We start from the raw sequence: 72089 nt of genomic DNA, 5'->3' as shown, positions 1-72089 counted from the left end.
TCTCAATATCCATCAATACAGTTCACAGCAAAGGAGCACTTGGATGGAGCTTATTGATTGTTGATGTTGCTGTATTTTGAACTGACTGGGCTGTTTTACTGTTGTTAAGTCTTTCTTTTTGGACTGGTCAGGTATGCTAGATAAAGCTCTTCTAATTTCCTGCTTGGAGGAGGTATAAAATCTTATTGCCGGAATTTTGGGAACTGCTCAAAGAAGGAGAGATTGGTGGTGTTCAGAATGTCCTCAATCCCTTTACTTTGAGAATGGCTCAGTACACCCATTCTCACCTGTATCTGATGCCTCCTTGTCCAGGACGTTCTGTTGTGCTCTGTCTAGAGCTTTAACTTCCAGTATTATGAATGGGTTGGGGAAGCTTGAGAGGAGGGCAGGGCAGTTGTCTGGCCACATGAAGTCATGGAGAGGACTTGGGGATCTCCTTACTTCTTAAACAAACTCACACAATCCTTCTTTCATCTGACTCTCACTCCCATTTACAGAGATACCTGGTGCAGCCAGTTTTGGAGTCTTTTGGGTATTCTTTAGGGTAAATTAGGTTTTTCATGGTTTTTCCCACTATCAGCTTGGTATTCTGCTTTCTTGGGTCTGCTAAGTCAATTACCATGGGTCATCTGCTTTCTAGCTTCCAGAATTAGGTGGTGATTGTCTTTTCTCTTGCTCTTTACTCTAATGGGCTATATCTTTATAAAACTATTTTAATTGTCATTTTGTGGAGAATCTTGGGGGCAGTATATGCAAATACAAGCACTCACTTTGCTTTCTTTACCTAGAAGCCCTTTTTTTCTTTATTAAAGAAAACTTATGTGTTCATTTTGGAAAAATTAGAAAATACAAGGTAGACAAAATATTTAAAAATCACTCATTCTCACTTTCTAGTCATACCCTTTGTTAATACCATTTTGGTATATAGCTTTTAAGATACATTTTTGGAATATATTTATAAAGAAATGATCTTATTATATGCAGACTTCTGGTAACATCTTTCAAGATCATCTTCAGATCAGATCAGATCAGTCGCTCAGTCGTGTCCGACTCTTTGCGACCCCATGAATTGCAGCACGCCAGGCCTCCCTGTCCATCACCAACTCCCGGAGTTCACTGAGACTCACGTCCATTGAGTCAGCGATGCCATCCAGCCATCTCATCCTCTGTCGTCCCTTTCTCCTCCTGCCCCCAATCCCTCCCAGCATCAGAGTCTTTTCCAATGAGTCAACTCTTCTCATGAGGTGGCCAAAGTACTGGAGTTTCAGCTTTAGCATCATTCCCTCCAAAGAAATCCCAGGGCTGATCTCCTTTAGAATGGACTGGTTGGATCTCCTTGCAGTCCAAGGGACTCTCAAGAGTCTTCTCCAACACCACAGTTCAAAAGCATCAATTCTTCGACGCTCAGCCTTCTTCACAGTCCAACTCTCACATCCATACATGACCACAGGAAAAACCATAGGCTTGACTAGACGAACCTTTGTTGGCAAAGTAATGTCTCTGCTTTTGAATATGCTATCTAGGTTGGTCATAACTTTCCTTCCAAGGAGTAAGCGTCTTTTAATTTCATGGCTGCAGTCACCATCTGCAGTGATTTTGGAGCCCCGAAAAACAAAGTCTGATACTGTTTCCACTGTTTCCCCATCTATTTCCCATGAAGTGATGGGACTGGATGCCATGATCTTCGTTTTCTGAATGTTGAGCTTTAAGCCAACTTTTTCACTCTCCACTTTCCCTTTCATCAAGAGGCTTTTGAGTTCCTCTTCACTTTCTGCCATAAGGGTGGTGTCATCTGCATATCTGAGGTTATTGATATTTCTCCTGGCAATCTTGATTCCAGCTTGTGTTTCTTCCAGTCCAGCGTTTCTCATGATGTACTCTGCATATAAGTTAAATAAACAGGGTGACAATATACAGCCTTGATGAACTCCTTTTCCTATTTGGAACCAGTCTGTTGTTCCATGTCCAGTTCTAACTGTTGCTTCCTGACCTGCATACAGCTTTCTCAAGAGGCAGATCAGGTGGTCTGGTATTCCCATCTCTTTCAGAATTTTCCACAGTTTGTGGTGATCCACACAGTCAAAGGCTTTGGCATAGTCAATAAAGCAGAAATAGATGTTTTTCTGGAACTCTCTTGCTTTTTCCACGATCCAGCAGATGTTGGCAATTTGATCTCTGGTTCCTCTGCCTTTTCTAAAACCAGCTTGAACATCAGGAAGTTCACGGTTCACATATTGCTGAAGATCATCTTAAGCTGGTAATAATATAAATTTACTTAATTCTTCATAATATTCTTTTCATATTTTCATAATATTCTTAATTGAAAAGACTAAGAAAGATTATCTAGATTATTTTGTAAATAAGGTTACAATGCTGAATACAAATAATTGTGGAAAGGAAAGATATGTTAAAAATAATAGTCTCAAATACAGTTATATTTGAGCTTTTAGCTACCATCTTATATTAGATAGAGCTTAAGAAAGGAAACAGAGGACTGTGAAGTATAACCTGGCAAATCCCTTGTTTTAGATAAAGGGATGTCAAGAAATTCCATTTTATTCTTGAATTTGATAATTAGAAAATAGAATTTAAAAATTTTTGTTTAATTTATGTAGTGAAGGCAACCAAACACAGCATGGAATACATTACAAGTTCAGTTCAGTTCAGTTCAGTCGCTCAGTCGTGTCCGACTCTTTGTGAACCCATGAACCACAGCACGCCAGGCCTCCCTATCCATCACCAACTCCCGGAGTCCACCAAACCCATGTCCATTGTGTCGGTGATACCATCTAACCATCTCATCCTCTGTCATCCCCTTCTCCTCCTGCCCTCAGTCTTGCCCAGCATCAGGGTCTTTTTAAATGAGTCAGCTCTTCACATCAGGTGGCCAACGTATTCGAGTTTCAGCTTTAACATCAGTCTTTCCAATGAACACCCAGGACTGATTTCCTTTAAGATGAGCTGGTTGGATCTCCTTGCAGTCCATGGGACTCTCAAGAGTCTTTTCCAACACCACAGTTCAAAAGCATCAATTATTCTTCAGCGCTCAGCTTTCTTTATTGTCCAACTCTCACATCCATACCTGACTACTGGAAAAACCATAGCTTTGACTAGATGGACATTTGTTGGCAACATAATGTCTCTACTTTTTAATATACTGTCTAGGTTGGTCATAACTTTCCTTCCAAGGAGTAAGCGTCTTTTAAATTCATGGTTGCAATCACCATCTGCAGTGATTTTGGAGCCCCCAAAATAAAGTCAGCCACTGTGTCCACTGTTTCCCCGTCTATTTGCCATGAAATGATGGGACCAGATGCCATGTTCTTAGTTTTCTGAATGTTGAGCTTTAAGCCAACTTTTTCACTCTCCTCTTTCACTCTCATCAAGAGGCTCTTTAGTTCTTCACTTTCTGCCATAAGGATGGTGTCATCTGCATATCTGAGGTTATTGATATTTCTTCTGGCAATCTTGATTCCAGCTTGTGCTTCTTCCAGCCCAGCGTTTCTCATGATATACTCTGCATATAAGTTAAATAAGCAGGGTGACAATATACAGCCTTGATGTACTCCTTTTCCTATTTGGAACCAGTCTGTTGATCCATGTCCAGTTCTAGCTATTGCTTCCTGACCTGCATACAAGTTTCTCAAGAGGCAGGTCAGGTGGTCTGGTATTACATTACAAGGGAAAAACACAAAGACTCAGCAAAGTTTTCTTTTACCTTTTGTAATTTCCTTTCAGTCTCTTGCAAGTTAGTTAAATTGATTGGATCACACTGCCAACCATGGTAAAAGCCAATTTTCTTATTCTAAATGTATTTCATGTAGGAATGATTCCAGTCAATTGTTTCTTTAAAAAATGCCATTTCTCCAAAGATCTCTGTAAAAATGTGGATGGCTAGCAGCCAGTGGTCATGTATGGATGTGAGAGTTGGACTGAGAAGAAAGCTGAGCGCCGAAAAATTGATGCTTTTGAACTGTGGTGTTGGAGAAGACTCTTGAGAGTCCCTTGGACTGCAAGGAGATCCAACCAGTCCATTCTAAAGGAGATCAGCCCTGGGATTTCTTTGGAAAGAATGATGCTAAAGCTGAAACTCCAGTACTTTGGCCACCTCATGAGAAGAGTTGACTCATTGGAAAAGACTCTGATGCTGGGAGGGATTGGGGGCAGGAGGAGAAGGGGACGACAGAGAGGATGAGATGGCTGGATGGCATCACTGACTTGATGGACATGAGTCTGAGTAAACTCCGGGAGTTGGTGATGGACAGGGAGGCCTGGCGTGCTGCGATTCATGGGGTTGCAAAGAGTCAGACACAACTGAGCGACTGAACTGAACTGAACTGAGCAGCTCAAAGATATTCATAAAGAATGGAACAATAGATTAGAATATACACCTTTTTCATTGTGGGTCAACTGAATTATATTCTGTATTTAAAAGTGGACACCAATTATTGTGCATTTGTTTGCAAGGCATTAAAAAAATATATATATATTCATATATATGTGTGTCTATGTATGGGCTTCCCAGGTGATGCAGTGGTAAAGAATCCATCTGCCAGTGCAGGAAACACAGGTTCAATCTCTGGGTTGGGAATATCCTCTGGATAAGGAAATGGCAATCCACTCTAGTATTCTTGCCTGGGAAATCCCATGGACAGAGAAGTCTTGTGGGCTACAGGGCATGGGGGTCATGAAGAGTCAGACCCGACTTGAGTGACTAACTGACTGACGACAACAACAACATTTTCTATGTCAATGTATATATATATATACTGTTTAGTGGCTCAGTATACATACATATATATACACACTCATTTACATACACATATGCATATGTATAAACATATATTATCTCTAATCTTTCCAATGATAAGTGCAGAGCATGCATTATCCAGTTTATTTACTACTAAGGAAAGGGAAGGCTTGCAGAGGTTAAGTAATTTGTCTATGTTTATTTAGCCCATATGCAACAGATAATAGACTCAAACCCAGGTCTTATATTCTGTGCTCTTCTACAAAGTGGTACCTTGGATTAAAGATCCATAAATTTGCCCCCAATTGAAGTATTAAACTATGCCCCAGTGTAATTCTCCCTCAAGGTGCTAATATTTGGAAAATTGTCGAGTTCTTCCAAGTAAGTATTCCAATGACTGAAAAAGTTTTAGGGGGTGCTGTCTTGAGAGATGCTAAATACATCTTTCTGGCAGCCTTTAACATACTGATTGTGTTTTGAATTGTTGGAGGGGCGTGTCATGTACCCAGTTTTACAAACTTACCTGTGCAACCCTTTTTGTTTCTGATACACCTGAAATCGACTCTTCTGGAAGCCTTATTTGGGACATTATATTTCAGTGACCACCATACATTGCACTGCAGGATCTAATGTATTGAGTTTTGTAACTTCTTTCCTCCTTATGAAGGACAGACAAGAAAGGTGGGAAGGAAGGAGAAAAAGAAGAGAGAAGAGAGGGAGCTTTAATCATAGGCAGTGTCCTCTTTGCAGTCATTAGGTTATGTCATTCAAAGAGATTTTCTATGGTGTTGAAAATTACGACAGACAAATAATAAAAGCTTTCATGAGTGAGAGAGTATGTTTCATCTGTCTTTACATCCATGGTGCCTAACACAACCTGTCACTGAGTTGGTTGTTCAATAAATTGATGATCCAGGGAATGAATGAGTGAACAGAAGTGAGAAGTCTGAGGTCTGGAAGTCCTGGGTGAGCTTGGGTGTCCCCCTTGATCTCTCTGCTCTGCTGGGTGAAATGGAGATGGATCCTTTGTTGCAAGGTGTTATAAGGATAGCATAGATGGTGAAGTCCTTACAGCAGCATCTAGAACAGAGTATCAGCCTGCTACACTTCTCAGTGACCATTCTGTTCTCTTTCAGGTGAAGATTTTATGCTTCATACAATACTGGCATTTTGTTTTGGAATTCCTCTTTCTTAGAGACATTAAAGGTGGGGAAAACAGATATCTAAAGATTTTTGTATTCTTAATATTCAGTCATCTTCTGAATATCTCAAGGATGTTTTCCTTCAAATAAGTGGTCTCCATCCCATCCTGTTATAAACTTTTTTTTTTTTTGCACAAGATAATGGGTTGTCTAGACTTTATTCTGAGTGTTGATCGAGGCTGCAGAATGTTCACCTTTCTCTTCATATAAATATGGAAGTTGTTTTTAATAACTGTCACTCAGATGGTAATCAGCAAAGAAACTGTGTGATGTTTGGCTAGGAAAGAGGAAAATTAACATATAAAAAAATCATGGGCCCTTCATTACATGGGGCACCAAAGGAACCCCTTGGAAAGAGACAGGCATGAAACAGTAGGAAGTGGGACAAGGTTCATGTTACTAGCTCATAACTATCGTGATTTATTTCTGAAAATTAACATAATCTATGCAGATACTGAATCTAACATTTTCATTCCACCATGTTTTTTCTTTCTTTCTCATCTGCCTCTGTTCTCAGCCATGGTCAAGTTATGAACAATTGAAACTTAGCTAACTTTACCTTCTGCCATTTACTAAACATTCTGAAAGAAAACAGAGAAGTGGTCAAGAAAACCCCTAGTAATTCTGCAATGATTTTTTTCCTTTTTCCTCCTCATCTGTGGAATAATTCTGTGCACCTTGCGTTTGTGTGTGTGATGTGTGTGATGACGCACACAAAGGGAAAATGCCTTTCAGAAAAGACCAGAGACAGAGTGTCTGATTTCCCAACCTGATAAGGCTTACCAATAGAAAGAGGAGAAAGAGAGTTAATGTTAGGGGCTGAATGTAAACACTTTTTGTTGCCTCTGTGGCCTTGCAGTCTGTTATACTGCACTATTGGATTTCTCAAATTTCTGTGTACTTCTTAGCTAGATTTTTGAGCTGATGGTTTGCTGATGTCTCTCTTACCAGCAACAGCAAAACCATCTCTATGTATATGCTTCTTTCATCTGTGTGGATGGATTGCTTTCTTCCAAAAGGCTTTAGCTCCTGCAGGTGGCTGTACTCTTGAGTCACTGTTTTCATTCTTTTTCACAGGAGAGTTAGGGTAGGGTCCTTGTCTGAGAACAAGCCTGTTCTTTAAGCCGTCATGAGCTACACAGCACATATGTTTAATACATTTAGGGATATCTACATGTGGTTGGTGCTTAGCTAATTAATTGCGTTTGGATGAAGGCTGGACTCTCTTCCTTCTCTTCTCCATGTGTCTATCAAATGGCTTCCCCTTTTTACTTACTCTGTATCTTGTTTCTGCCCAGAGATCTTCCTTTCTTTCAACACTGCTTACTGACCCACCTCCGTCATGGACAAGCTTTGGAAGTCACCAGTTCGGTGCTAGGGAATGTGAGGGGCTTGGCAGATCTAGGCTCCTCTTTAAGGATGAGTATGATGGAAAGACTCCTGGGCTGGGAGTCAGAGACCTGATTCTTTCGCTTACTGGCTCTGACCACTGAGCAAGCCTTAGAGCTAAAACTTCTTTTTATAATCTGTAAAGTGGGGTAGCAATATATGGGTACATGGTTTCATGAGTTTCAAATTAATAATAATGGCTATAAATAACTTCCCACTGGAGAAAGCCCTGGGCTTCTATAGCTATTGTAGCTTAAAAGGAAATATGTCCCTTCTCAGGTTCTTTTTCCACATCGCACCAATCCTCCACTTTCCTCTGCCTGTTAAGTCCTTTCTACCATCAGGGCCCCTGTTGGTTCTATCTACTTTATAACGCTTTCCCCTGGTGCTTTGACCAGTTGGTCTCTAAGTGTTCAAATTGCCTGTAAGCTTTACTGACAGAAGAATTTTTTTTTTTTTATCACTTGAACAAATGCAGCTTTGTGTTTGGTTTAACTTCTCTGCTTGTAACACAATAAATTGATCCTACTTCTGACCACTCCCAGCAGTGTCATATTCAAAAAATATTCAATACATAAATCTGACATCTAAAATAAACACCCGTTAAATCTTAAAAAAATTTTTTTTTTGATGTGAGCTATTTTTCAAGAAGTCTTTATTGAATTTGTTACCATATTGCTTCTCTTTTATGCTTTGCTTTTTTTTTTTAACCTCGAGGCATGTGGAGTCTTAGCTCCCTTACCAGGGGTGGAATCCACACCTCCTGTGCTGGAAGGTGAAGTCCTCATCACGACATCCCCAGGGAAGTCCTCGTTAAATCTTAACTGTAACTTTCCTATAAACAGCAAAGGACATGACATTGCCTGACGCTCATCACAGCATCACAGTTACTCTGCTCCCTTCTCCAGACTGTGTGCCGCATGCTGACTCCTGTTCCATCAGTTCCTTTCTTCTATCCTTCAGGGTATTTTTCTCCTTCAGTGAGTAGCTCTCTAATGTTTCTAACATATATTAAATTTGGCATTCTGGCCATTGAGAAAGAAGAGAATCTGTTCGAATTCTTCACAGTGACTTCTTAGTACAAAAGTATACTAAGCATGCGGTAGGTATGCCTTCAGTGATTGTGGTATTGAATCTGTCCCGTAATAACCATGTGGCTTTTGTGATAAAGTCAGATTGTTGGTGGGTGCCACAGTGTTTGGATCTTACAGTGACTTCCAGGGCTGGGAATGGCTGTGTTAGAGGCTGGAGAAATATAAGAAACAAGAGTCTTCCTTCCATGACCATCTCTGTGTTTGCAACCTGTCAGCTGGTCAAGGCCTATTGCCCACTGTGGAGTCAGTGGCTGGGGATGTAGGAATCGGGTCCAGCAGCCTTGATCTGCTGTCTCTTCCTCCTCCTCCTTGGCCAGTCTCCACTGCAGCTCACCCAGTTGGCCAAGTGATCAGGGCTCACACAGTCACTTTTTCTGGGGAGAGGAGCCTCCTGAGCACGTCTCCCACAGAATGGGTGTTACTGCCCAGCCAGCTATTGGAGCACCTTACATTTGTAAAGAATTCCCAGTTTGCAAGCCAACTTCACATATGTTGGTATGATTTAATACTCCACATTACCGTGGAAAGCAGATATTTAGGGCTCTGAGATCCCTCTTTCCTAGATGAGAGAAGGGAAACAGGTATACAAGGTTTCCTCTGTCTTTTACCAGCCACAGGCTGCCTTTCTGCAGCCCTCTCCAGTATGTTCCTGTTCCAGTTCTTTAGTTTACCTAGCGCTTAACTTTTTTTTTTTTTTTTCTCTTTACTAGTTTAATTGATGCCATGGCTCATCTCTTCTACCCTTTAGGATTTGTCAGCATGGGTCTGTCTTACCTGTATATTTTCTGGGCAAAATCCTATCAGTCTGATCTCAGGGAAGGGAATTCAGAAGAATTCTGAATTTATTATGTAAAATGCTTCCTCTCAATGGTGTTGACAACTGCATATCTATTAGAAGCCAGGCTTGGGAGCACAGATGGTAGCCAAAGAAATGAAGATCACTTGGAAAGAGTCTCTTCTTTGACATGTGACAAGACGAAAGGCACACCTGGAGTTTTATGGGGGAAGGAAATGAAAGGGAAATGATTTCAGGAAAGATGCAGCTTTAACTAGCTCCTCCCAATCCATGTGGGTTAACTCTTAAATGCAAGTCCTGCACTGTCTACCTGTGGTTTTATGAACATCATCTGGTTAAGAGACTCAAACCTACCCTTTAATAAGTTAAGCAAACTTGTCACTGGGTTCCAGCTGTATTTTACTGTTTTCACTCTTTGGATCTGTGTTTCTAGATTTGAATCATGAAAAATGGATGGTTCCTTGAAGTCATAGGTCACAAGCTGGTAGGCTTTGGGCTTCATTTAACCTGCAGATGTGTTTTATTTAGCTTATTCAGAATTTTTAAAAAAGAGGGGAAAGACAGGAGTTAGTTTCCAACATTTGCAGATTGCGACATTTCGGGTAAAATTGTATTTTTAGCCTCTTTAGAAAATTACTTTCTCTGGGGCCTTTGGGATCGAATAATTATTACACATCCATGTTTGGTTAGAGCCAATGAGGGCCCTGTGGGCAGTCATCTGTCTCGGTCCTGCTGGGCTGCCTCTCTCATATATGGAACTTACTGAGCCCCTGGACATTTTGAGTTTCCCACCCCTCCCCTAAAAGTCACTCTGCCTCAAAACTCTTTTATTTAAGTTTGGCATCAGGCAACGTAGAGACATAATTTGAAGCTGAGGGACAGAGGGGAGGAAGAAGAAGAAGGTTGCCCAGGGAATCTCTTTAGGTTTCTCTTTCCTTTTTCCATTCCTCCTCTCCTCTCTCATAGGTAATTTAATTCAGACCAGAATATTACAGTGCACGTTGGAAGCAAGCCAGCTTTGTCCCAGGAATGATAGGCTATGACAGTGGTTCTCAATGCTGGTTGCACACTACATTCTATACAGACATTTAGAACATGCTGGAGTCTGGTCTTCACTCTGGACCAATCAGATTAGTCTCTGAGAGTGGGACCTGGACATCAGTAATTTTGAAAGCTCCCTAAGTCCATTGGTAGTTGAAAACTCTTGGGTTAGGCCTTAGAGGAAGTTTGTAGAGTCTTTGAGGTCTTTGAACTTAACAATGCTCTTTACCATTTTGCTACGCAGACGCAGAGATGCTTCTCAGATAATAAACGCTGTAAGTATCTGTGTGCGTCCATGCGTTCTCCTCACTACTTCCCAGAGTTCCCTGGGAAGATCGAGGGCGGGTTTCTTCTCCATCAATATAAGGGGGACAGTCCAACATCTAGTCTCCTGCCACAGTGAAACTGGTATGTGTAGCAGCAAATGTCATTTGTTTTCACTATCCAGTGGCCAACTACTCCAAGTTCATGACACTTTTTCAAAGCACTAAGGATTCTTTAACTCACACACAAACTGCCAGTAGAATAACAACAAGAATATGTTATCTTCTTCACTCAATAAAGTATTAGAGCAAAATAAAACATTCTTTTTTAGCTTCAAAACAGATATTAGCAATACAGACTGCAAAATTTTACAGTTATTTATAGGGAAGTAGGATTAGCAGACAGGGCTTGTCTTTCTGGCACCAATTCTAGCTGGTTTTCAAATGCTACTTTTCCCTTCGTGGGTCAGAGCCACATGTGCGAGTAATTCTCAATAAGATGAATAACTGATATGTAGCTGATGGGTACCTCCTGCAAGGGTGGATGGTTTACCTCAGATGTTCCTAATCCTGGCTGATCCTTCTATTTCCTCAGACACTTAAGAAAAAGATAGATATTCTGGGCCCCACCTCATACTGCACCAAACTTTCTGAGAGCGTGAGGCCTGGGCATCTGTGTTTTTAAAAAGATCCACCCCTGTTCATCCCTAGTATGTCTCCTCATACATTACTGGCAGAATGGTAAATGGAAGACTTCTGTTTGAAAAGCCCACTTGATTCTATCAGTCAAGATGTAAAATACACTTCCCTTTGAGCTAGCAATTCTACTTCATCCTGTGGCTGTATTTGCACAAGTATCACATATATATCACAGAAGGCAATGGCACCCCACTCCAGTACTCTTACCTGGAAAATCCCATGGATGGAGGAGCGTGGTGGGCTACAGTCCATGGGGTCGCACAGAGTCGGACACGACTGAGCGACTTCACTTTCACTTTTCACTTTCATGAACTGGAGAAGGAAATGGCAGCTCACTCCAGTGTTCTTGCCTGGAGAATCCCAGGGACGGGGGAGCCTGGTGGGCTGCCGTCTATGGGGTCGCACAGAGTTGGACATGACTGAAGAGACTTAGCAGCAGCAGCAGCAGCAGCAGCAAATATATATGCAAATCTGTGATAGCAGAAAGCTGGAAACAACCTAAATATTTGTTAAAGTGGAGATGGCTAAATAAATGAAAATATATCTGCACAGTGAAATACTACTTAATTAAAAATAATAAGTTAGATTGTTGTGTATTGATATGGAAAAATATACATGTATATTTTAAGTAAAGAAAGTTGCCGAATAGTTTGATTAGTTTGATTCCATATGTCGGTGTCTATGTATATTGGTGTGTGTGTGTTTGCATGCACATTACACATATGTATACATATTCAAACATACAGATGTACATATTCATTCATATGTTCATTCATTCATTCACACACACATTCATATACATCCCTACATCTAGTTAGTTAACTACTGGAAGGATATGCTGTTAACCATTTGAATTTATTTGAGTGTGTTTCCTAAGCCTTTCAGTGTTGATCAGACATGTCTGAGAACCAGTGGCTCTAGCTGCTAATGTTGGATTCTTAGGCCAAGCCCACGATCCTTGGAACCTCCCAAAAGATAGTCTGTGACTGTTCCTAGTTAACTGAGGAGAGAGCCTCTGCTCTGGCCCTGTTAAGGCAGACAAGCACCTGGATTGGTTTGGGGATCCATGAATGATGGGTGACAGTTTGTCAGGTGACAGTTCCTCATAGTTTCTTCTCCTTTATTTCATGGATGAAGCAAATTCAGAAATAAGCTTTCAGAATGCTGGAGAGGATGTGGAGAAAAGGGAACCCTCTTACACTGTTGGTGGGAATGCAAACTAGTACAGCCACTATGGAGAACAGTGTGGAGATTCCTTAAAAAACTGGAAATAGAACTGCCTTATGATCCAGCAATCCCACTGCTGGGCATACACACTGAGGAAACCAGAAGGGAAAGAGACACGTGTACCCCAGTGTTCATCGCAGCACTGTTTATAATAGCCAGGACATGGAAGCAACCTAGATGTCCATCAACAGATGAATGGATAAGAAAGCTGTGGTACATATACCCAATGGAGTATTACTCAGCCATTAAAAAGAATACATTTGAATCAGTTCTAATGAGGTGGATGAAACTGGAGCCTATAATACAGAGCGAAGTAAGCCAGAAAGAAAGACAACAATACAGTATACTAATGCATATATATGGAATTTAGAAAGATGGTAACAATAACCCTGTATACGAGACAGCAAAAGAGACGCTGATGTATAGAACAGTCTTTTGGACTCTGTGGGAGAGGGAGAGGGTGGGATGATTTGGGAGAATGGCATTGAAATATGTATAATATCATATATGAAATGAGTTGCCAGTCCAGGTTCCATGCACGATACTGGATGCTTGGGGCTGGTGCACTGGGACGACCCAGAGGGATGGTATGGGGAGGGAGGAGGGAGGAGGGTTTAGGATGGGGAACACATGTATACCTGTGGCAGATTCATTTTGATATATGGCAAAACCAATACAATATTGTAAAGTTAAATAAAAGAAAATATAAAAAAAAAAAATAAAAATAAATAAAAAATGTTTTTATAAAAAATAAAAATAAAAATATGTATATATATATAAAAAGACATCAATTATATTTGAAAAACAAACAAACAAAAAGAATCAAAGGGGTGATCTTGCTTTCCTAGTGGAAATAGTATTTAAATGACTTTGACCTTTGAATCTTAATGGGTTCATTAAAAGAACTTCCTTTTACCTTTAATCAGTGTAAAGAGGACTTTTATGATGATGATAATTCATTTGAACCCCTTGTTTAATTTCAAGAAAGTAGGAGATTGGGGGAGGTCCTTATACTTGTTAGTATGTAGGACTTAGAGGATGGGGCACAAACATAATTTCTCCCTGAAATGAAAGGACTCTTTCCTTGATCCTGCTCTCTAACTTCTTCCTTTCTTCATTTCCAGTTAGCTGGACATCACATGTAAGGGGCATGCAAGAAAGAAGTGAAAAAACACTTAAGTACCAGGCATTGTGCTTCATAGAAATTGTTTTATCACTTGCCTGAATAACCCTACAAAGAGATAGTATTCTCCTTTCATAATTGAGAAAATATATTGAGATCCATCCAAGATCATGTCCAAGATCTCATGCAGCTGGCAAATGTTGGAACTAGTGTTGGGCTTCTATCCACCTAGATCTCTTCTGGTACCTCTAGCAAGCAATCCCCAAGCTAATAATTTTTATAATAATATTATCTTGGATATTAAAACAAAGCAGGAGTCACTTTATCAAGATTGGAAAATGCTGATAGCATCCTAAAGTGCTAATAACATTTTTGCAATCAAATTCCCAAATAACCCTTTTTGTATAGGTCTTTCTTACATTGTGTGGAATGGCAGCAGAATAATATTTTTTGATATTTTCCCCAGTGCTTTTCCCCCAAGGATTTTATCCCTTTGACTCTTTTCCAGTTCAGCCATGTGGACGAAAAGTATTGGTTGCCTTAGGGCAGGACCATTATGATAACAATCATACAATCTGTATTAGTTTGCTAGGGCTGCCATAACCAAGTATCACAAATGGAATGGCTTCGTTAACACAGTTTTGTTGTCTCACCGTTCTGGTATCTGGAAGTCCAAGATCTGAGTGTTGACAGGATTGGTTCCTTCTGTGGGCTTTGTTCCAGGCCTCACCCCCTGCTTCTGGGGGTTGGCTGGCAGTCTTTCATCTTCCTGGCTTGTAGGTACATTATCTTCACATGGCGTTCTTCCTGTGTTTGTGCTTCTATGTTCAAATTCCCCTATTTTATAAGGATCCCTTTACACTGAATTTAGGGCTCACCCACTCTAGTATTAGCTCATCTTAACCAAGTACATCTCCAACAACCCCATATACAAATAGGGTCATATTCTGAAATATGAGGATTAAGATTTCAATATGTGAAGTTTCGGGGAGCCCAGTTCAACCCATAGAACTATCCCTGAAACATTTGGGGTATTTGAGGACTGAGGAGTCCTAGGCCATATTTCTCTAGTGGATGGTAAGACCTCAGGGATAAATGACTGGATGGGAGTGTTGGATCCACACAGAGAGGCTTCAGCTTACAGGGGCAAGAACAGCAGAGCGGTGCTGTGTGGCTGAGCTGGGCCTGGAAGAGGCAGGGTCTTCCAGGGTCCATGATTATTCCTTAAACACCGTGATGCACTGGGGCAATGGACTGCATCCATGGACTGAGAAGGTCCCCCAAGACTCAGAGCAAGCGCCAGACTAGAAGGGTCTTTTTAGACAGGAAGGAGAAAGAATGCAGTTGTCCTCTGTATGGAGTGTGGAGGAAGCAAAGTGACATTAGTTGTTATCTGACTGCGGGGAAGACTCAACCCTTCTCTCTTCCCTCCATGGGAGTGGTTGGGTCTGGAATGTGAGCTTGAGGGAGCCAGCTAGGAGAGAAGAAAGCCCAGAACTGTTCATGCCAGCGGCATTCAAAGAGGAAAAAAACCCAGGAAGGTAGGGGTGGTTGGGGAGGCTCTGGGGTGTGGTCTTCTCAGACAACCCCAGAGGGAAAACGGACAACTTCCCAGGGTGACCGTTTAGTGAACAAATTGATGGCCTATTAGCCAACAGTTCACTGCATGTTGTGGAAAAACAAAAACGAACTGTTTTCCTCCCCATTGCAGTTCGTGGATTGAAACTCTTTCATAATGAAATGCTGTGAGACAGTAGAGGCCAGGTAGATCACTGAGTTTTTCAAATAAAAACAGACTTTTCTAAACATTGGCAACAATTTCCTTTGTAAATAGGTTTAACCTTAGACCTTCTGTCATCTCTTATTTTTACACAGGAAATTAATTTCTCCATCTTCTTGGTGTTTGAGGGAAGAGGGAAAAAGTTGAAAAAGTCCCTGGGATTTCAAAAAAACTGCCATATAAACTTTAAAATTAAACAGATGTTATGTGAATCACATGTAAATTGGAGCCATGGGAACCTGGGTCATAAACTGAATGGGATGTTCTGAAGCAGGCAAAGAAGTGGATTTTTTGGCAATTATTGGGGGCCTTGTGGATCAGAAATACCAAATGGAGGTGGATCTTTGTGTTTCAGCAAGAGTTAGAGGATATTCTAAGCCATAAATCCTTTCCAGAAGATTCTAAACTTCCCAAGGGCAGAGGCCATGTCCCACTTCACTGTCTAATCTCAGCACCTGGCAACTGCCTGGCGCACAGCAGACACCCAGGCCATTTACTGGGACAAGTGCATAGTCAATAGTAGGTAACTTAAGTGCTGAGGTCCCTGTAGTTGACCTCAGTTTCATTCTTTGCTGTTTTAGTCTAGATGTTCCCAGAAGCACAGGCTGAGGCGAGGACTTGGGTGGGGGATAGTATATTTTGGAGGTGATCCCAAGAAGCAGAAATGAAAGAGAGGTGAGGAGATGGGAAAGGGCAAAAGAAAACAATAGAGGCCTCTATTGAGGCCTCTGCTATAGGCAGTTGTGGGGTTTGTTTTACCCCTTTTGAAAGTTACAAAATGCCTCCAGGTTTGTCCATCCCATGGACAGCAGTTGATCCAGCACCATCATGGGGTTTCAGGAAACATCATGGGTCCTCGTTATCCACTATATCTGGTCCCTCATGTCTGCAGAACTTTCCAAGGCAGAAAGGCAGAGAGAGGCACTTATATACACTTGAAGGGGGACAGTCTTATGAATTATGGGCAGGAACTAGAGTTGGAGGTGGGCCAAGAGGGTGTGATGTGGGACACCAAGAACATTTTCTCCACCCACTGAAACAACTTACATTCCTCCTCCTTTAAGGAAGATTGTTTTATTTGGTCTATCCTGGATGCTAAAGAAACAGATTCACCCTTCATTTGAACTGATTAACTTTGTTATTTAGATTCACAGAGCGGGAGACTAAGGTTATCAGAAAATATCTGGGCATGTTCTGCCTCCATGGTCCTTAGGGATCTGCCACACTCTTCATGGGAGAGATTCCTGGAGGGTCTTTCCATCCTAAGTCTGGGCTCCTCGGCTTTGGCATTCTACCTGTCTTACCTCTTCCTACAGTACGCATTGGCCCTGCCCCACCAATCTGTATCTTTGCTCATTAGAGTTGTTCATCAATCAGTTCACCGAGAAACTGTCTTTCTATTTTTATAACCCTTTCTAGCTGTTGTGGGTTGAATTGTGTCTTGTCTCCTTCCCCTAGCAAATTTGTATTTTGAAGCCTAACCCCCAATACTTGAGAATGTGATTTTATTTGTAAATGGGGTTGTTGCAGATGTAATTTGGGAAGATCCCCTGGAGGAGGGCATGGCAACCCCCTCCAGTATTCTTACCTGGAGAATCCCCATGGACAGAGGAGCCTGGAGGCTATAGTCCATAGGGTTGCACAGAATCGGACACGACTAAAGTGACTTAGCAGATGTAATTAGTTGAGATGAGGTCATACTGGCGTAGGGTGGGTTCCTAATCCACTAGGAATGGTGTCCTTAAAAGGGGGAACATTTGGACCCAGAGACAGACAGGTATAGAGGGAAGACACATGAAGAGGTACAGGCCATCTGCAAGGGAAGGAGAGAGGCCTGGAACAGCTCCTTCCTCATACCTCTCAGAGAATTCAACCCTGCAAGCAAACTGATTTCATACTTCAGCCTCCAAAATGGTCAGACAATACATTTCTGTGTTTTGGCTATTTTTTCAATGGGACTTTATTATGGCGGCCTTAGCAAGTAAATATATTTTCAGCTCCAAGCCCTCATCTTCCATGAATTTCAGTGGATTATACAAAGCCCTAGACCAGGGGTTAGAAACTCTGAGTCTAGTCTTGGTACCTCTCACTAAGAAATTGTATAAATGTAGGCAAGTGTCTTAAGCTCTTTTTGTCTCTTTCTTTGAAGTGCAAAATAAAGATGATAACCATCCTGCCCCTGTTGGCTCCAAGTGGGGCTGTGAGGATCAAATGTGATCCTCGCATATGTGGAAAAGGGTTTGTAATCTGGAAAGCAGTATGTTAGTGCACGAAGGGGTATAAAAAAGATGGATGCATTGAATCCTGGTCTGGGAGTCAGTGATCTTGAAACAATTGTTTATTTCCTTTGAGCCTCAGTCTTGTCTTCTGTAAATTGAGCTGATTTTAAAGTGCTCTCCCAGCTCTCAAGCTCTAGGATTATATGATGATATTATTATTAGTCATTTATTGATTCAACAACATCAGTTGTCTACTCCATGCCAGGCTCTGGGACGAGGCACAAGGGAAACGAGTGTGAGTAACCTCAGCCCCGGTCTTCCAGGAGCTTTGTTCCTCCAAAATTTTCCATCTCAGTAAATCTCACAATGGGCTGTCTCCACCCTTTGATGATATATTTTCCTCAGCTTTAGAAAAACAAAATTTTGGAGGAAGATAAAGATGGCAGCAGGAAGGGATGGTTTTAGAAAGAGACTGTTTCCAAAGCCATGTTGTTTTGTCAACAGTTAAGGAAGTGGTTGGCTGTGGATTCCCTTTATATAGGCCAACAGTGACATTTTATTAAAATCTCATCTTTGCAATGTCCTAGCTTAGCCTGGTTTCATTTTGTTGTCGAACCTCTGGGTTTACTAACAGAATGCAGCTGTTTAAGGTGTGGGGCGAGCACATCCTTTCCTTGAAGTATTCCTGACAACCAGTATTTGTGCTGCAAATTGTGTCACCAGCTCCTCTTTAGTTTGTATTTTGTTTTCATTGTATTTTGCCTCATGGACACTCTCCACATTTCCAAGAGAGAAAAGCTGCCCTTATCCCATCTAGGCAGACCTCTCTGCATGTCTGTCCTGTGTCCAAATATCAGTGGCTGGATATGAGTTTGAGTCGAGACACTGGACTTGAGGTATCTCACTTATTCATTTGAAAAAAAATATTTTTCAGAGTGCCTATAATTGGGTGTATTTCCAGCTATCTGGGTGCAGCTGTATTTCCAGCTATCTGGGTGTAGCTGGAAATACAGCAAGTCAAGGAAGCTTATTTTCCTCCTTGGAGGTTCCATTCTGCTGGGAAATAAGTAGGTAAAGAAACAAAGTTATTTAAAAAAAAACAACAAGATAAGTTCAGATTATGAGTGCCAGCGCAATGTTTTAGAGAATGACAAGGGTAGGCAGGGAACATTGGTTGGTGTGGATGAAGAAGTCCTCTTTGAGAGGTAATATTTGAGCAGACACTTGGATGAGGTAGATTTGGGGTATGAAATGTCTTCCATGAAAAGATTATAAAATGTGACGACTTCAGGGAGGGAAATTTGGTGTGTTGAGAGAATCAGAAGAGGGAGTGGATAGATTGTATGAGAATATCGATGTTACTCCTGATAGTACCCCACCCCATTCATCTGCTTTCCTTTTGTTTGAATGACTTCTTTGGATCAGTTCTTCCCCCTGCCTCCTCATTTCTGTTTCATAGATTTTCTACAGTGTCTATAAACTTGGGTCCCTTGAGAATTGTCTTTATCAAGTCTGAAACTAAAGAGAAATGTTTTGTGGGATGGTTTTACTTATATAAATGGGGGGAAGTTGGATGGATGGAGGAAGGGAGCTAATACGCATCTCAGGCAGAGAGGAGTCATTTAATTATTTAAAAAAGAGCACATTGGAATTAGCATGAGAAAAGGGGGGATTGATTGTGAGGATGTAGGGGAGGCTGTGGATCCCAGTGGCAGGGGTACAGCTGGGCCTCATTGTTTTAGGCAGCTCCCGTCTTCCTTTTTCTCTTTCTGGAGTACTTCTCTCATGTCTGTGTTTCTGCTTGTCTGCTCTGTTCTGCTTTCTGCAGTTATCTTCCTCTGCAAGGCTCTTGGTTACTTTTCTCCTGTAACTTTGGGCTGTCGTTGACGTAAGCATGGCTTTGTGGCAGGCAAACAACTTGACCTTTCATGCCCAGCTTTAGACTTTAGTCTCAACTACAAATTCCTGCAGTAGTGACTCTCCTTGGTTCAGTAAGGGTCAGGCATCCATCTTTGATCAGTTCAGTTGTAGCTGATGTCAGGGGTATTTTCTTGGTTCATAGAGGTGTCCCCTTGGTGGAATAGCTTCTCTAATGAAAAGGTATTAGTAGGGATAGAGTCAAGACCATCTTTAGGAAACAGATTTATAGTAGAATTTGCTTGTGGTAGGAGGATTCACACCAAAGGAGGAAATGTGATCTGGAGAGAAAACTAAAGCAGAGAAGGAATGGATTAGTCATTGAAGGGGAAAACCTGGTGGGCATAAAGATGTAGGTTTAGTTTTTGTCTGATATTTTTTATAACATTCTCATGTGTGTACATACATATACAACTCCATCTCCTTCCACAAATGATGTGACACAGCTTACAAAAAACATTTAAAATTCAGAGTTAGTTTAAGGCACTTCATTCTGCTTTATTGTCAACTTACCTTCTATAAGTAGACTATGGCTTAATTTTTACATGTAATTCTTCCATAATCAAGATTTAATTGTTTAGGACTGCTATGTGCACAACAAATCTCATTAAATATTTTTTCCTTAGCACACAGAAAAACTGAATGTCCCAGCCTTCTCTGCAGGTAGATGGGTCCATGTAACTAGGTTGTTGTCAATGGTATATGGGCATAATTCCACCCCTGGCCCCTGCAGTCTTTCCACTCAATCTCCATGCTCTGTCATCCTTCAGTAGTTTGCTAAGGATCCCAAGGATCCCAAGTAGTAGAGAGGGCTTCCTAGGTGGCGCTAGTGGTGAAGAACCTGACTGTCAATGCAGGAGACACAAAAGAGTCTCTCGTTAGATCTCTGAGTCAGGAAGATCTCCTGGAGGAGGGCATGGTAGTCCACTCCAGTAGTCTTTGATTCTCCATTGGAGAATCCAATGGAGAGAGGAGCTTGGAGGGTTACAGTCCATAGGGTCGCAAAGAGTTGGATATGACTGAAGTGACTTAGCATACAGTAGAGAACCTTAAATCCTAGAAGTTGGTTCAGCCACGGGATAGAAAAATTCTAGGTTCCTGAACGGCCCTACAGAGCCAAGACCCTCTGTCTCAGAGGCTCCTAGTTTAGATAATGACATAAATTACAAATGGGTAATGCCACTGAGTTTTTAACATTAATTGTTATGTTTGTCAGTTTTATCCTTGCCAGTGTTATAGGAATATTCTTTTCTGGAGTTTCTGTCTTCTCATTTAATGTGCAGAAAAGATGGTGTTGTAGTTTAATATAAAACAAATAAATCCACAAAGTATAATGATGAGGTTACAGTAGAATGAAAAGCAACTGGAAAGAAGATATATAAATTTGACAATAAAGAAATTCTTTTAAAAGTAAATTATACAGTAATATGTCTAGATGTTTAATCTTCAGGGACGGAATAAATTCATTTAGTGATTTATTGTTTGACTACAGAAGTTGTTTGCTTTTCACAAGAATGTTTGAATTTCATCAGTCTTAAGTTCATCCAGAATGCCAGTTTTGGTACACCCTTTTATTTACTAATGTAGTACAAGGAGAAATTTTCTTAAGGGAAAACATTCTTTTCTCTTACAAACAATTAGCTTTTGGTAATGGAAATGTAAATAGAAGCACAATCCATTAATGTTTAAATTTCTCTCCTTGCCACACATATAGCTGACATAGGTACATAACATAGATAATAAATGCAACTACACACACACACACACACCCCTGTGCTAACACACCTCACATGTTAATCTTGTACTAACCTGTTTGTTTTGTTTTGTCAGTTCTGGGTTTGCAAATTATAGAATTCTCTAAAAGTTGTAGAAAAAGCACTGGACCAGAGTCAATGATTCTTTCTGGTCTCACCTCTGCTACTACCTGTCTGTGACCCTAGACGTTACCTCATTTTTTAAATTGTATTTTAATTTATTTAGCTACAAGGTGAAAATAGACTTTAGAGTCAGATGAATCTAGGTGCCTTTGGGCAAATTCTTCAGCTTCTTCAGATCTTCCATTCTCTATTACATGGAGATGATACTTTGTCCCCTGTGAGGTCAAAGAGAGTATTAATGGGACATATCTCAAGGGCTGGTTCACAGTGAGCATTGAATTACTTACTTCCCTTTCTTTGTCCTCTGGTTATTGGAAAGTTCCATGTTCTCCTCAAAAGAGCAACAAATATGGGAATCCAATCTTCCTTATCTTGTTGGAGGTCAACCTGTTGTAGCTTCTACTAGGCAGAACTAGACTTCTGTCTGATTTTCTTGGTGATCAAGGAAATGCCTAGAAAAGGAGAGTGTTGGAGACAGCACCTCAGTTTAGTTTAGTTCAGTTGCTCAGTCATATCCGACTCTTTGTGATCCCATGGACTGCAGCACGCCAGGCTTCCCTGTCCATCACCAACTCCCAGAGCTTGCTCAAACTCATGTCCATTGAGTCAGTGATGCTCTCCAACCATCTCATCCTCTGTCATCCCCTTCTCTTCCTGCCTTCGATCTTTCCCAGCATCAGGGTCTTTTCCAATGAGTCAGTTCTTCCCATCAGGTGGCCAAACTATTGGAGTTTCAACTTCAGCATCAGTCTTTCCAATGAATATTCAGGACTGATTTCCTTTAAGATGGACTGGTTGGATCTCCTTGCAGTCCAAGAGTCTTCTCCAATACCACAGTTCAAAAGCATCAATTCTTTGGCGCTCAGCTTTCTTTATGGTCCAACTGTCACATTCATACATGACTACGGGAAAAACCATAGCTTTGACTAGATGGACCTTTGTTGGCAAAGAAGTGTCTCTGTTTTTTAATGTGCTATCTAGGTTGGTCATCAGAGAAGGCAATGGCAACCCACTCTAGTACTCTTGCCTGGAAAATCCCATGGACAGAGGAGCCTGGTAGGCTGCAGTCCATGGGGTCACTAAGAATTGGGCACGACTGAGTGACTTCACTTTCACTTTTCTCTTTCATACATTGGAGAAGGAAATGGCAACCCACTCCAGTGTTCTTGCCTGGAGAATCCCAGGGACGGGGGAGCCTGGTGGGCTGCCATCTCTGTGGTCGCACAGAGTCGGACACGACTGAAGCGACTTAGCAGCAGCAGTAGCAGGTTGGTCATAGCTTTTCTTCCAAGGAGCAATCATCTTTTTCTTTCATGGCTGCAGTCACCATCTGCAGTGATTTTAGAGCCAAAGAAAATCAAATCTGTCACTGTTTCCATTGTTTCCCCATCTATTTGCCATGAAGTGATGGGACCAGATGCCATGATCTTAGTGTTCTGAGTGTTGAGTTTGAAGCCAGCTTTTTCACTCTCCGCTTTCATTTTCATCAAGAGGCTCTTCAGTTCTTTGCTTTCTGCCATAAGGGTGGTGTCATCTGCATATCTGAGGTTATTGATATTTCTCCTGGAAATCTTGATTCCAGCTTGTGCTTCATCCAACCTGACATTTCACATGATGTACTCTGCATATAAGTTAAATAAGCAGGATGACAATATACAGCCTTGATGTACTCCTTTCCCGATTTGGAATGTCTATTGTTCCATGTCCGGTTCTAACTATTGCTTCTTGACCTGCATACAGAGTTCTCAGGAGGCAGGTAAGGTGGTCTGGTACTCCGATCTCTTGAAGAATTTTCCACAGTTTGTTGTGATCTACACAGTCAAAGGCTTTGGTGTAATCATAAAGCAGAAGTAGATGTTTTTCTGGAATGAGACAGCACTTACCACACATTATACTCACTGTGAGCACCCCTTCCAAGTGAGCAACCAATTGTATGCAAATGTGCGTGTACACACACACACACACACATACACACACACTTTGAACTCAGCATTTGTGGGATTCAGTCAGCCCTCACCTGTGCCTTCTTCACTCTTGGATAATATCCACGGGCTATAAGAGGACAAGAGAAGAGGTGGGAAGAAGAGTGGGGGTCCTGTATTTGCTGCATGGTAATCTAATGCTGTCAATGTAAATCATTAAGGAAGTAATTAAAACAAAATGATCAAGAAATGTTACAGTCCACAGTTTATAATCTCTTTTTAGAATATTGGTTTTTCTCTGTAACTTGCAAAAGATCAAAAAAGCAAAAACGTCACTGTCTCCTTTAGCAGAACTTTTTTTAGTGTGATTAAGAGTGTCTCAAGTGACCTGTGAGCTGACCAAGGTGAGAAATAGTTTCCTGTGTCAGTTCTTGGCCTGGTTACTTTATGGAGAGGGACAGATTGCAGATGGCTGGGTTGCTGTCTTTACTATCATCAAATGAATAGAGAACTAGCCCAGGTGCGGGTAACCTCATTTCTTGTTCTGGTTTTGTTGATAACTAGCTTGTAACTTTCAGTAGTATTTTAATTTTTCAGGCCTCAAGTTTCTGTATTTTTAAAATGAAGGAGTTGAACAACACTGATAGCTGAGAGCTTTAGTTTTAGTATTATATGATTTGAGCATAAGATTTTTTGGACATATTTTCTAATACATGAGTCTCAAAATTCACTGATTTTCATGTTACCTCACTCTGTACTTTTGCCTTTTTCTATGAATTACCAAGACTAGGCAATTATTTGATCATTATTTTTACTTAAGTAACCGTTAAAACTTATTCTCTTTCTCAGCAATAATTTTCATTAACTTATAGATTTGATCACACACACAATCACCAAATATGAACATTTTTTGTACGTATTCTTACATGAAATAACACATTTTGGGAAATGCTGTTATAGTAATTTTTGGAGAGGGATTAATGTGCAACTACTCAAAGTTTAATTTTTCTATCTCGCATAGCTTATCTCATAGAAATTATAAGTTGATGTGCCAGCATTTATGCTGGTCAGTTGCCTCCCCCTGCCCAGTCTGAAGTGTATCATTGTTTTTGGTCTAACAAATTGAGAAATGGAAATTTTGCCCTTCCCAGTAACACCTGTTGACTTATGCCTAGAATTCAGTGCAATGCAATTAATATGGATGGTAATATCAGAAGAACAGAGAAAGGGGCAAAACGAAGGTTAGAAAAATCATTCAGATCAACTTATGGATAATAGAATTTTCCTTTTTTTTTAGCTAAGAAAGTGTTGGATCCTATGACAAGGCATCTTGTATGTCCTATCTCTTCCATATTTCTGTATGTTGGCATTTGTACTGAGTTGCTACACACCTCTGCTAAGCCCTCTTACAGAAATTTAAAATGTCTAATGGGCTTACATTTATTTAATTAATCTTCAAATATGAATTCCTTGCAAGTCTTGCTTTTGAAAGAGTTCCACAAGAACTGGAATTTATGAAACCCAGCAAGTTTAACCTAGCCTTCATTTTGAAATCACCTGATATCAATTAGCATTCCTCCAGTTTGGGGCTGATTTATGATGCCCTTGTAAGGCCCTGAAAATATGAAAGCAGAGAAGCAGTATTTCAAAATGCAGCATAAAATCAACAATAAAATGTATATTTATAACCTGAAAAGTATGATTTCATCTTGGAGAATTACCAACCCAATAGCAGTAATAAGCATGATTTTCATTGTACCATATTGTACTTATTAAGCACTTCAGGGGACTTGTAAATAAATCAAATTGTGGGATCAGTTTTGGATATCTGAACATATTTTTAAATATTGTAAAAATGTGGAAAAGTATCACAACTGGTTATCATTTGTTCCTGTTTTCCAAAAGGGTTTTAATCATAAACTCATTCTTACATCCTCCTACAAGCTGGACTGGGGCCGGAATGGCCTATAAAGTGACACATTTTAATAAATGTAGATTTAATATGGTCATGAGATAAGATTAGACCCTTCAAAAACCCTATTCAAATACCACAGATTCTGATTTATGCTTATAAAAGTCAGGGAGAGGTAGGTGGTTTAGAGGATGCAGTGTTATCAGAGAATTTAGGGTGCCAGATATGCCTGTTTCTGATTTAAAATTTTAATAAAAAAATTCAGTATGGGAAGTTAAGGCACCTAATTGAACTGCCTCAACTTGCTCTTGTTCGCATTATATTGACCTCCACAAGTCAAGTCAATCCAACAAACATTTATTAACAATGTATAATGTGTCAGACATTGTGATGGGTATGGGGGCTACAGTGTCAAGAGATTGTAGTTTGGGTGAACTTTCCCTGGTATACTGATCAGTGTGAGAGAGCTGAAGTTCCAGGTTGACCACAGAGCATGACCTTCCCCAGTTTGGTCATTTTTCTGATTTTTGATCAATGATCATGGAGTCCAGTGGGACAGGAATGCGTGGTTTGACCCTGTTCTTGGAGGTCAGAAGCCCAGGGAGTTATTTTAGTGTTGCCCTAGGTTAGGTTTCAAGTAGCAGCTGGGTTAACCAGAGAGTCTTGCTCAGGTAGCCCCAGATGGATGGTTCATCTAATGAGAGTGGTGATGACAAGGACATCTCCAAGGAGCTTTATTATCAGGACGAAGAAACAAGGTTTAAAACAAAAAATTTTTATTGACATTCCTTTTTACAGGCTATGAGATACGGATTCTGTAACTAAAGGCAAAACAAACCATTTTTGTTTCTGATCTACACACGGCAGGGTGTGAGGCTCCTCCCAGGTTTCCCAAAGCAAATGAGAATCGTGAAAGAATCTCAGAATTGGCAGGTGAATCCTCCAGTGTGCTGCTCGGGAGGACAATGACATTGAATGTCAGCATTTGGATGGGTTCTCCTCCAAGCTTCTCAATTACTTGCTGATATTGGGTCCCAGAAGCAGAAACTTGGGGCCTGAGGTGACCCGGGATTAACGGGCAGAATGCTGAGTTTTCTAGTGTATTATAGAAAATGAGGGTTGAAATCAACTTTACTTACATCCAAAAGAATAATGTGTCCCTAGAAAGATGGTGACTTGGAGACATCTAAGAAGTTGACATTAGGATCCTGTCTATTTCCCCCACCCACTCATGGCTCTTCTTCTCTCCTGCTATACCAATGGGTATCAGGAAAGAATAAACAAGAGAGATGGGAGAATATAAGATCCGAGAGACAGACATAGTGACTCAGACTCAGTCTTGACACTGAGAGCAGAGTCTGTGATATGCAGATACCTGCTTTTGCACAGGTGAGGTGCTCACATGGTACCAAGACTTACAGCATACCTGAGGTGTAGTCTGTGCTACCTCCAACACAGGTCTTTTCTAGGGAGATCTTATTTTGATTGAGTGGCAGCTGAGAAATAGTGAAAAGCATTTTGATCTGACTTCCAGAGGTATGGCTTCTCATCTTCTCTTACTGTGTTTCTACTGTGAGTTTTTGAGTGACCTATCTATCCCCTTGGCTTTCTTCATGTAGGGAGAGGAGGGATATCATTTTCCTCTGGTCTTAGCAACTCTCATGTTTGACCTATACCAGTGGTGTTTCGTACGAGTCCTTGGAGGCTGCATGGAGCCCCTTTAACAGCTTCTAGATGGCCTGGGAGAAGGAGGATTCCTCCTCACCACCCTCCATGGCTTCATCAACAGCAACCCTGCATTTCTGCTCTGTGTATTGAGATTTCTTTGTTAAAAACAAAAGCTAAAGCAACAATGTGTGAAAAACTGCTGTACTAAACAATCCACAAGGGAACCTATTCACCTTTCAGTGACTAAGAAGGGACTGAAATTTGGAATCAACATGAAAAGAAGCCATTGAAAAAATATTTTCCATGGAAAAGTTTCAAAGCAACAAAAGGATATAAAAAAGACCTGGCAGTCCTTTTTATGGCAGGTGGAGAGCAATATTATTAGTGACCAATATGTTCCACCTGTTTAGACAACATATGATAGGCTATCTTTGCATCATCTTAAATTTTTAATCAGTTCAGTTCAGTCGCTCAGTTGTGTCTGACTCTTTGCGCCCCGTGAACCGTAGTACGCCAGGCCTCCTTGTCCATCACCAACTCCCAGAGTTTACCCAAACTCAAATCCATTGAGTCGGTGATGCCATCCAACCATCTCATCCTCTGTTGTCCCCTCCTCCTGCTCTCAATCTTTCCCAGCATCAGGGTCTTTTCTAATGAGTCAGCTCTTCACATCAGGTGGCCAAAGTATTGGAGTTTCAGCTTCAACATCAGTCCTTCCAATGAACACCCAGGACTGATTTGGACTGGTTGGATCTCCTTGCAGTCCAAGGGACTCTCAAGAGTCTTCTCCACCACCACAGTTCAAGAGCATCAATTCTTTGGCGCTCAGCCTTCTTTATAGTCCAACTCTCACATCCATACATGACTACTGGAAAAACCATAGCCTTGACTAGACAGACCTTTGTTGGCAACATAATGTCTCTGCTTTTTAATATGCTGTCTAGGTTGGTCATAACTTTCCTTCCAAGGAGTAGGCATCTTTTAATTTCATGGTTGCAGTCAGCATCTGCAGTGATTTTGGAGCCCCCCAAAATAAAGTCAGCCACTGTCTCCACTGTTTCCCCATCTATTTCCCATGAAGTGATGGGACCAGATGCCATGATCTTAGTTTTCTGCATGTTGAGGTTTAAGCTAAATTTTTTACTCTCCTCTTTCACTCTCATCAAGAGGCTCTTTAGTTCTTCTTCACTTTCTGCCATAAGGATGGTGTCATCTGCATATCTGAGGTTATTGATATTTCTTCTGGCAATCTTGAATCCAGCTTGTGCTTCTTCTAGCCCAGCGTTTCTCATGATATACTCTGCATATAAGTTAAATAAGCAGGATGACAATATACAGCATTGACATACTCCTAATTTTAGTGGGCAACATCAATATATTGATTTGCTGTTTTGCTGCAATTAGGAGATGGTGAATGGAACAGCCTAGTTCATGCTGGGACTAGTCTAGTGCTGGCTAAATGAACAGTTGGGCTGAATGAACAGGTCTGACACAGATGAAAAACTGTGTGGCTCACTTCTGGTGAGAGAACTTCCCTCTCTGAAAGCCTGAAACCAGTCAGTTCTACTTCAAACCCATGTTAGCATTGAGTAGATTGGAGCTGACTTGAGCAGCAGAAGGGAAACAGTAAGTCAATACCACAACATTATCGAATACTTACTATGTATTCAAATCTGGCCCTGGTGTTTTTCTTATTACCTATATTGCAACTTTGTAAGGTAAGTAGTACAGATAAAAAATCGAGGCTTAGCAAGGTTAAATCATTTATCCAAGGTTACCATAGCTGGTGAGTGATTGCCATTAGTGGATCCAACTTCTTTTTTTCCTTCATTACACCTTGTGGCTGCTTATAGCAAAGGACATCTTGAGCCTTATTCATTCTAAGCCTTTCTGAGCCACGATCTGATAAGTGGTCTTTGAATCTCAATTGATAATTTATTTATTCAACCAAAACTATTTATAGAGCATCTGTTGTGTGAAAGACATTTTATGTAGAAGTTGGAGGATGAAAGATAATTTAAGTATTCCTTTTTTATCCATAAAGTTTATAGTCTCATAGAATAAAGAAGCTTATGTGCATAAATAATTACAGTTCAAGAAAGCAATTGACATATGTCCTCTGAGGAGGTTAGGAGATTCAGAGGAGGGAGATAAAACCTGATCAGCAGAGAAGTCTTGTGGAGGGAGGTTGCGTTTGGATTGACTCTTCAAGGGGAATATGACTGGTGCATGTAGATTGGTACTCAGTAAGGAACTCTGGGAAAAATAAACATGAATTGACCTATATGTTACATGAATAATGAGGAGTAGACAGGGAAAAAAGCTGTTGGCTGGAAAGTAGAGCATATGAAAGAGAGCCATAGAAAATAATTGTGGGAAGATAAATTGGATCAAGTTAGAATGTGCGTTGGGGGGGGTCTTGACTCAAGCTGAGGAATGTGGACTTTATTCCCTGGGAATGGATGGAAAGCCATCAAAAATTCTTGAGCAGAAATGTGACATAGCAATGCCTCAGAAAGACGAATGAAGTCACACTGTGTATGATGGATGTGCAGGGACCGGAAGAGGATAGACAACTTAGGAGTCTTTTAAAATAATCCATGTCAGGGACATTGACTATCTAAAAGAAGGTGAATGGGAGGAGAGAGGAGAAAATCTGGGAAACATGAATATGGAAGTAGAGGTACATAGGCTGAGCCTTTGACTGAATAGGGAATGGAGAAGAAAATTGGATTTTGAGGGGAAGAGAATGAGTTTGGTTTGGGACAGGCTGAGTTGACCTGTAGGAGACAGGAGCAGATGATTATGGAGCAAGGGGACATGGAAACATGAAGCTTGGTGCAGTGTAATGGTCTGAAAAGGCTAACCCAGTTGACAGAGGCAGCAGTGTCCAGGCAGGTGTCGGGGCAGGTGCTAGACTGTTCTAGCTGGGTGAGGGTGGCAGGATTTGTATTTTTCATTCTAACTTGCCCTGAATTGTTGTTGAATGTCCTGAAAGAGCACTGAGGCTTTGCCCGCTGGCCCGTGGGATTGTCTGTCCAGACTTTGGTATTTTAAGACTGCATTAATATAAAGGATTTGGTTTTGATTGAATGACTATTAGTATTTTTAAAGATGGTTATATTTGTCAAACATCTGTTTTGTTTTAGAGAAAAATCTTTCCCACTGGAATGACTGATGGTTTTTAACATCCCTGCGACATAGTTGTCTTTGTCAGGAGAGGGGAGAGGCCCCGGCCTCTTGGCTTTGAAAACTGCCCAGCAGTTTGGCATCGAGAACATTTGCTGGGTCTTCTCCATGGAGACTACCGCAAAAGTAGAAACAGTGGGTATCTTGTGATAGGATTAGGTCTGGGGATAATGTGTCCTCCATTTGGGTTCTTTTTTTTTTTTTGGTGGTAGATTTTATTGCTCCTAAGTAAAGTTTAATTTTGTGGCCTAATTTACAAGCATGGAACTACATGCTACTAAACACATATTTACTTTCCTGACTTGGCCATTTCTTTGGCTTTTCTACGCTGGGTTTACTCACAGTATTCAGTCTCTGCCTTACCAGCTTCTGGTGCTGCTGGTAATGCTTCTGTTGGAGATGGGCTGGCATTCTCCACCAAAGCACTGATTGGCCTCCACGTCAATGATGGAGGCCAATGATGGCCTCCATGCATATGATCAGAGGTGTTTTACAGCTGGAGATCCTGAGATGTACTTTCGTTCTTTGACCAGCAGCATGCAAGATGATAAGGACCAGGATCTGGAAATGGGCATAGCAGCTATCTCAGCTGCAGTAATGACATCTGAGGTGGCTTCTTGTAGGAATCCCTGGAGAAACAGAGTTCAGTGATCTGTGGTCTTTTAATAGACATAAGTTATTTCTTCTCTTGTGTCTATCCTGGTGTCAGAGTCCTTAGACTTTATACCCAACAACTAAATAGCTGAAGACAAAGCCTTGTCAGGCTTCTCTATCATTAAGTGCATTCCCTAGGAGAACCCTTGTAATAAATCTGTTTTTCCATGATGGACTGGCCAACTGGTACACCATGAAACCTTACTAGCTGGAGGGAAGTGTCATGAAACTAAGGGAACCAATTGACCAGAAAAGAGAAAAATGTTGAGCCACTTGGGATATCTCTTTGAATATTCTGTAACCAATTACTGATTATTTTATGCTTTTAGACTTTTTGAGTGTATTAACTGGAATCAATTGTGAGATAAAGCCAATAGGATGAATGTGTTCTTTGTATGCCGTATGCTGCTTAAGTCTTATTTCTTGAGTTAGTTTTGTCAGAAGCTATTCATGATCCCAGAGATTTTAACATTCAGGAGCTAGTTGAATTTCTAGCAATATGTGATCAAATATGATCCTTGTGGGTCTGGAAGGTTAGAACAGGAGCTGGTGTATAAGTGGATGTATGATGGGGACCAGTCCAAGATAAATAAGGGCAGAAGACAAAGGAGTATGAATTAAAGGAAACTGAGGAGGTGCAGGCCGCCTTGAAGTAAAAGCAGATGTATTTGTGGAATATGAGGAACATCTTATCAGCTAATCAACATCAGTGTGGGTCCAAGGGGGACTATCTTTAGAATCCATGTAACAGAGTATAAATCTTGTTTATGTTTTCCTTACTGTTGATATTTTTATTCCTGCTTTTCAGAGGTGCAAACAAAGAACTGATAGATCATATAGCTGGAAAGTGATGGAGCCAGGTATTTTTAATTTCAGAGATCACACATTTTGTCTGCAGAAAAGCATATTAGACATACTAGAAAAATATTTATTTAGCTGTGTCAGGTCTTAGTTGCAGCATGTGGGATCTTTGTTGCATTACATGGGATCTTTCCCTGTGGTAAATGGACTCTCTAGTTGTGGCTCACAGGCTTAGTTGCTTCATGGCATGTGGGATCTTAGTTCCCTGACCAGGGATGATCAAACCAATGTCCCTTGTATTGCAAGGTGGATTCTTAACCACTGGACCACCAAGGAAGTCCCTGTATGTGTGTGTGTGTGTATATATAAATATTCTTTTAATTCATTTTATTATTTAGATCATATAAATCTATTCTTACCAATTCCTAATCTCTATTGTGTGACCCTCCACAGCAATAAAGAATGAGAGTTTGTTTGATTGAATTACTTCATAAGCTTAAAGACCACAGTGGGATTGACTTTGGAGTCACAAATAGATCATACTTTCCCTGTTGGTTCTACCAAATTTGCCACTGGTGGGCGTGTATGCGTGCATGATCTGGTGGCTGTTTCTTTCCAGTCTCAGAAATGGAGAATTTTAAGAGAGGGTTGTAGTATACTAATGTGGCATCAGATAGTTCCATTGTTAACTGGTATTTATGGAAGTGGGGGCTTCCCTGGTGGCTCAGCTGGTAAAAGCGGCTGCCTACAATGTGGGAGACTCGGGTTCGATCCCTGGGTGTGGAAGATCCCTGGAGAAGGAAATGGCAACCCACTCCAGTATTCTTGCCTGGAAAATCCCATGGACAGAGGAGCCTGACAGGCTACAGTCCATGGGGTCGCAAAGGGTCGGACACGACTGAGCAACTTCACTTCACTTCACTTCACTTCATGGAAGTGGGAGCAGGGGGCAGCAGTTTTTCAGGGAACGTTTTGCATTTTAGTCTTACTACAATCAACAGATTCCTATAGGGAATCCTGCAATTCTTTTCAACAACCTAACTTCCTCCCACAGCCATTTTTGCATCATCTGTTGTGTGCAAAGAAGGTGCTCAGATTCCTTTTCCTCTAGGAATTGAAAATCCACTCATCTACCAATGGATGGTACTTTTTTAAAAGTACCATCACTTTTGCAGTGATTTACTGCAATTTTGTTTATTTATGCTGATAATATGCATGGATCTCTCTTTTCCCTATGGCTCTAGGACTTGGGGATGTTTTCTTTTCCTCTTATCAGCCAGGAGCTAGTACAAAACACATCTTTGGACTACCCCCAGAACTCTATTAACTTCATCTCCTACTCTGTCAAAAGCTCAGTAGTTGATGGACCTGGCTTGGTGCCCAGTCTGCTCCAGCAGAATTCTCTGGACAAGCTGAAGCAAAGCATATGATTTGCCTCTCCACTTAAGAAGGATATTCACATGAAGTGCTGAATTTGTAGCCTATATGGAGAGGCACAGGTATGGTGATGGCCAGCCTCGTGGTCCCTGCACCTATCAAAGGCCCCATTAGCATTTGTCTGTCTGACTATGGATTGTTGTCTTTGGCAAGTATCAGCAGTGATATTTTGAAACCTTTTCTGGCTTCTTCTTCTCATCCAGGATGCCAAAACTTATCCCCGTCGAGACAGGTGTATGCTCAAATGTAAGCTAATATGAATTCAGCATATAAATTATAGACACAATTGATCTGAAGTCTACATAACTTGAAAACTCAAAAGTTGAAAATTCTGATTTCTTTCTCTCTTTTTTAAATAGAAAAAAGCCCCCCCCCCAACCAAACAACAACATAAGCTGAGTTTTTGAGATGACCTTGGTGTCCCCCTTCTCCCCACAGTGGGTCTTTGACCTCTTCAATGATAGAGGGCCAGAGGATTCAAAGATACTTGGTGAAGTCATGGATGGGCCTTCTAGTATGTCATGGGCTGACTAACTTAGGATATCTGGTCTGTTCTGCTCTCTGTATAGGACCCTGTGGAATACCACCAAGGTTATCTCTGGTGCCCTTTGGGAATTCACCAAGCTCTAACTCTCTTCAGTGAGGTCTCCTGTTGTCCTATGTAACTCTGAAATTCCTGCTCCTTTCCCCATTCCTCCTCGTGCTATAGGCATGGATACTTGGATTCTACTCTTTGGGGCTTAGAACACTGCAAATCTCTCATAACTCTGGAAAAAATGGAGGTTATTGTGCTTGGAGTCAAAGCATTTTAATTTTTTGTCAGGAAACAGTAAACAAATCATTCATTCATTTATTCATTCATTTGGCAGTTAAGAAATTATTGAGTACATTCTGTGTGCACAAGAATGTTCTAGAAATTGAGAATATAGGGTGGAAAATTGAGAATATAGGGTGGAAGTCCAAGTAGAACCTGTACAGTTTTGTCATTCATCTTCAGGCATGTAGATGTCTTATGTCTCAACTTATGAAGAGGAGGGGCTGCTTCCCACAGCAGCTGAGTTCACACAGTTACGGCTTCCTTCCCATTTCCTCTAGAGCTGCTCAGCCTGATGGTGATTTTTAAGGACCAGAAAACAGGATCCTTGTCCATCTCAAGTGTGACAGTGTATTTGCAGAGTACCTGCTATTTGAAGCCACACAGAGGACCAGTTTCCTGCGGAAGCATACTTAGGATATCACATATTTTCTAGGATGGTCCAATGACAATTTCATATAATTCCTTGAGGGGGGATATCAGTCCATTAAATGGGTAACTAAATAAAATTTTATTTTAAAATCCTTTAAGTCTTTTCACAAATAAAAACATATCCTTGTCAAACTAGGAAGTCTAAATTTTGGTTGAGAAAAGTAAGCTGAGACAAAGTGTAAATGGTACGTTGATAGTTTTCAGTACCGTCTGAGCTCAGTTGGCATTTACCTTGATCAGCAATTACAGTCTGACAGCAGTTTTCCAACTGCATAGCCAAGTACACCAAAAAGGAAGGTAGGGGAAGTTCCAGCTATGGGTTTGATTTCTGTTATGGATTTCATTAAGGATCTCATTTATGGGTTAATTTATGGATCCCATTAAGGATCATATTTACAAAAAAATTGAGTGCATTGTTTTGCCATAGAAGAACTTGAAAAGTAGTTCCTCCTTCACTTTCCTACTCTGTATGAACCTGAGCAAAACCAAATGTGGTGAGCTCAGGTAAGCAAAATGGGAGCTGGTGATAATCTCTAGGTCTTGATATTACTGACAGGTCTTATGCATTTAGAGCTCTGTCAGAGATTGTGAGGGAGGGGTTTGGAGTTTTCGTCCTGGTAATTGGTGTGTTTGATCAGCCAACAGCATCCAAACAAGTTAGGCTAAGGCATGGCCATGGATTTCACTACCCCCTGAAGACTCATCCGGAGTCCTCCTAAATTAACTGGAAGCATGGGTTTGCTATCTTTTGTGTGTCCAGTCTGTCTTTCTATTGCAAACTCTCTGTCTTCTCTCAGCATTTCCCTTGAGAAAGAAGGAAAGCCCATTTCTTTTCCTGCCCCTCAGGAGAGGCTTAGTTCTTATTCTCTCTTCAATTCTTTTCAGCAGCCAACTTTCCCGGCTTGGAAAGGAAAGTGAAACCATAAAGGAGAGTGGCATCTGCTGGAGTGTTTATGCCCACACTTAATGCCTAACTTGGGTTCAGTTCAGTTGCTCAGTCGTGTCCGACTCTTTGCAGCCCCATGCAGCCCACCAGGCTTCCCTGTCCATCACAACCCTTGGAGCTTGCTCAGACTCATGTCCATCGAGTTGGTGATGCCATCCAACCATCTTATCCTCTGTCGCCCCCTTCTCCTACTCCCTTCAATCTTTCCCAGCATCAGGATCTTTTTCAGTGAGTCGGTTCTTCGCATCAGGTGGCCAAAGTATTGGAATTTCAGCTTCAGCATCAGTCCTTCCAACGAATATGCAGGACTGATTTCCTTAAGATGAACTGGTTGGATCTCCTTGCAGTCCAAGGAACTCTCAAGAGTCTTCTCCATCACCACAGTTGAAAAGCATAAATTCTTCAGTGCTCAGCTTTCTTTATAGTCCAACTCTCACATCCATACATGACTACTGGAGAAACCATAGCTCTGACTAGATGGACCTTTGTTGGCAAAGTAGTGTCTCTGCTTTTTAATATGCTGTCTAGGTGGTCATAGCTTTTCTTCCAAGGAGCAAGAATCTTTTATTTTCATGGCTGCAGTCACCATCTGCAGCAATTTTGTGTAAATCAAAAGATAAAGGCGTTTTATTTTCTGATGAAAATTTCTTTTTTACTTTCTTAGAGGAAGAGGATGGCAGAATGGGGTATCTGACAACATATCTAGCAGGGATATCTAGCAGGAGTGTGTACAGTGTGGTTCAGAGCTTAATAAATATGAGACATAGTCTGGAAATAGAAGTTATACATCTCCCCTAGGCCTCTTGGAATATCCCAGATGGGACTCCCTTGGGCTTCTGTGTCAGTTACTAGCCTTCACTGAACCAGTGTGAGTGCCAGACACTGTATGAGTACTTCATGTGTATCTCATATAATCTTTACAACAGTCCTATGGGGTAAGTTTTGCATCATTTTAAAATGAAGAAAATGAAGTGCTGAGCAATCAAATAACTTTTCAAGATCATACATTTGGTAAGTGACTGCATTGGGATTCTTGCATTTTTTAAGGCCTCTTGGATAGCCCTAGTGAGGATCTCATAACCCTGTTTAAAGAAATGCCAAGATAACCTTGAGTAGACCAGCTACACACATCCAGCTATGCATCCCTAAAGCCAAATGATGTTTGGCATAGGTGAGTAGAACGGCTCTAACACTGGGCTGGAGGAAGCAAGGTATATAGATCTGAGGAGTGTTTATGGTAGAATTAAACATGGGCAGGGCTTGAACAGAGGGTCTTGCATACTGTCCCTTCATCCCTGGGTCCCATTCTTCTTTTGAAGAGGGGAGCAGATACTTTTCATTTTCTTGAAATCTCAAGGTCCCAGGGAGGGCAGGGCTCTGACAATGCAGTGGTCTGTGTGTGAAATGCTGAGACTCAGGCGTGTGTTGTATAGGCAAGGGCACTAATGCGGACTGCAATCTCTTTCCCTCCACAAAACCCAGCAAACCTCAGAGAAGGAGGCTTCTTGGCCAAACTCTTTCTTCAAGGAGAAAGAGACATGAATAGCCATTAGTAGAGGATGCCAAGATACTGCTTAGGAAAGCCAGCGTCATATGTTCATTCGTTTTGTAACCCCAGAAAATGACGTCATGTGTAATACAGATCAGAAGACAGAGACATGGAGTGAACTCTGGAAATAACCACAAGACCTGGGAAAAGGTTGAGGGTGTGTGAGAAATTGTTTTGAGTAAATTGTTAGAGTTAGACTTGAAAGACTAAGGCTGTTCAATAGTAAACTAGGTCCTCAGTTTGAATGAGGGTCTCTGCCTTTTTGCTTTTCAAAATGTGATTCATGTCATTGGTATCAACTAGCTTGTTTGAAAGGGAGAATTTTAGTTCTTGTCTTGGATTTACTGAAACATTTGTCTGCAAATATTTGCATTTGTAGGGTCTGCATTTTCAAAAGATCCCTAGGTGGCTTGTATGCACAGTGAAGTTTCAGAACTATTGTGCTAAAACATAGTAGATACAGCACAGTGTATCAGGTATTGGTCAGAGGTCTCAGTCTTGGCTGCACATTCAGATCACTTGGGCAACCCCACCCCAGACCAATTAAATCAGGTTCTTTTGGAGTAGGGCCCAAGTATTGACATTAAAAAAAAAAAAGTCCATGATGTACAGCTAGATGGTGGGTGATCTATATGAAAATGGGAGTGCTGCCATATTAATTGGAGTTCTGAAAGAACTGGCCTCTGGTGTGGTACTACTTAGTGTATTTGTTAGTGATTCAGAAGAGTAATTGTAAGATATACTGATTCCATCTGCAGATGATGGAGAATTGCACAAGATTGCAAGCTAACATCCTGAAACCCATCAGGACTAAAATGTTAAGTGACTGTGGCAGGAGGGGAGAAAGTGTGGACAAGTAGAAGAGGTCTTGTACATCTCTGGGGGCCCCATCCTACCACATCAGAAAAGTATCCAAGTGTCAGCGTGAGCTGCAAGTGAATAATGATTCGGCAATCGTAGCAGGGCATAGTTAAACAGTAGAGAAAAATCGGAGCATGTGAAATGTAAGGAGTGAGAATCCCTGATGTCACCTTCCCCTGCTATCTGATATGGTTAGGACTTTGTATAGTGTTGTCCATGGTAGGGTGCTAGGGCTGAAGAGCCATTAGGATGAACCTGGGATATTTTCAGAGGAGACTCATATATATCAAGCATGAAATAAAGGACAAAAGGTGGATTTTACTTAGTATGTTTAAAAAAAACTAAGGGGAAAATGTAACATTTTTAAAATATGAAACAGTGCTTTTGTATGAAAGATGGTAATTAGCTGATCTCTTTTACCAGAAGGAGATTAGAATAGAGAATAGACTATTTAGGAAAAAATTTATGATGTAAAATGGGAGGAGATTGTGAAAAGGGGTATGATGAAAAGAAACTTTTATGTGCTTCTGTTGCTTTGGGGCCCTTTCCTTAGAAGCTGAAACAGATCTTAATAATGTACCTGGAAAGTGAGGCTCCTACCAAAGGGTAAATGACAGACTCTTGCTCTCAGAGGGTGAGATATTGTCCTGGGTTTCTGCAAATTGACATTGATAAAGTTGGTATTTCTTGAGTTTGCTTACACACCTGAGCCAACTTTGATTTGTACATACCCAGTCTTAGCCAGGGGAGAAGGCAATGACACCCCACTCCAGTGCTCTTGCCTGGAGAATCCCATGGATGGAGGAGCCTGGTAGGCTGCAATCCATGGGGTCGCTAAGAGTCGGACACAACTGAGGGACTTCGCTTTCACTTTTCACTTTCATGCACCGGAGAAGGAAATGGCAACCCACTCCAGTGTTCTTACCTGGAGAATCCCAGGGATGGGGGAGCCTGGTGGGCTGCTGTCTATGGGGTCACACAGAGTCAGACACGACTGAAGTGACTTAGCAGCAGCAGCAGTTTTAGCCATCTAGTACTATAGGAAACCTTATTTATTCTGATGAAGAGCATCTACAGATTACCTCAGTGAATTATCAGACTTGATGGAAAACATGCAAGCATTATCTTTGAGACTGTAAGCAAGACAAGGGTGCCCTCTGTCACCATTTTTATTTAGCTTTATTTTGGAGTTCCCAACCAGCATATAAGATGAGAGAAATTAAATATATGTAAACATTAGAAGGGAAGAAACAAAGCTATAGTTCACAGAAAATATGAATAACTAGAGTTTATTAGAAAACCCCAATGAGTATATAGGTAAGTGATTGGAATTACTCAGAATTTGGTGATATGTCTGGATATAAAAATCAATTTAGTAAAACGGATCACATTTCTACTCACCAACTACAATTGAAAATTAGTTGTGAAAAGATAAAAAATCTAAGATACTAGAGTTTCACATCCAGTAATGGCTGACCAGGATATTTCAAACCAGTCCTCAGAGAAAAGGTGGACAAAATACAAAAGTAAGCATTTGAAGGTGCTATGTAGGCAGTGATAATTTTCAGATTCAGGATCTGGAGTCAGAGAGAAGCCTCTGGAAAAGTGAATTCGGCATTTCGGGATTGCTTTTCATTTTGAGGTAACCTCAGATTCTGACAACAAGAGCAACAGCTGAGAGGTCCAGAAGCTGACCAGAGCTGTTAGCACTTGCACAGAGCTGGAGGAATGAAGCGGGTTCCCAGGTGGCACTAGTGGTGAAAGGAGTGGCTCCAATGCAGGAGACCTGGGTTCAGTCCCTGGGCCAGAAAACCCCCTAGTGAAGGAAATGGCAACCCACTCGAGTATTCTCGCTTGGAAAATTCCATGGACAGAGCAGCCTGGCAGGCTACAGTTCATGGAGTTCCAAAGAATTGTACGTGACTGAAGCAACAGCACAGAGGAGTGCAGAGTAGAATTAAGGCCCCACTAGAAGAGGACGTTCTGATAAACATCCCAGGCTTTTAAGTAGGACTCTACAGACCTACACACTGGGAGTAAAAGGGAACCTGAACTAGACAAGTCCAAACAGGATAAAGCTTGCTGCTACTGCTAAGTCACGTCAGTCATGTCCGACTCTGTGCGACCCCACAGACAGGTGCCCACCAGGCTCCCCCATCCCTGGGATTCTCCAGGCAAGAACACTGGAGTGGGTTGCCATTTCCTTCTCCAATGCATGAAAGTGAAAAGTGAAAGTGAAGTCGCTCAGTCGTGTCCGACTCTCAGAGACCTCATGGACTGCAGCCTACCAGGCTCCTCTGTCCATGGGAGTTTCCAGGCAAGAGTACTTGAGTGGGTTGCCAGTGCCTTCTCCGCAAATCAGCTTAATTCTGATTGGACCTTAACCTCAAATTAAATCAATTAAATCCTCTCTGGAAAATAATAATATCATCCAGAGCAGTGTATTACTTGTACAGTTTTTCCTGAAAAAATGCCCTCAAAAGTAATTAGATATACAAAAAGACAAGATTTGACTGAAAAACAAGATAAAAAATGACAATGAAAATGACCCTAAAGGAAACGTATCAAATACAGAGTTTAAAATGATCATGATTAGTGCATTAAAATATCTAGAAGAAAATATAGAGAATGTTGACAAAAGCAAGAAACTTAAAAGAAGAATCGAATGGATATTATAAATGGAAAAAATGTGATACTAAAATTACGAACTCAATGGGTAAATTTAACTTCATGTTTGACATAGATAAGAAAAAGAATAAATTGTTAGATCAGAATAAAATATATGTATTGAAGAATGAAATGGAAATGGATGGACAATTTTAGAAGAGCATTAGCTATATATGTGACAGAATGAAAATGTCTGAGAAGAGCTGATGAGAGAGGATGTGACAGAAGTAGTAGCTGGTTAAGTAGTGGCTGAGAATTTTCCAAACCAGATGAAAGACTTCCACCTACAGGCCCAAGAAATGCTATATCTTTTCTTAATGGGACAAATAAAGAATATCTGGACACTTTATTTCCTCCTGTCTCTTGCTTCTGGTGTTTCTTTTAGAAACAGCTGTCAGTCTTCCTGTTGCTCCAGTGAAGATCCTATTATTTCTTTTCCTCTGGCTTCCAATACCCAATAGATGGTTATTGGCAGAGGGGTAGAGAATAGGCCACTTGAATAAAGACCAGTAATGGACCCATGAATATAAGGATATCTGTTGTAATTACTGGGGAGAGTGGAAGAAAAAGGAAGTATTTTTTAATATACCACGCTGAGACGATTATATAATACATTTGAAAAATAAATGAAACTTGATTCCTACCTAACATGATACTCAAAAATTAATTTCAGGTATACTAATGACCCTCATGTAAAAGGTAAGACTATAAAATATTTTGAAATTAATGTAGGAGAATGTCATTGTCACATTAGGATAGAGAGGATTACTTAAATAAGACACAAAAGATTGACAAACCTAGACAGCATATTAAAAAGCAGAGATATTACTTTGCCGACAAAGGTCCATAGAGTCAAAGCTATGGTTTTTCCAGCAGTCATGTATGAATGTGAGAGTTGGACCATAAAGAAAGCTGAGTGCCAAAGAATTGATGCTTTTGAATTGTGGTGTTGGAGAAGACTCTTGAGAGTCCCTTGGACTGCAAGGAGATCCAACCAGTCCATCCTAAAGGAGATTAGTCTTGAATTTTCATTAGAAGGACTGATGCTGAAGCCGAAGCTCTAATACTTTGGCCACCTGATGCGAAGAACTGACTCATCTGAAGAGACCCTGATGCTGGGAAAGATTGAAAGCAGTGGGAGAAGGGGATGACAGAGGATAAGATGGTTGGATGGCATCAATGACTCAACAGACATGAGATTGAGCAAGCTCCAGGAGTTGGTGATGGACAGGGAAGCCTGGCATGCTGCAGTCCATGGGGTTGCAGAGTCATACACGACTGAACAACTGAACTGACTGATAACATATTTTGAAATTAATGTAGGAGAATGTCATTGTCATATTAGGGTAGAGTGGATTACTTAAATTAGACACAAAAGATTACCCCTACAGGGAAATGTTGATTATGCTGCTAAGTCGCTTCAGTCGTGTCCGACTCTGTGCGACCCCATAGACGGCGGCCCACCAGGCTCCCCCGTCCCTGGGATTCTCCAGGCAAGAACACTGGAGTGGGTTGCCATTTCCTTCTCCAATGCATGAAAGTGAAAAGTGAAAGTGAAGTCGCTGAGTCGGGTCCGACTCCTAGCGACCCCATGGACTGCAGCCTACCAGGCTCCTCTATCCATGGGATTTTCCAGGCAAGAGTACTGGAGCGGGGTGCCATTGCCTTCTCCGAATGTTGATTATAATAGTCTATAATAAAATTAATTTTTTTGTTTATTGAGAGATATTACACATTGTATGAATATATTACTCAGAATATACAAAGTCCAACTAATGAATTAGAAGGAGAAATAACCTAATGGGAAAATGGACCAATGAAATAAGTAGTAATTTTACAGAATCAGTTTCATCTGACAGATGGATCAATGGTCAATTTGATTACGGTCCGGGAAATGCACATTGAAATCACAATGCACTGCTATTTCATACTCAGTTGTTGAACCAATGTCAAGTGTTAACTGGTATATGGAGATATAGAAATTTTTACCTACTGCTGTTAGGAATAGAAATGGGTATATCCATTTTGGAACTGTGTTTGGCAGTGTCTAACCTTGAGCATGACCTATGAATTGTAAGACCATATATGTATACAATATATAAAATTGTATACAATTGTACAATTGTATATACCTTAGAGAAAAATTGTGCATGTGTGTACCAAGAGGTGTACAAAACTATTCTTAATGGTATTTTTTATCATAGAGGTATATAATGTGTGTTTATATAGGTTAAATACATAAATAAAATATAAAGTAATATAAAAATAGCCTAAAGGTTTTTTGTGATGGTTACTCTTATGTGTCAACCTGAGTTGACACATGTGTATCATGGAGTGCCCAGATTAAGCATTATTTCAAGGTTTTCTATGAAGGTGTTTCTGGATGAGATTATCATTTTAACTGGTGACTCAGTAGATTACACTTTTAAGTGTGGATGGGCATTATCCAATCTATTGAAGGCCTAGAAGGGGACAGACAGAGGATGAGATGGCTGGATGGCATCACTGACTCGATGGACGTGAGTCTGAGTGAACTCCGGGAGATGGTGATGGACAGGGAAGCCTGGCGTGCTGCGATTCATGGGGTCGCAGAGAGTTGGACATGACTGAGTGACTGAACTGAACTGAACTGAAAGAGAACAAAAGGCAGAGAAAGGAGGGATTCACCACTTTTTTGCTCCTGCTTGCCTGTTTGAGGTGGGGCATCTGTCTTTTACTTTTGGATTGGAACTTATATTATCAGCTCCCCTGGTCTCAAGCCTTCAGACTTGGGCTAGAATTACACTATCACCTCCCCTGGGTCTTTGGCCAGGGGAGGTGATGGTGTAATTGCATGGAACTTTTGTAAATGCATGGAACTTTTTAGCCTCCACAACTGTATGAGTCAATTTCCATGCTCATGTATATTAGTAATTACCTATTTATAACAGAGCTAATAGGATATAGTTTGGTTCTGTTTCTCTGGAAAACCCCAATAGATTTATCAAGAAAAAGATGTATATTTATACAGTGGAATACTATGCAGCAGTGAATATGAAAAAATTTACATGCCCTGTCAGTGATCAACACACAGTATTGAATTAAAAAGAACAAGTCGTTAAAGAATATATTGGCTTAACTCCATGATCATAAAGTTCAAACATAGATATTAAACTGTATATTGTTTCAGAATAACTACATAGGTAGTAAACCTTATAAATTACTGACACTGTTACCTCTAAGGAGGAAGGAATGAGCTGTAATCTGTGATGTATACAAGTGGCTTCTGGGTATGGTGGTGTTCAGTTTCTTGAAATTGATGGTAGGTGTTAATTAAAGAAAAACTACAGCATCAATCTCTCTCCCCTGTGCAAGGCTGGGTGGTGATGCCCCGTGAGTCTGTAGTCACCCTGTTCTGGAAAAGGATGTGCATTGTGTGTGAACTAAGTATAGAGAGCCAGTCTTGGTTTCAGCCAAATCTCCAATTGCAGATTTCCTTTGAGAACTGTCCTTTTCAAAACTATTAACTCATATTTGTAAACAAACCTGTTTGTTTCAAATCATTTATGACCAGATTGCCAAGATACAGGTGCTGATATAGCTACTTACTTTCACAAGATCTTTGGAGACTATTTGTGACACATTAAAATTGTTCTCCTTCTGTCCTGCCTAACAAATTCTGAAAAGTTTGGGATGATTAGTTTTTCTAAGCTGAAGGCCTCCACGCAAGGTCAGATTAAGGTTTTCTCTCTATTTTGATTCCACGAACGTTAAGGTTTGGCTCTCCCACATTGAGTATTGTTGTACATTTCTCCCTGGTGTAAGGAAGGAGGTTTCTGTTGGGCAGTAGAAGCCCAGGTCACCTCCAGCCCAGAGTTTTGGAGAACTCTTTTTGAAAGCACAGCTTGGTATCACACAGTGGCTTTCAGTTCAAAGGTGACCCTTTATTTCTGCTCCTCCTCCTCCATCATCCTTTGTTTGTTTAGGCTACTGGTTCTTCCTCCAAGCATTCTGAGTAGATGTGGGTGGAGAGAAGAGCAGGAGGGTGTGTGTGTGTGTGTGTGTATATGTGTGATTTGAGTGAGGAGGCTGAATTTTCACAGACTCCTTTTTTACTTAGCATTTGTTTATGCTTATCTACTCCCAATCTTTAATTCTTACCAACCTTTCTCCACCTTAGTGGATTTCAGTCTTTCTTTTGTTCCTGGTGTTTGGGACTAGGATGTATCTCGAACACCATATGCCCCCCTCACCAATCTGGCAAGGAGAGAAGGCAGGATTATAGGATCCTAAAGCAACTGAACTGAACTGAACTGAACTGAAAGGTGAGGGGAGGGTGAGAAGTGGAAGGAGGGAGGTTTGTTTGTGTTTTCCAGAGAACTGCATGTGATTTCAGGCTGCCAGCCTTTGCTGGTTTGAAGTCCTTGGCAATAACCCTTGCTTGTTTCCTTCTGAGAATCCATGAATTATCACGAGGTCTTTTAATAAGCTGACAGTAGTGGTCGCTCAGCGTTGTGTAAGGGAGGAGACTGCCTCATGGCCTTAGGCACTGCTGGTGGTGAAAGAATGTGAACTACTAAAGCCACCCCTGCCCGACCAGGTGCTCAGCTCAGACCCCATTACAGCTGAAAACACAGCAACTGAAAAGCAGCTAAACTACCCTGAATCTTCACAAAAGGAGAGTCCAGCCCCAGCCCACAGCCACAGTGACATGGCTTTATGGGAGGAGAAGGTCTGAGTAAGGAAAGAGAGAGAGAAAGAAAAAAAGAAACGGTGCTCAAATGAGCCAGGAGAACAGTTGTGTGTGGCTTTTCGAGGCTTTGTGATAGTGTGCACCTCCGGGTTCATTTGGGGTTGTTTATTGACTTTTTAGACTGTGTATAGGAGATCCTAAGACCTTATCAAGTATTGTAACCGCTATCTGATTGGAAGTGGGTGAATGCATCAATTAAAAGGGGTGTATATATTTGGCTCTGGTGGGGGAGTGGTGATTCAACAATCCAGCCACAGAAAAGCCTTCATCCCAGGCCAAGCCCTGGGGGCCGCCTCTGTCCTCTCCCCAAGGGGCTCTGTGCCAGGACCCCCAGAGGGTGGAGAGCCTATGATAGCTAAATCGCTGGATGCCTGCTGCCTGCCTGCCTGCTGGGGAAGACCCTGGAGTTGGCTTGGGCCTGCTTCTGTTTTATAGCCTGATGGATTTGGGCTCTCCCTTTCCCTCTTCAGAGGCCTACAATCTGCACCAAATGTTTCACATTACTCAGTGTGAAAAACCTCCTATTCTTTCAGATTTTTTACAAGTTCATACATCCGTGGAAACCCGATATTCCATATTTCATTCTGCTTCGTGGATGTCATTGTGAGGGATGCGGGTTCACATGCAACAGGCCTCTTCTGGCTTTGATCAGTTTGACCGCAACTAATTGTAAATGGAGAACAAATGAAAGAAATATTTACAAATTTCATGGGAATTCAGGCGGGGCCTAAGCCTCCCCTAATGCCTCCATTCACAGTAAATGTTTATTGAATACTTTGACTCTACTGTGCACTTCAGTATTTATATAGTATTAGGTTTTAGCTTGTTCTGAAGGAATCCAAAGAGTTAGTAAACTGACCTTCCCTGTCTCCCCATGTTACCCCCTTCCCTTCTGCAAACTTCCTTTCTTTTGCATTACAAAATCTGCTGCTGCCTAAAACCAACTCAAATTCCAAAGCTACAGCTGTAAGAAGGGGAAGGAGAGAAAGGGATGGAGAGAAGAAGGAGGGGTGAGGGGAAGGACCGTAAAATTTAAAACAAATTTTGAGTTGCACAGTCGAGTTGGGAAAAGTCAAATGAAAATGTTCGAGATTTGTTCAAAATAAAGTCATAAATGCTTGGAGCCAAGTTAAGCAGCTGTTGGGTCAGGCAGGCTAAGGCCTGAAAGGCAGCACCAACTAAGAGCTGAGTATTATGCAATTAAGAAGCAGTTGCCTGGTTATAAAGAAACATCCATAGTCCTGTAGAAGGATTTCTTTCTCTTTTTTTAAATTTATTTTTAACTGGAGGAAAATCGCTTTACAGTGTTGTGTTGGTTTCTGCTGTACAACAACATGAGTCAGCTGATATATGTATAAGTATACATATATCCCCTCCCTCTTGAGCCTCTCTCCCCGCCCCCATCCCACCCCTCTAGATCATCACAGAGCACCAGGCGGGCTCCCTGTGTTATTCAGCGACTTCTCACCAGTTATCTGTTTTACACGTGATAGTGTATTTATGTCCATGCTACTTTCTCCATTTATCCCACTCTCTCCTTCCTAAGAGGATTTCTGATTTAGGACTTTCCATTTCTAAACATACTTTTCCAGAAGAATTTTTGTTCACTCAGGAACCAAAATAAGTTTTGTGATTTCTCCCTGGAGGTAGTGGAGTGGGGTCACTCTATGGCTTGGAAAGGGTCAGCTGACACTCCCCCCACCCCACCCCGATCCAGCTTCCCTGCCTCATGGCATAAGCTGGAAGTCCTGTCAGCCCCTGTCTTCTTCCCACTGCTGTCAGGAGCTACTGGCACTTCCCAGGGCAGCTTGGACAAGTGGTGGTCCAGATACCAAAAGGTAGACAGGAGGTAACCTCTTTCTGGAGAGTCATTTGGCTACCACTTTGGATGGCAAGTGCTTTTGAGGTTGGCCAATCAATGCTCCAACAACTGCTGTCTTAATTAGAAGTATATCACATCTGTATCTGTGGTATCCTGGGCTCCTTCCACGCTAGGAGTCGTAAAAGCCAAGCTAGATTCTGTTGTTTATGGATGCTGGCTTAACTTGTTGTTCTCTAAGTTTTTCCAACATTTCCACCCAGGCACAAAAGACATGATTTAGGGGTCATAAAAAGGAGAGGGTGAATGGTCCCAAAGAACCCCAGAACACCCCAAAATTCTGATGAGAGAGGTGTTTGCAAGGAAAGTGGTTGTACGACAGGAGTGATAGCTTGAAAAGTAGAATTAGGAGGTAGAGAAGAGGAATGTGGCACTGGAGGAGGTCAACTCCAAAGTTAATAAAAAGTGGAACCAAGTTCCCAGAAAAGAGTATTCAGAGCATTTTATTACACATTTGCTTTGTAAAATAAAACTTTTACTTTTACTCATTGTTCTCTTTCCAATGGTATCTGGAGCTACACCTCTCAGTCCCAGGAGTTCTTTTTTTTTTTCCCAAACAGTATCTTCCCATCAAAATGTGCTTGTACAGCCGTGTTTACTCTTAAATGTAAATGGACAATAAGAAAGTTTTCACTTTTAAAGATTATTTATAAAAAGTGAAATGGACAGAGCTGAAATGGTGGGATTTCTTAGCCACACAGCAGAGCACAGAGCTGGTTGGAAATGAACTGATCACAGGCGAACAGCTTGACCTTACATGTGGTCAGTTAGTGGGGGACATTGGTCTTCGTGGGTAAGGTCAACTTCTGTAGCTTCAAATGGGCAAGTTTCTCAGCTGCTGTCTACCTCAGATTCCTCATCTAGAAAGTGGGACAAATAATATTGCCTATGTCACAGCATTGTTTTGAGAACTGACTAAGTCAATGTACATAAAATGTTTAGAGCATTACCTAGCACATAATAGATGGTGCATCAGTATTGGCTGTGCTTTTTGCTTCAGGAGGCAAGAGGTATTTTGTTTATCAGGGAATTCATTAAATTCTCACTGCCGTCTTAGCAACAGAATGTTTATGGAACTTAAATTTCGTTACTCATTTAAAGAGATTCTCTACTTTAGGGCCTTTCTGGGACTAACAGTCCTGTCAGTTTACATTTAGTACTCAGGAGTGACTGCTGTGCTTTCACATGTTAGTTATTAAGAATTTTAATTCAGTACTATGTGTATTTTAAATCATGTTTTTCTGTGCGTGTGCAGTCATGTCCAACTCTTCACGACCCTATAGACTATAGCCCACCAGGCTCCTCTGTTCATGGGATTTACCAGGCAAGTAAACTGGAGTGGGTTGCTGCCGTGCCCTCCTCCAGGGAATCTTCCTAACCCAGGGATCAGACTCATGTCTCCTGCATTAGGGGCAGTTTCTTTACTTCTTAAGCCATTGGGACTTGTTCCCCTGGAGAAGGGAGAGGAGAAAATCCACTTGGAATGGATTTGTACAAGAGTGCTTGATTAGAAAGATCTTTAAACTTGCCCTTAGCAGTTCCTTAGACCAATTTTCTTCGATGTACCTTAAGCAAGAAAATGGGGGGTTTTCTTAATTATCTATTTTATAAATTTTTGCTGGTCAGATATCAAATGAATTGTTCAGAAGTGAAATTAGAGTGCATGTTCAGTTCAGTTCAGTTCAGTTGCTCAGTTGTGTCCGACTCTTTGCGAACCCATGAATTGCAGCACGCCAGGCCTCCCCGTCCATCACCAACTCCCGGAGTTTATGAAAACTCATGTCCATTGAGTTGGTGATGCCATCCAACCATCTCATCCTCTGTCGTCCCGTTCTCCTCCTGCCCCGAGTCCCTCCCAGCATCAGAGTCTTTTGCAATGAGTCAACTCTTCGCATGAGGTGGCCAAAGTATTGGAGTTTCAGCTTTAGCATCAGTCTTTCCAAAGAAGACCCAGGACTGATCTCCTTCAGAATGGACTGGTTGGATCTCCTTGCAGTCCAAGGGACTCTCAAGAGTCTTCTGCAACACCACAGTTCAAAAGCATCCATTCTTTGGCGCTCAGCTTTCTTCACAGTCTTAACTGTCACATCCATACATGACCACTGGAAAAACCATAGCCTTGACTAGATGGACCTTTGCTGGCAAAGTAATGTCTCTGCTTTTCAATATGCTATCTAGGTTGGTCATAACTTTCCTTCCAAGGAGTAAGCATCTTTTAATTTCATGGCTGCAGTCACCATCTGCAGTGATTTTGGAGCCCCAAAAAATAAAGTCTGACACTGTTTCCACTGTTTCCCCATCTATTTCCCATGAAGTGATGACACCAGATGCCATGATCTTCGTTTTCTGAATGGTGAGTAAGCCAACTTTTTCACTCTCCTCTTTCACTTTCATCAAGAGGCTTTTTAGTTCCTCTTCACTTTCTGCCATAAGGGTGGTGTCATCTGCATATCTGAGGTTATTGATATTTCTCCTGGCAGTCTTGATTCCATCTTGTGCTTCTTCCAGCCCAGAGTTTCTCATGATGTACTCTGCATATAAGTTAAATAAGCAGGGTGACAATATACAGCCTTGATGTACTCCTTTTCTTATTTGGAACTAGTGTGTTATTCCATGTCCAGTTCTAACTTTTGCTTCCTGACCTGCATATAGGTTTCTGAAGAGGCAGGTCAGGTGGTCTGGTATTCCTATCTCTTTCAGAATTTTCCACAGTTTATTGTGATCCACACAGTCAAAGGCTTTGGCATAGTCAATAAAGCAGAAGTAGATGTTTTTCTGGAACTCTCTTCCTTTTTGCATGATCCAGCGGATGTTGGCAATTTGATCTCTGGTTCCTGTGCCTTTTCTAAAACTAGCTTGAAAATCTGGAATTTTGCTGTTCACGTATTGCTGAAGCCTGACTTGGACAATTTTGAGCATTACTTTACTAGTGTGTGAGATGAGTGCAATTGTGCGGAAGTTTGAGCATTCTTTGGCATTGCCTTTCTTTGGGTTTGGAATGAAAGCTGACCTTTTCCAGTCCTGTGGCCACTGCCGAGTTTTCCAAATTTTCACGTTAATCAGTATTAATTAACGGAAGCAGAAAGAGGAGGCTACTGACCACTGTGAAGTAGTGTTCTTTAGCTTTCCCATTAAGAATTTGTCTGGACTTCCATGAACAAGGGACAGAAGACATTTATTCCACCTGCAACTTGAGCTATGAAAATTGTCCTGTGTCTAAACATTCTAAATGCCTCCAGCATTTTTTCTAAACCACAATTTAAAGAAGAACAAGAAAGCAAGCAGTCTGCAAATGATGCCTCTGTACCAATGGCCAACATTCCAGTTGGTGTTTTATGGGGCTACACCCACATTAAATTGACCAGAATGGGGGTGACCCAATGACAATAGATGCTTTTGTTGCATTGTTTTCATGCAGAGCAAGTGGCATTCCTCAGGCCCCTTTCCATGTAACGCTCCACCACAAATATGTTGCTACTCTTCTTACCTGTGGGACTGGGTCGTATCAACTCTAGCATTTTCAGGCTTATCTGATGGCAAATGAAAACTGATACTGGTGGGGAGGGTTGTGACTACTTGGTTACTGGACAGCCATTCACCTCTGTTTCTACATTCTTTAAGCAGTTTCAGTTTAACCCTTAAAAAATGTTTATGAGCAATGAAATATACCCAGATATCCATGAATATATTTATATAAGAAAAATAGAAAATATGCACCTGTATTCTCTTCATATGATATATATTGATATTAGACATTCATTCTAATGAGTTTGGACATTATATCATGATGATAGGTGCATGTGGATTTGCCTGTCCATTTGTTAATGTACTGTAATGTGACTCTGTGTATGTGTGTGTTTATGTGGATATAGGTACATGTGGAATGAGATCTTTTCCCGTGACAATCTGCAAACATTGCTTCTGTGACTCTGGAGTGAACAAAGCCCCAAACCCGTTGATTATGTGAATGTTCCTCATATAATATGTAAATCCTACAACAATGCTAAATGTCAGAATTGTGGGAAAACAGAGGTGGTCTTAGAGTATATTCTATAACATTCATTGCGACATTGTGATTTAATTGTCCTGAAATGTAGCCTAAAAGGTTTGCACCTTTTACCCCTCCTGAGCACTGAGAAAATTATAGGCTCAGCCAAATTACGATGAAACAAAATCTGTTGAAAATGACCAATCTGTTTCTAAAAATGATGATATAAACAATATAAATATTCAATTATTATACATGCTAACACATTCAATATATTCAATTTTTCACCTGCAAATATTTTCTAGAATACCTTGATGTAGTTATATCTACTGTCCATGAAATTGCATTTTAGCCTTAGGTAAATTTCAAAGAATCACATTTTACTGGAAGTGACTCCAGATGCCATTGAATATAGTAATTGAAAACTGGCAGCTAGCATGCCAGATTTTGCCAACAATTGGGTTTGGTTTGGCCACTTCATATCAGTATGTGTTTGTGTGTGTGTAAACATTTTATTGAGATATGCTGCTGCTGCTGCTGCTAAGTCGCTTCAGCCGTGTCCGACTCTGTGCGACCCTATAGACGGCGGCCCACCAGGCTCCCCCGTCCCTGGGATTCTCCAGGCAAGAACACTGGAGTGGGTTGCCATTTCCTTCTCTGATGCATGAAAGTGAAAAGTGAAAGTGAAGTCGCTCAGTTGTGTCCGACTCTTAGCGACCCTGTGGACTGCAGCCTTCTAGGCTCCTCCATCCATGGGATTTTCCAGGCAGGAGTACTGGAGTAGGGTGCCATTGCCTTCTCCTTATTGAGGTATAATTGTGCATAATAAACTGCACATATTTAAAGTGTATGATTTGATATTTCACAAATACATACCTGTGAAACCATCTTTATGACCAAGATCATTAACATATCCATCATCGTGGAAAGTTTTCTTGTAGCCCTTTAGAATCCCTCTTTCCTGTCCTCAGCCCCTCCAGGTAATCACTGATCTGCTTTCTGTCACTATAGATTAGTATGCATTTTCTGAATGGAAGCATATTGTATGTATTCCTTTTTTGTCTGACTTTTTTCACTCAAGATAATTAGTTTGAGATTCATCCCTAAATCATAATATTTACAAAGGTTTTCTCCTATGTTTGCTTGCAGAAGTTTTATAATTTATGTTTTATATTAGGATCTATATCCATTTTAAGTTATTTTTGAATATGATCTATGTTCTGTATCTGTGGTTTCATAGATGAAAGTTCATTTTTTTTTTTCATATGAATGCAGAATTGTCCCAGTACTGTTTATTAGGAAGACTATCTTTTATTTACTGCATTGCTGTGGCACTCTGTTAAAGCTGGATCAATTTAGGGCTTACTTCATTTTCCATTTCTCAGAGGTCACTGTCCCTCATTGACTGATGTCCAGTTCTTGAAAACCATTGTTTCCTATATCTTGTCTATTTTTATTTATTTCAAATGGGAAGTTAAGTCTGATCCCTGCTGCTCCATCTTGGTGGGAAGTAGAAGTCCCATGCTTAGAGTATTTTTTGAACTTTTAAAATGTGTTTCCAATAAATATAAATTAGGAAATATTACATTCAAACTAGATTTCTGGCTTCTCATGAAAAATCATCAAATTTGGCAAAATGAGATGCACACTCCACACAGCATCCATCGATTACACAGCTTCCTGTTTTCTTTTGGCAACAAGAAACTTGTAACTTGTTTTTCCCAATCCTCATCTTGCTTGCTTCACTCATTTAACTTTCCTACTCGACCCCCTTAGGCCTGACCAGTCGAAGTCTTTCATTTCATTCAGGAGGAAAGGGAGAGAGGCAAAGTGAGATGAAATTAGAATCTGGTTCTCTGGCTCCAAATCCAGTGGTATTTCCACTGAGGTTGAGCAGTCATGTTGTATTATTGGCATGGAGATAAGCAGACTGAAGGCCTAAATAATTGCTGACAGATTCAGATGCTCAGTGCCTATTGTTCACACTCTTCCTACGTCTCGATATGGACCTGTGAAGTTTATTATAATTTACCCTTCTCCGTATTTGAAAACAAATTATGTAGCAGAGATTTAACTATTAATTTTTTAAAAGAAACTGTTTATTCAACAAAACCACCTTTTGAGGATCACCATCAAATGATCAAATCAGTGATCAAATTGATAAAATCAATGATCACTATCATTTTTCCTCATTAAATAATTTTGAAACACCTATCAGAATGATTAAAATCTGATGATACCAAATGCTAATGAGGATGTGGAGCAGTAAGAACTCTCATTCGTTGCTGATGGGAATGCTAAATGGTGCAGCCATTTTGGAAGACAGCTTGAAAGTTTCTTACAAAATTAAGATACTCTTACCATTTGATCCAGGAATCATGCTCCTTGTTATTTACCCAAAGGAGCTGAAAACTTATTTTTACCCCTCAACCTGCACACAAATTTTATAGAAGCTCTGTGTATAATGACCAAAACTTGGAGGCAACAAATATGTCTTCAGTAGGTGAATAGATAAACTGTGGCACATTCAGGAAATGGAATTCTGTTCATCACTAAAAAGCCATGAAAAGATGTGGATGAAACTTAAATGTTTGTTTCTTAGTGAAATAAGTCAATCTGATAAGGCTATGTAGTGAATGATTCTTAACTAATGACCTCTTTTTCTCAAGTCTTAGAATCAGCACCTTAATGTGGGTTCTGCAAGGAAGCTTGAGTTGAGAATGGTCATGGACCCCATGAATGCTCAACCTGACTCTGCCAGCTGTGTGAATGTGCACAGGAAAATAACTTTCTCCCTCTGACCCCAAGTTTCCTTGTCTGTGTAGAGATAGTTAAATGAGATGAGATGAGCTCTCTTTTCCAACATTTTGTACATTCTAAGAATTTTATTTGTCACCAAGCCACTGATTTCCACTTTCAGTTCAGTTCACTTCTGTCACTCAGTTGTGTCCGACTCTTTGCCACCCCATGAATCGCAGCACGCCAGGCCTCCCTGTCCATCACCAACTCCTGGAGTTCACCCAGACTTACATCCATCGAGTCAGTGATGCCATCCAGCCATCTCATCCTCTGTCCTCCCCTTCTCTTCCTGCCCCCAATCCCTCCAAGCATCAGGGTCTTTCCCAATGAGTCAACTCTTCGCATGAGGTGGCCAAAGTACTGGAGTTTCAGCTTTAGCATCATTCTCGCCAAAGAAATCCCAGGGCTGATCTCCTTCAGAATGGACTGGTTGGATCTCCTTGCAGTCTAAGGGACTCTCAAGAGTTTTCTCCAATACCACAGTTCAAAAGCATCAATTCTTCAGCGCTCAGCCTTCTTCACAGTCCAACTCTCACATCCATACATGACCACAGGAAAAACCACAGCCTTGACTAGACAGACCTTTGTTGGCAAAGTAATGTCTCTGCTTTTGAATATGCTATCTAGGTTGGTCATAACTTTCCTTCTAAGGAGTAAGCGTCTTTTAATTTCATGGATGCAGTCACCATCTGCAGTGATTTTGGAGCCTCAAAAAATAAAGCCTGACACTGTTTCCACTGTTTCCCCATCTATTTCCCATGAAGTGCTGGGACCGGATGCCATGATCTTTGTTTTCTGAATGTTGAGCTTTAAGCCAACTTTTTCACTCTCCACTTTTACTTTCATCGAGAGGCTTTTTAGTTCCTCTTCACTTTCTGCTGTAAGGGTGGTGTCATCTGCATATCTGAGGTTATTGATATTTCTCTGGGTAATCTTGATTCCAGCTTGTGCTTCTTCCAGCCCAGCATTTCTTACGATGTACTCTGCATATAAGTTAAATAAGCAGGGTGACAATATACAGCCTTGATGTATTCCTTTTCCTATTTGGAACCATCTGTTGTTCCATGTCCAGTTCTAACTGTTGCTTCCTGACCTGCATACAGATTTCTCAAGAGGCAGGTCAGGTGGTCTGGTATGCCCATCTCTTTCAGAATTTTCCACAGTTTATTGTGATCTACACAGTCAAAGGCTTTGGCATAGTCAATAAAGCAGAAATAGATGTTTTTCTGGAACTGTCTTTCTATGATCGCTTTAAAACAGCTCTGATCTTGCTTCTCCCCATATAGTTTGGCATCGTAGTTTCCATTTTTGAACTCTTTTGGCCTTTAGTTGTCATCTGGAAATCAGATTTTTAAACTCTTGGTTTCAAGATCTCAACTTATCAAAGGACAATCTCTGGCCAGGTATTTGTTCTTCTTGAAAGGCAATGCCAAAGATGGCTCAGACTACTGCACAATTGCACTCATCTCACACGCTAGTAAAGTAATGGTCAAAATTCTCCAAGCCAGGCTTCAACAGTATGTGAACCATGAACTTCCAGATGTTCAAGCTGATTTTAGAAAAGGCAGAGGAACCAGAGATCAAATTGTCAATATCCTTTGGATTATCAAAAAAGCAAGAGAGTTCCAGAAAAACACCTATTTCTGCTTTATTGACTATACCAAAGCCTTTGACTGTGTAGATCACCACAAACTGTGGAAAATTCTTAAAGAGATGGGCATACCAGACCGCCTGACCTGCCTCTTGAGAAATTTGTATGCAGGTCAGGAAGCAACAGTTAGAACTGGACATGGAGCAACAGATTGGTTCCAAATAGGGAAGGGAGTATGTCAAGGCTGTATATTGTCACCCTGCTTATTTAACTTATATGCAGAGTACATCATGAGAAACTCTGGACTGGAAGTAGCACAAGCTGGAATCAAGATTGCTGGGAGAAATATCAGTAACCTCAGATATGCAGATGACACCACCCTTATGGCAGATAGTGAAGAAGAACTAAAAAGCCTCTCAATGAAAGTGAAAGTGGAGAGTGAAAAAGTTGGCTTGAAACTCAACATTCAGAAAACAAAGATCATGGCATCTGGTCCCATCACTTCTTGGGAAATAGATGGGGAAACAGTGGAAATAGTGTCAGGCTTTATTTTTTGAGGCTCCAAAATCACTGCAGATGGTGACTGCAGCCATGAAATTAAAAGACACTTATTCTTGGAAGAAAAGTTATAACCAACCTAAACAGCATATTAAAAAGCAGAGACATTACTCTGCCAGCAAAGGTCCATCTAGTCAGGGCTATGTTTTTCTCAGTAGTCATGTATGATATGACAGTTAAGACTGTGAAGAAAGCTGAGAGCTGAAGAATTGATCCTTTTGAACTGTGGTGTTGGAGAAGACTCTTGAGAGTCCCTTGGACTGCAAGGAGATCCAACCAGTCCATCCTAAAGAAAATCAGTCCTGAATATTCATTGGAAGGACTGATGTTGAAGATGAAGCTCCAATACTTTAGCCACCTGATGTGAACAACTGACTCATTGGAAAAGATGCTGAGAAAGATTGAAGTGGGGAGGATAAAGGGATGACTGAGGATGAGATGGTTGGATAGCATCACCAACTCAATGTACATGAGTTTGAGTAAACTCTGGGAGTTGGTGATGGACAGGGAGGCCTGGCGTGCTGCAGTTCATGGGGCTGCAAAGGGTTGGACACGACTGAGCAACTGAACTGAACTGAACTGAAAGCAGAAAAAGAAACCATAATATTTTGGGCCAAGCATAAACTAGTTTCCTCTTCCGTGAAATAAAGAGGTTTTATTAGATGTTCTTTTAAGCCCTTGTTTGCTTTAATATCCTAAGTTAGTTTAAGAAGCATGAGGATGTTCTTAGACTGAATACAACTGATTTCCTTTTTGTCCCAATTAGCAGCTTTTGAAGCATTTCAAGTTTCTTCTCCCGTCAATTATCTACAGATTTTCATAGAAGTGTAAGACTTCCTAGCTGCTGCTTGGCTCACCAAACTTATGTAACTTGGTGTTTGACAAATACTGCTGTTTTGGGAAGTTTCCCTAATCCATATTATTTTAAATAATTAAACATCTGAAAAACATTTTTTACCCCAAAGTGTAAACTTCCCAGCCACTACAGAAGAGAAGGGCTTCCTTGGTGGCTCAGAGGGTAAAGTGTCTGCCTACAATTTGGGAGACCTGGTTTCAATCCCTGGGTCAGGAAGATCCCCTGGAGAAGGAAATGGCAACCCACTCCAGTACTCTTGCCTGGAAAATGCCATGGATGGAGAAGCCTGGTAGGCTACAGTCAATGGGATTGCAGAGAGTTGTACGTGACCAAGCAACTTCATTTCTCACAGAAGAGAAAACTGTGAATGTTCTCTGCTTCATTTGCCAGGAGAACTGCATAGGCTTTGTGCATTCTGATGCTAGGGGACTGTGAGGTTTGGTCTCTGGATCCTTGTTTATTTATTTATTTTTTTTGATAGTACCCCTTTTTGTTTTTGCTGGACAGCTTTAAAGGTAGGGATAATAGATCATAACTGTAATTTATATAAATTCTGAAAAGAAAAATGTCTATAAAACTTTGGAATAAAATCAGTAGTACATGGTATTTTTACAGTGGTGTTTTAAGAACATTGTTTTTTTTTGCTACTTAAAATTAGGGAAAAAATGAGGTCAATTATTTTTATATTATGTTTCTGTTGTATTTTAAAAGCACCATATTATTAGGTACTAAGATGCTGGGGGCCTCCTTGACTCATGTGTGGTTTCACGTCCCAGTTCTGTGAATACTTCCAGGTCACTGGCCCAGCTCTGCAGTCTCTGGGGCTGCTGAAGGGGCCAGCGGGAGTGTAGGCACCTCCTGTTGCGTCCTGGCTTGTCGCTTCTGTCCCACAGGCCTGCCCCACAGGACTTCAGAAATTTCTTTGTCTTAAGTGGTGGCATATCAGTTATAGAGAAATGCACTTTAGGAAACAGTCTTCAGGAGGGCCCACATACCATCTAAACAGAGCATCCCAAACTTACCCATCAAGTTCCACTTCAGTGTGATAAGTCTGTAAATTTAGCACCAGTACTGACAGGCAGGGACGGAGTCAGCATTCCAGAGGCTCTTGTTTATATGTACAGATTCTGTGATCATGTGTGGACTTTTATATTGAGTGGGGCTGAATGCAGAGAGATGACAGAGCTTATTAAAGTGGATAAAGTGAAAATTGTAGCTTAAGATGGTAAAAATTCTGGCTTTAATACTGCAGCGTGAAAGAGGAAAATTGGCCTTTTAGTCCTGTCTTCTGTCATTAGGCAGCACTTTGAGGGGCAGCAAAGAAGAGCCTCTAAAACGCATTATTCTGTTATAGAAATGCAGGAGTGATTATGCTGTGCTGCACTGATTGGAGGATGTCTATAGAAAGAAACCTATAATTCCGTGGCTGCTTACATCATCTTCATTATGCAGCATGAAGAAACTTTTTATGACAAATCAGAATTGTATTTGATTAACTCAAATCAAACTGTATTTGATTAACTCATTCTAAAACTCAATGTGAGTAATAATAGGTGGCACTGTTAAGCTAGCAATATAAGATATTAGATAAACATTTTATTAGCATTAGATAAAGAGCACCATGTTCACTGTAGGGGAGTTGGAAAAACATATCATTTCAATAAAGTCATGTTAGTTTTATCAATTGTAAATTTTACAATTAATAAAAAGCCTTAGCAAGAGGTTTTAGCAAATTCTGGATAAATTTTACTTAGAAAATTCAATTTTAGAAGAATTAAAAAAAAAAAAGAGCGGATATATGTATATGTATAACCTATTCACTTTGCTACACTCCTGAAACGAGCAAAACATTGTAAATCAACTATACTTCATAAAAAATTTTTTAAAAAGTAATGCAAAACCAGCAATAACATTGATATGAGAAACCTACCAAAAATAAAACTCTGTTAGGAAAAAGTAGATAATCTTTAGACAGAGTTCCCAGCCAAAACAAACAACTCAATCAAACCACAAAACCCTGTTCCTTATAGGATAAAATAGTTTCTTGTGACATTAAATTATTTACTGAATTTGCAATTTTGATCAAGTATCATACAATTAAAAATAACCTCATGTCCTATTACGTAGATGATTTTTTATTTAAAATCTTACTAAATGTAAAATAAAAGGGTATGGTGGTGTGGAGAACTTAAAATATTCAATAAACTGTGTTGTAAACAGATGTGCTGTCATCTAGACTCTCTTGTTCCATTAATAGAGCACAGGTAGGGTAGATTTCTCAGCTTTTTTAGGGGCTAGGATTTTTCACAGTGGTCAGTGAGTACTGGCTCAACTGAAAGTCATCAGCTGCATTTGCCCCCTAACAAAAGAGTCTTGTCCGTCCTCTGAAGCTGTGAAGCCAGGCATTGACTTCTCCTCTCTAGCTATGAAAATCCTAAGTGGCATCATCTTCCAGTGTAAGGCTATTCCCTCTGCACTGTAAGTCTCTTGTTTAATGTACTCACCTTCGTGACTTGTCTTCACTAGATCCTCTGTATTAGCACTTGCTGCTTCATCTGGCACTTTTATGTTTTGGAGATGGCTTCTTTCCTTAAACCTCACGGACCAACCTCTGCTAGCTTCAGACTTTTGTTTCCAGCTTCCTCACATCTTTCAGCCTTCATGAAATTGAAGAGAATTAGGGCTTTTCTCTGGATTAGGCTTTGGCTTAAGGGAATATTGTGATTAATTTGATCTTCTATCCAGACCATTAAAACTTTATCCATATTAGCAATAAGGCTGTTTTGCTGTCTTATGAGTTATGTTTTCACTGGAGTATAACTTTTATAATTTTTGGAGTAGCACTCTTAATATCCTTCAGGAACTTTTCTTTGTACCTGCAGTTTGGCTGTTTGGCACCAAAAAGAACAGCTTTCAGTCTGTTTCAGTTTTTGATATGCCCTCTTCATGAAGCTTAATCATTCCTAGCTTTTGATTTAAAGAGATGTACAACTTTTCCTTTCACTTGAATACTCAGAGGCTATTATGGGGTTATTACTTCAACACTGTTGTATCTTAGGGAATGGGGAGGCTTGAGGAGAGGAAGGAAGATGGTGGAATGGCTATTAGAGCAGTGAGAATACACACATCTATCAATTAAGTTTGCCATCTTATTTGGATGTGGTTTGTGGCACGCCGAATCAATTATAACTGTAACATCAAACATGACCGATCATAGCTCTCCATGACAAATATAATAATCAAAATACTGTTGCAAGAATTACCAAAATGTAGTACAGAGTCATAAACTGAGCAAATGTTTTTGGAAAAGTGGTGCCCATATGCTTGCTCAACTCAGAATTGCTATAAGCCTTCAGTTTGTAAAACACACAATAGCCTTGAAGCGCAATAAAGAAAGTTCAATAAAACTATGTAAAGGGGGAAAATACTATACCATTCCTGTTGAACAATGCAGGCAGAAAGAAGCCATGAGAGAAGGATTCTCCAAGGAATAGTAGCTGCTGACTTGCATTGGCCCATTCTGGAATTCTGAACATTGACTGTGTCAGCAGGGATTGGCCCAGTCCAGCTACCCATATATAACCCCTGAAGTGGTATCTCTAATTTGGAACTTTGTGAAAATCAGCAGAAGAGACCTTTTGGTATGGTGAGGCCTCAAGCCACGCATACTCCCAGACCACACCCGTCAGAGTCATCTAGGAGATCTCGAGGTCCACATCCCACCACAGTCCCACTGAATCTGAGATGCGGTGGTGTGGTCTGGGAGCCTGCAGTTTCAGCAAGATTCCCAGATAATCCCTGCTGAATTCTGAAAGTCTCTGCTCTTGTAGTTACTTTCACCATCTCTGGGCTCAAATCCTGGTTCTGTCTCCCTGTAACTATGTGACCCAGAAGAGCTCTCTCAGTTCTCTGAGTTCCACTTTCCTTCTTCTCCATGAAATAGGAATAATGATGGTACCTGCTTTCTTGGGTCCTCTTGAGAATCGAGTGAAATAGGCCTTGAAGCTCTTACTGCAGTGTCTGGTACATACGAAGCCCTCATAAATTTGGAATGCTATTCTTATCATTATTTTGAAAAGTTTGATAAAGGAGAGTAGACTCTCTATCTTGATTAGAGAGGACCATAGAGTTGGTTTATTGGAGAGAATACAAACCACATAGTGGATTCTGAACTACAGCACCTCTTTACTAAAGGGGTTAAAGTGATGGTCACTTCCCTGGCTTTGCCTGCATTTTTCTTGTCCCAGATTTTGCTGATGTTCTTTCCGCTGCTGTCTTTGGTTCGTGTTCCTTGGAGCCAGGGGTATAGCCCTCTTTTGTTGACTTTAAGGCCGTTACTCCTGAGTTTCTGCTTTTGAACCTGTTCTAAGGGGAGTCTTCAGCAGATAATTTACAAAGCGGGCTTTGATGCTCTCCAGCGTGTCCTGCAAAGCGCTGTCAGTTTTCCTTACATGTTAACCCTGGTGGCCTTTGAGAGCAAGGCCATGCAGCTGTCTCTTTCTGGTCACTCTCCTGTCCCAGTCTGCAGCCTGTCTCTGCTGTGCTCAGCTTTCTCTGCTGATCACAGCCTCTCCGGAATGGTGATGGAATCCCTATTTTTTGAGATTGGTGGGACAAATCCCTTTCTTTTGGCAGTTTGAGCAGCAAAGGGATTCCTCATTGCAAACAGGGTGACATTTTATGGATAACACCAGTAAATACATGTGATCTCTTCTTCTCATGGATTATTTTCTTTACTCTTTATATTTTTTGGTGTTTAGGAGTTGTTAATGGTAAAGAACCACTGATTCTGAAGGCTAAAAATGTTCTTGAGTCATTCATTGCTGTGTCTTCTTTTCCAGAAAATATTTTAGGACAAAACCAAGTACCAGTCTGGGTATACTTAAAAAGAATAGATACTTATTTCTCACAGTTTCAGAAGCTAGGAAGTTGCAGATCAAGGCACCAGCAGAAAACCTAGTATCTGGTTTGCAAATGACTGTTTTCTCATTGTGTTCTCACCTGGTAAAGGGAACTGGGGGAGAACCATTCTCTCTTATCTCTTCTAAGGCACTCCTCCCTTATGAGGCTCTATCTTCATGATCTAATTGCTTCCCAAATGTCTTTCCTCCAAATACCATCATCACCTTGAGGATTTAGACTTCAGCATATGAATTCTGGAGAAACTCAGACTTTCAGTCCATGGCACTGTGAGAATTTATTGGAGACTTTCATTGTACAATTTGCAAAGCTAGGGCACTTCTAGTCTTAGAGTTGGGCTTGTGGTAAAAAGGCAGGCTCTCAAGGCTCATGGTCCAACTGGAGTGAAAGGGCAGAACGTGCCTCAAGTCTGGGACTCACTCAGTTTAGGGGGGTGCAGTAAGAAGCCACAGTGAGGGCAGCAAGAAGGCAACATGTGTCCTTGGGCAGAGATGCCATGAGACAAATAAGCTCTTACAGAATGGGGGGGAAATGCCCCCACTTATGCCAGAGGATGGCGCTTCTGAGACCAAGTCCTGCAAAGGCAGCTGTGTGCATAGGCAGACACAGACTCAACAGAGCTTGGTGGAGCACAGCTCAAAGCCATGTACTGCTTTTGACACTCTTTTCTGTCACCTTGAGCTTCCCCAGGTTGTACTAGTCCTTAAGTCCCTCTACTGCATACGTCCTGGCAACTGGAATAATTCCAATATTGCTTGAGGAATTTAGAATTGGAGCTGGAAGAGCTGAAAGGTCTGAAGGAGATGCTGAGACTCCATGCACAGAGGCCTCTCTGTTCCCTGGGACCTCTGTGCCCCTTGGAACAGGATGCTAGCATAGCAAGTGATAAAAACATTTGAGTTTTGGGATCTGACAAATATGGAATGAAATCCAATCTCCTCTCCTTATTAGTTGTAGTGTTGTGCATTTAGACAGTACACAGTGCCCACAACTAGCATTTATTAAATGTCTACTTTGTATCAGATATTGATCAAGTATTCACACCTGCAAGTATTAACTTCAAATATTTTAAAATATTTAAAAGTATGCTATGAGGTGTGTGTTTGCTCAGTCACTTTAGTTGAGTCCGACTCTTTGTGACCCTATGGACCGTAGCCCGCCAGGTTCCTCCGTCTATGGGATTCTCTAGGCAAGAATACTGGAGTGGGTTGCTATGCCCTCCTCCAGGGGATCTTCCTGACCCAGGGATCGAATCTGCAGCTTCTGTGTGGCAGGCGGATTATTTACTGCTGAGCCAGCAAGGAAGCCCCTGCTACGAGGTAGATATTATTATCAACTTCATTTCACAGGTGAAAAATATTAGGTACAGAAGGGTTAAGTAACTTCCCTAAGCAGTTTGGACCAAGGGAATGTGCCTTCAGCACCTCTACTCTTAACATGTCAGTTCAGTTGCTCAGTCGTGTCTGACTCTTTGCGACCCCATGAATCGCAGCACGCCAGGCCTCCCTGTCCATTACCAACTCCAGGAGTTCACTCAAACTCATGTCCATTGAGTTGGTGATGCCATCCAGCCATCTCTTCCTCTATGTTCCCCTTCTCTTCCTGCCCCCAATCCCTCCGAGCATCAGGGTCTTTTCCAATGAGTCAACTCTTCACATGAGGTGGCCAAAGTATTGGAGTTTCAGCTTTAGCATCAGTCCTTCCAAAGAAATCCCAGGGCTGATCTCCTTCAGAATGGACTGGTTGGATCTCCTTGCAGTCCAAGGGACTCTCAAGAGTCTTCTGCAACACCACAGTTCAAAAGCATCAATTCATTGGTGCTCAGCTTTCTTCACAGTCCAACTCTCACATCCATACATGACCACTGGAAAAACCATAGCCTTGACTAGATGGACCTTTGTTGGCAAAGTAATATCTCTGCTTTTCAATATGCTGTCTAGCTTGGTCATAACTTTCCTTCCAAGGAGTAAGTGTCTTTTAATTTCATGGCTGCAATCACCATCTGCAGTGATTTTGGAGCCCCCAAAATAAAGTCTGACACTGTTTCCACTGTTTCCCCATCTATTTCCCATGAAGTGATGGGACCGGATGCCATGATCTTCGTTTTCTGAATGTTGAGCTTTAAGCCAACTTTTTCACTCTCCTCTTTCACTTTCATCAAGAGGCTTTTTAGTTCCTCTTCACTTTCTACCCTAAGGGTGGTGTCATCTGCATATCTGAGGTTATTGATATTTCTCCCGGCAATCATGATTCCAGCTTGTGCTTCTTCCAGCCCAGCGTTTCTCATGATGTACTCTGCATATAAGTTAAATAAGCAGGGTGACAATATACAGTCTTGACGTTCTCCTTTTCCTATTTGGAACCAATCTGTTGTTCCATATCCTGTTCTAACTGTTGCTTCCTGACGTGCATATAGGTTTCTCAAGAGGCAGGTCAGGTGGTCTGGTATTCCCATCTCTTGAAGAATTTTCCACAGTTTATTGTGATCCACACAGTCAAAGGCTTTGGCATAGTCAATAAGGCAGAAGTAGATGTTTTTTTCTGGAACTCTCTTCCTTTTTGCATGATCCAGCGGATGTTGGCAATTTGATCTCTGGTTCCTCTGCCTTTTCTAAAACCAGCTTGAAAATCTGGAATTTTGTGGTTCACGTATTACTGAAGCCTGACTTGGAGAATTTTGAGCATTACTTTACTAGCGTGTGAGATGAGTGCAATTGTGCGGTAGTTTGAGCATTCTTTGGCATTGCCTTTCTTTGGGACTGGAATTAAAACAGACCTTTTCCAGTCCTGTGGCCACTGCTGAGTTTTCCAAATTTGCTGGCATATTGAGTGCAGCACTTTCACAGCATCATCTTTCAGGATTTGAAATAGCTCCACTGGAATTCCATCACCTCCACTAGCTTTGTTTGTAGTGATGCTTTCTAAGGCCCACTTGACTTCACATTCCAGGATGTCTGGCTCTAGGTGAGTGATTACACCATCGTGTAATCACCGTGATTATCTTGGTTGTGTAGCTCTTTTTTGTATAGTTCTTCTGTGTTCTTGCCACCTCTTCTTAATATCTTCTGCTTCTGTAAGGTCCATACCATTTCTGTCCTTTATCGAGCCCATCTTTGTATGAAATGTTCCCTTGATATCTCTAATTTTCTTGAAGACATCTCTAGTCTTTCCCATCTCTAGTCTTCTGTCGTTTTCCTCTATTTCTTTGCATTGATTGCTGAGGAAGGCTTTCTTATCTCTCCTTGCTATTCTTTGGAACTCTGCATTCAGATGCTTGTATCTTTCCTTTTCTCCTTTGCCTTTCACTTCTCTTCTTTTCACAGCTATTTGTAAGGCCTCCTCAGACAGCCATTTTGCTTTTTTGCATTTCTTTTCCATGGGGATGGTCTTGATCCCTGTCTCCTGTACAATGTCACAAACCTCCGTCCATAGTTCATCAGGTACTCTGTCTATCAGATCTAGTCCCTTAAATCTATTTCTTACTTCCACTGTATAATCATAAGGGATTTGATTTAGGTAAACTTGCTGAATTTGGTTTCTTCATCTGTAAAATGAGGTTAACAACAGATTTTTCAGTGTTGTACAGATCAAATTTTCAATGAGATGCCAACAAAGCACTTGTCTTTGCCCAGGTCACAAAGCGGGGTGCTCCACCACCAACTCCTCTCTTGTTGTCTCATGACAGGCAGGACCACTCCTGTTCTGGACAAAGCTGGAATCTCTCACCTCGCATGTGCCCAGCTCTCCTTTCCTTGGGCTCCTTGTTGCCCTTGTGTTTGCACTTCAGCAGCAACATCACTTGCCTCATCTCTATGCTCATCCGTAACCCCTTCCAGTTTCTGAGTATGAGACTTATTTTACACAGCATCCTTTCCAGTTAGCTGCTTCCTGGCCACATCTAAAAGGTACGTCAGTGTCTTGGTGCTTCTCGATAGCACACTGCAGGGTAGATGACTTCTGGGAAGGGCAGCTCTCTTTGTGTGGTTTCTTACTGATTTCTCTTTCAGGGACTTCCTGTTCCTAACCTTTTTCTGGTGCCCCTTTCACACTTCTATTGGCCCACCTAAAGTCGACCTTGTATTGGCCACTGCTCTAGCAGTACCCAGCAGCCCCTGCAGTGTCTGAGACTTCTTTAATGAACGGTCCCTAGCGCCCAGATGGCCCTTCCTGGTTAATTTCCACTGGCATCCGACTGCATTCCCTGTGGTCCTGTGCCTTCTGGCTTCCAGATGGGTTCTGTTAGTAGGAGCCTCCAGGAACAGGTGGAAAGGGAGTGCTAGATGCCTCCCTCCCTCTATGACAGGTCTTCTATCTAAAGGGGCTCCAGTGACATTGTCTCCTCTCCTTCCACCCCTGAGATGCCCATGCCTGCTGCTCTGGATTCTCCCCACCCCTATGTGCTCCCTCAATGCTGCCCTGCCTTTATGGGCAATTCTGCATGAATATCTCTGTATTTCAATGACATGGGGTAACTTCCGTGCTTGTTTGGGACCCTACAGACAGATATGGCTAGCAACAAAAGGCTACCAGGAGGACTCTTATCATCCTCACCTTTATAAGCGTGATTCATATTCTATCTGGTGAAAAGATGAAATTTACAAGAATAAAACAGTGTTTGCAAATACTTGGCTGTTTCCTCACTGTTAGAAACAAGGATGAGTCTTTATCAGGGTCTGATGGAGAGTGCAGTTGAATTGAGAAGGTCCTGGTTAATAAGGAGTTTTGCTGTGGATGACAAGCTTTCTTCTTCTTTTGTTATTTAAAAAAATATTCTGATCATGTGACTTTGGGCAAATCATGAATCTCTTAATCTCAATTTTATTGTTAAAAATTATGAAGCAATTGACTTTATGATGTCTATAACTGCCTTTAGCTCTAACAGAGGTAAATAGCTGGAGAAGGGCTGCTCGTTGAACACTGAGAATTGGCTGGGGAGCCTGCAATTCCTCTCTGAGCACAGGTGAAAGCTGCCCCATGCATTTGCTCATCTCCCCCTGATTGTGACCTCTCATGTTTCTACTTCGGCTTTGAGCACCTCTGACTCTGATCTGATTTCTTTGCCACTCTTGTTTCCCACTACTTGATAAGCCTAGTCTGACACTGGGCTGTACATTGACTTCCACCACTAAGACACTGATACAGCAGGTCTTGCTGGGAGAACTGACCTCTTTCAGGGAGTGACTTGAGGGCTAGTTCTTGGTGTCCTTAAATAAAGAGTAAAGGAAAGGATTGTAGATTAAAAGTCAAAACTGCATTTCTCTTGTCTTTCCTTGTGCCAGTGTGGATTTGGGAAAGGAAGGGAGAGAGGAAGGGAGGAAGGAAGGAAGGAGGGAGGGGAGGGAGGGAGGAAGAGGAATTTCAGAGAGTGCTTTCTCTGTGTCAGGCAGTGTGCTAAAACACTAACGCGTGTATACTCTCACCTAATCCTTATAGTAGCCACATTATTCACAAGACACAGATGGTGAAACTGAGGCTCAGAGGAATCTGGTACATTGCAAAAAGACACATCTTTCATAAATATCTCATAAATAGTTGTGGCTATGCTAAAGGATTAGACTTACCTTTTTCAGTTTGATTGAATCATAAAATAATTTCTAATCTTCCCAGACTTCACATGCAAAACGGGTCCTTATACTTCCCCACAAAATTTAAGATAGATGGGCATTCCATCTACACTTGTCTTTGGGCCTGCTTTGGTTCAAGTTTGCTTCCTCTTTTCTATTTTAAATTCTATTTCTGGTCTTTTTCCAACTGGAAGATCACTCAAGTGTCTGTGGGTTTTACGTCCCTGCTTATTGGCTGTCTTTGTGCTTTTTCAGGAATTGCTATACTGAGACCTAGACAAGACACGAGAGAAACAATAGGAAAGGTTTCCCAGCAATGCAAGGTCACATGGAAATGCCTCCTCGTGGCCGGAACCCAGAGAAGAAATGCTGCCGTACGGGTCATGGCCAAAGCCACTCTGCCAGTAACCCAACACCTTTCCCACCTCCAGTGGGCAGACCATGTTAGCATTTTACTAGAGATAACATCGTTGACCTTGACAAAAAGTCAAATCTCTTATTTCCATATTCTCTCAGCCCTCACAGTCTTGTCTACGCTCATAATATCATTACAAGCTCCTTCATCTCGTGGTTGTTAAAGTACTTTCTAGCTGCTTTAATTTGAACAGTTGAACCTGACATTTGTAACCACTCCTCAGGGTAATTATGGGCCATTTGTAATAGAAAAAAATTTCTTTTTTCTATCTCCAGTGCTAAAAGGGAGTCACCTCTTACTTACCTGGGTGACAATTGTGCACTGGAAGAATTTGAGTTCAATATATAGCAGGGGCAAGAATAACTCAAGCATGTTTACAAAATACTCCGAGGGTTATTTACCTTTAAATGGTCTCATCTAAACATAATTACAGTAAACTCACACTTTCTGTATCTTGTGATGAAAACTGTTGATATTTCATGCAGAGCATGTTTGAAGCAGTTGGCCTCAACAGGCTTTTCAAGTTCTTGTTTATATTTATTTTTTCGATTGAAACTCACCTTCCCTCAGTAGAGAACATGAAAAAATCATCAGAGTAAGAGTCAGGCCATATACCTCTTTCTTTTTTAAAGTTTGTATTTATTTTCGGCTGTGCTGGGTGTTTGTTGCCGTGTGGACTTTTCTCCAGTTGCAGTGAGTGGGGGCTGCTGTCCAGCTGTGGTGTTGGGCTTCTCCCTGCAGTGAGTAGGGGCTGCTGTCCAGCTGTGGTGTCGGGCTTCTCCCTGCAGTGAGTAGGGGCTGCTGTCCAGCTGTGGAGCTTGGGCTTCTCCCTGCAGTGAGTGGGGCTGCTGTCCAGCTGTGGAGCTTGGGCTTCTCCCTGCAGTGAGTGGGGGCCGCTCTCCAGCTGTGGAGCTTGGGCTTCTCCCTGCAGTGAGTGGGGGCCGCTCTCCAGCTGTGGAGCTTGGGCTTCTCCCTGCAGTGAGTGGGGGCTGCTCTCCAGCTGTGGTGTCGGGCTTCTCCCTGCAGTGAGTGGGGGCCCCTCTCCAGCTGTGGAGCTCGGGCTTGTCCCTGCAGTGAGTGGGGGCTCCTCTCCAGCTGTGGAGCTCGGGCTTCTCCCTGCAGTGAGTGGGGGCTCCTCTCCAGCTGTGGAGCTCGGGCTTCTCCCTGCAGTGAGTGGGGGCTCCTCTCCAGCTGTGGTGTCGGGCTTCTCCCTGCAGTGAGTGGGGGCTCCTCTCCAGCTGTGGTGTCGGGCTTCTCCCTGCAGTGAGTGGGGCTGCTGTCCAGCTGCGGTGTCGGGCTTCTCCCTGCAGTGAGTGGGGGCTCCTCTCCAGCTGCGGTGTCGGGCTTCTCCCTGCAGTGAGTGGGGCTGCTCTCCTGTTGTGGAGCACAGGCTCTAGCACCCCGGCTTCAGCAGTTGCGGTGCACTGGCTCCGTAGTTGTGGCACACGGGTTTAGTTGCTCCGTGGCATGTGGAATCTTCCCAGATCTGGAACTGAACCTGCATCTCCTGAATCGGCAGGCAGATTCTTCACCACCTGAGCCACTAGGGAAGCCCATCTATTTTCTGTTTACTTATTTGTTTTTGTCTTTTCCCTCCCTCCTTCTCCCGCTCTAATTCTGCCAGTTACGTGTCCTCGGGTGAGTTGCTAAACATCTCTGAACTTAGTATTGTGCCAGTGGTACGATCTTACTTTGTGAATTAATGTACTTCAATAAAATTAAAAATTACGTATTCTAATGTATACATAACATAAAAGATATACTATTAGAGACATATTTATATAGAGAAAAAATATATGACATATATATGTATGACAGAGAAAAGGAGCAGTGTTGTCAGCTAGGGGTCGTTTTTGACAGTGACTGGCTCAGGAGGCTGCTACTGCCATTTAGTGGGCAGAAGCCAAGGATGGTGCTAAACATACTGCCATGCACAGGGCCGCCCCACAGCAAAAACTGTCCAGTAGCAAACGTCAGGGTGCCGAGGTTGGGAATCCCTGCGTTAGAGGTTGTGATGGGAAGAAATGTTAGAGTTAAGTGCTTTTTTTGGTAAAATGTTTAGAACACATATAAAGTATTACCAGAGCTTCTTCTAGACCTGGGTGCTACTCCTGACTCTAGTTAGGATCCAGCATGCCCTCAACAGCATTTAAATTCAAGGGTTCCATTTCTTTACCATTAAAATGTACTGGGCTTCATGATACTCAAGATCCTTCCTGGCTCCGAGAACCTACATGGCAGAAGGATTATATCATGCGTGGGCCCAAAGTTGACAAAATTAAGAGTTGCTAATTTCAGCATTTTTTGGCCCTTCTGCAAGTCACTGACCTGAATCTTTTCTCTCCAGATGAACTTACAGTTTGCTAGAGGCACCCGTGGCCATGCTCCGTTTCATACCACATGGAATAATGTCACTGTTGAGTGCTCACCTGGTGCCAGGCACCTGAATACCCACTGTGTTCAAGAGCCAGGCCCTGCCCTTGTGCTCTACTAGAGGTCTCATTTCATCATCACAGCATGCCTAGACTGTGGGTATTACTACTTCAATTTTACAAATGAGAAAAATGAGGTTCAGAGAGGCTAAGTAGCTTGCCTAAAATCACACAGCTGATAAGTCATCAGATTGCTTAAAAATTCAAGACATGAGTGCTTTTCATGTCTCTATGGTCATACTCAATGTGGTCTTTAAATGAAATCACAATGGAGGATTAAGGAACAGTGAAATGAGTACCAAGAAAACAGATGAAACCCTACTGTCTTATAAAGTCTCACTCTTTGCAGGCATATGTGTACACTGAAAAAGAGATTCTTGCAGTAAATGTTGCCATTAGCTGAAGCTGTCAGAGCATAGTGCAAGACAGCTCAGGTAAATGGCTGTCTCTGCTTTCTTTCAAGTAATAAACAAAACAGCTGCTGTGGATATGGTTAGCACAGAGATCCAGGTACTACTAGTGATAACATTATTGATCAGATCAGATCAGTTGCTCAGTCGTGTCCGACTCTTTGCGACCCCGTGAATCGTAGCACGCCAGGCCTCCCTGTCCATCACCAGCTCCCGGAGTTCACTGAGACTCACATTATTGATAATAGTTGAGAAAACAGCACTTACACTAAAGAACTGTTGGTTTTTCAAGGTTTTGCCAATTATTTTATTCTTTTAATTATTCCATGACTTTGTTATATTCTATATTTACTTGTTCTTTTTTAAATTGAAGTACTGTTGCTGTCCAATATTGTGTAAGTTATAGGTGTACCATATAGTGAGTCACAATTTTTAAAGATTATATTCCATTTATAATTATTGGGCTTCCCTGATAGCTCAGTTGGTAAAGAATCGACCTGCAATGCAGGAGATCCCAATTTGATTCCTGGGTTGGGAAGATCCTCTGGAGAAGGGATAGGCTACCCACCCAAGTATTCTTGGGCTCCCCTGTGGCTCAGCTGGTAAAGAATCCACCTGCAATGTGGGAGGCCTCGGTTCGATCCCTGAGTTGGGAAGGTCTCCTGGAGAAGGGAAAGGCTACTGACTCCAGTATTCTGGCCTGGAGAATTCCATGGACTGTATAGTTCTTGGGGTCACAAAGAGTCGGACACGACTGAGTAACTTTCACTTTCACATAATTATTTTAAAATATTGGCTATATTCCCCATGTTGTGCCATGTATCTTGTTGCTTATTTATTTTATACCTAATATTTTACACCTTTTAATCCCTACTCCTATCTTGTCCCTCCCCCTTTCTCTCTCCTTACTGGTAACCACTAGTTTGTTCTCTGTACATCCGCTTCCTCTTTCTTGTATTTTTTAGTTTCCATATATAGACGATACCATATAGTATTTATCTTTCTCTGACTTGTTTCACTTAGCATAATGCCCTCCAAGTCCATCCATATTGCTGCATATGCAAAATTTCATTCTTTGCTTATGGCTGACTAGTATTCCATTGCATATACATACTGTATCTTATTTATCCATTCATTTGTTGGTAGACCCTTCGGTTGCTTCTATATCTTGACTATTGTAAATAATGCTGCTACTGACTTCATTATATTCTATTGAATAACAGTGATGAACACTGCCAACAGGTTTCTGGATTCTGTCTTTAAACATGACAGATAAGAATAAAAATTTCAGATGATGATTTAATGGGGTTTGGAATATACAGGAATCAGCTGTTCTACTTTGAGGGCAGTAAGCCTTCTTCTCTATTAGTGGTCCTCCATCTTGGCTGCCCCTGGGCACCTTTGAAACGATCTGATGTCTGGGCTATACCCAGGCCAATTATATCCATTTTGGGGAGGGGCCTGATTCTAACAGGCAGTCAAGATGGAGAGCCAGTGCTATGTATTAGTGGCCTTTAAACTCCTGTGTTCAGGTGAATTCAATTCAGTCGCTCAGTCATGTCTGATTCTTTGTGACCCCATGGTCTGTAGCACACCAGGCCTCCCTGTCCATCACCAACTCCTGGAGCTTGCTCTGACTCACGTCCATCGAGTCGGTGATGCCATTCAACCATCTCATCCTCTGTTGTCCCCTTCTCCTCCTGCCTTCCATCTTTC

At 41.4% G+C, this 72089-nt stretch overlaps 1 long non-coding RNA gene across 1 annotated transcript; it reads left to right on the top strand.

Moving 5' to 3' along the window:
* The first annotated feature begins 17136 nt into the window (after nt 1-17136).
* Nucleotides 17137-67695, top strand: LOC129650072 (uncharacterized). Its single transcript, XR_008713567.1, has 2 exons — nt 17137-17278; nt 67372-67695. It is a non-coding gene; the product is annotated as an uncharacterized LOC129650072 (long non-coding RNA).
* The last annotated feature ends 4394 nt before the right edge of the window (nt 67696-72089 follow it).

Source organism: Bubalus kerabau, chromosome 4 (genome assembly GCF_029407905.1).
Source record: "Bubalus kerabau isolate K-KA32 ecotype Philippines breed swamp buffalo chromosome 4, PCC_UOA_SB_1v2, whole genome shotgun sequence".
In the NCBI taxonomy this organism is placed as follows: Eukaryota; Metazoa; Chordata; class Mammalia; order Artiodactyla; family Bovidae; genus Bubalus; species Bubalus kerabau.
The sequence above is the reverse complement of the archived record's forward strand: the minus strand, read 5'-3'. Positions and strand labels throughout refer to the sequence as shown.